Consider the following 72,089-nt stretch of genomic DNA (forward strand, 5'->3'; position numbering starts at 1 on the left):
TCGAGTGCTAAGCTAACGGAATGGGTAAAGTCAATCACATCATTCTCCTAATGATGTGATCCCGTTAATCAAATGAAAACTCATGTCTATGGCTAGGAAACATAACCATCTTTGATCAACGAGCTAGTCAAGTAGAGGCATACTAGTGACACTCTGTTTGTCTATGTATTCACACATGTATTATGTTTCCGGTTAATACAATTCTAGCATGAATAATAAACATTTATCATGATATAAGGAAATAAATAATAACTTTATTATTGCCTCTAGGGCATATTTCCTTCACCAACAACGTCTACAAGAAGAAGGTTGCGTAGTAGACATCAAAGACCCATCCGTTAGCTTAGCATGTTGATCATTCAGTTTTATTGCTATAGCTTTCTTCATGTCATATACATGTTCCTTTGACTATGAGATTATGCAACTCCCGGATACCGGAGGAATACCTTGTGTGCTATCAAACGTCACAACATAACTGGGTGATTATAAAGATGCTCTACAGGTATCTCCTAAGGTGTTTGTTGGGTTGGCATAGATCGAGATTAAGATTTGTCACTCCGAGTATCGGAGAGGTATCTCTGGGCCCTCTCGGTAATGCACATCATAATAAGCCTTGCACGCAATGTGACCAATGAGTTAGTTGCGGGATGATGTATTATAGAATGAGTAATAAGACTTGCCGGTAATGAGATTGAGCTAGGTATGATGATACCGAAGATCGAATCTCGGGCACGTAACATACCGATGACAAAGGGAATAACGTATGTTGTCATTATGGTACGACTGATAAAGATCTTCGTAGAATATGTAGGAACCAATATGAGCATCCAGGTTCTATTATTGGTTATTGATCGGAGAGGTGTCTCGGTCATGTCTACATAGTTCTCGAACCCGTAGGGTCCACACGCTTAACGTTCGATGACGATTTTATATGATATGAGTTATGTGATTTGGTGACCGAATGTTGTTCGGAGTCTAGGATGAGATAACGGACATGACGAGGAGTCTCGAAATAGTCGAGAGGTAAAGATTCATATATAGGACGATGATATTCGGACACCGGAAGTGTTCCGCGGGTACCGGGTACATATCGGGTCACCATAAGGGGTTTTGGGCAACCCCCCGGCAACTATATGGGCCTAATGGGCCAAGAGGGGAAACACAACACCTAGCATGGGCTTCTGCGCCCCCCATATAGGCCGCACCTGGAGGGGAAGGAAAGAGGGGAAGAGAGAAAGGAAGGGGAGGGATTCGGCCTCCCCCTTCCTTCCCTCCTCCTTCCCCCTCCGGAAGTTATGGTAAGGGGGGGATAGGACTAGGGCCCCAAGTAGGATTCCTCCTACTTGGGTACCCCCTTGGCTGCTCCCTCTCCCTCCCACCTATATATATATATGAGGGCATGGCACCGCTAGAACATATACCAAAAATTGTTAGCCGTGTGCGGCGCCCCCTTCCACAGTTTACGCCTCCGGTCATATCTTCATAGTGCTTAGGCGAAGCCCTGCGCGGATCACTTCACCATCACCATCACCATGCCATCATGCTGACGGAACTCTCCCTTGATACTTTGCTGGATCAAGAGTTCGAGGGATGTCATCGAGCTGAATGTGTGCAGAACTCGGAGGTGCCGTACGTTCGCTGCTTGATCGGACGGAACGAGAAGATGTTCGACTACATCAACCATGTTGTCAAACACTTCCACTTTCAGTCTACGAAGGTACGTGGACACACTCTCCCCCTCTCATTGCTATGCATCTCCTAGATAGATATTGCGTGAGCGTAGGAAATTTTTGAAATTGCATGCTACGTTTCCTAACAGTGGCATTTGAGCCAGGTCTATGCGTAGATGATATGCACGAGTAGAACACAAAGAGTTGTGGGCGGTGATCGTCATACTGCTTACCACCAATGTCTTATTTTGATTCGGCGGTATTGTTGGATGAAGCGGCCCGAACCAACCTTACATGACCATGTTCAAGAGACCGGTTCCACCGACAGACATGCAACTAGTTTTGCATAAAGGTGGCTGGTGGATGTCTGTTTCTCCAACTTTAGTTGAATCAAATTTGACTGCGGCCAGTCCTTGTTGAAGGTCAAAACAGCAAACTTGAGAATAAGCTTGTGGTTTTGATGCATAGGTAAGAACGGTTCTTGCTAGAAGCCCGTAGCAGCCATGTAAAACATGCAACAACAAAGTAGAGGACGTCTAACTTGTTTTTGCAGGGCATGTTTGAAGGAAATATTCCCTAGAGGCAATAATAAAGTTGTTACTTATATTTCCTTATATCATGATAAATGTTTATTATTCATGCTAGAATTGTATTAACCGGAAACTTGATACATGTATGGATACATAGACAAAACTCAGTGTCCCTAGTATGCCTCTACTAGACTAGCTCGTTAATCAAAGATGGTTAAGTTTCCTAACCATAGACATGTGTTGTCATTTGATGAATGGGATCACATCATTAGGAGAATGATGTTGTCGGCGTTCTGGGAATGGGGGTCCCCAGACTTGCCTGCCTGCGGCCCACGGCGTGGCTCCATAAGCGGGCCCGTACGGCCCATCTTCACCAGCAAGCACTCAAGACCCTCGCGAGGGGCCAAGCCTCGCGAGGCGGACGACGCAAGACCTCCTTAGGGTCGGCCTCACTAGGCTGGCTCGCGAGGGGTGGAGAGATCAAGGCAAGGGGTACCTCGCGAGGTTTCCCTTGACGTAAGCCATGACGATCAAGGCCAGGCGGGCGCCAGCGCGCATAGTGTCCTCGCTTCCTCTTTGGTGCTAAGGAGGCAAGCGCAGGCGATGAGTACCGAGGCATCAGGCAAAGGTTTCCATATCGGTGCAACGAGACCAAGACCAGCAGGATGGAGGTCACCGTGTAGCCCAAGATGGCGTCACCACCAGAGCCTTTGGCAGGTGAAGACTACTTTTATCAGGATAGCTTGTACTAGTTGTCTCCCTTCAAACTGGCCGTTGTGGAATACCTTCCTGCTCAATATTTGGGAAGAGGGCCAGGGCCTCTATAAATAGGACTAGCCACCACAGTAGGAGGGAACGGAGCCAAAACAGATCGAGACCTTCACCAGCTCACAAACCACAAGAACACCTCTCCTCAGGGGGTTGTTCTTCCCTTGTACTGTTCATCACTAGCCCAAGAGGCAATCCACCACCACCACACTAGAGTAGGGTATTACACCACATCGGTGGCCCGAACCAGTATAAATCTTGTGCCCTTGTGTTGTGAGTTCGTCGAGTTCAGCCCTAGAGATCGCGATGAGGGTGAGGGCGTGGTTCGGTAGGAGGAAATCTTCGTGCGCACCCCAGTGTTCGAATCTCAAGGGTTTTGCCAGAACCCAAAATCTGACATTTGGCGCGCGAGGTAGGGGTGTGCCGGAACTTCCTTCCGCCGATCCGCGTCCATCACTTCATCGCCTCCATGTCGGACGCGCGTCGAGCCCACGCTGAGTGCCGGGCCGCCCTCGCCACCCACGTTGTTCAGACGGCTCCCGTCGGTGGGCCTCTGATACGTCTCCAACGTATCTATAATTTTTGATTGCTCCATGCTATATTATCTTCTGTTTTGGACATTATTGGGCTTTATTATTCACTTTTATATTATTTTTGGGACTAACCTATTAACTGGAGGCCCAGCCCAGAATTGCTGTTTTTTTGCCTATTTCAGAGTTTCGCAGAAAAAGAATATCAAACGGAGTCCAAACGGAATGAAACCTTCGGGAACGTGATTTTCGGAACGAACATGATCCAGAGGACTTGGATCCTACGTCAAGAAACAAAGCAGGAAGCCACGAGGTAGGGGGGCGCGCATACCCCCCTGGGCGTGCCCTCCACCCTCGTGGGCCCCATGTTGCTCCACCGACGTACTTCTTCCTCCTATATATACCTACGTACCCCCAAACTACCAGATACGGAGCCAAAAACCTAATTCCACCACCGCAACCTTCTGTACCCGTGAGATCCTATCTTGGGGCCTTTTCCGGAGCTCCGCCGGAGGGGGCATCGATCACGAAGGGCTTCTACATCAACACCATAGCCTCTCTGATGATGTGTGAGTAGTTTACCTCAGACCTTCGGCTCCATAGTTATTAGCTAGATGGCTTCTTCTCTCTTTTTGGATCTCAATACAATGTTCTCCCCCTCTCTTGTGGAGATCTATTCGATGTAATCTTCTTTTGCGGTGTGTTTGTTGAGACCGATGAATTGTGGGTTTATGATCAAGTTTATCTATGAACAATATTTGAATCTTCTGAATTCTTTTATGTATGATTGGTTATCTTTGCAAGTCTCTTCGAATTATCAGTTTGGTTTGGCCTACTAGATCGATCTTTCTTGCAATGGGAGAAGTGCTTAGCTTTGGGTTCAATTTTGCGGTGTCCTTTCCCAGTGATAGTAGGGGCAGCAAGGCACGTATTGTATTGTTGCCATCGAGGATAACAATATGGGGTTTTTATCACATTGCATGAATTTATCCCTCTACATCATGTCATCTTGCTTAAGGCGTTACTCTGTTCTTATGAACTTAATACTCTAGATGCATGCTGGATAGCGGTCGATGTGTGGAGTAATAGTAGTAGATGCAGGCAGGAGTCAGTCTACTTGTCTCGGACGTGATGCCTATATACACGATCATACCTAGATATTCTCATAACTATGCTCAGTTCTGTCAATTGCTCAACAGTAATTTGTTCACCCACCGTAAAATACTTATGCTCTTGAGAGAAGCCACTAGTGAAACCTATGGCCCCCGGGTCTATTTTCCATCATATTAATCTTTCAACACTTAGTTATTTCTGTTGCTTTTATTTTACTTTGCATCTTTATCATAAAAATACCAAAAATATTATCTTATCATATCTATCAGATCTCACTCTCGTAAATGATTGTGTAGGGATTGACAACCCCTTATCGCGTTGGTTGCGAGGATTTATTTGTTTTGTGTAGGTGCGAGGGACTCGCGCGTAGCATCCTACTGGATTGATACCTTGGTTTTCAAAAACTGAGGGAAATACTTACGCTACTTTGCTGCATCACCCTTTCCTCTTCAAGGGAAACCAACGCAGTGCTCAAGAGGTAGCAAGAAGGCTTTCTGGCACCGTTGTCGGGGAGGTCAATGCAAAAGTCAACATACCAAGTACCCATCACAAACCCTTATCTCCCGCATTACATTATTTGCCATTTCCCTCTCGTTTTCCTCTCCCCCACTTCACCCTTGCTGTTTTATTCGCCCTCTCTTTTTCGTTCGCCTCTTTTTCGCTTGCTTTTTGTTTGCTTGTGTGTTGGATTGCTTGTTTTGTCACGATGGCTCAAGATAATACCAAATTATGTGACTTTACCAATACCAACAATAATGATTTCCTTAGCACTCCAATTGCTCCTCTTACCGATACTGAATCTTGTGAAATCAATGCTGCTTTGTTGAATCTTGTTATGAAAGATCAATTCGCCGGCCTTCCTAGTGAAGATGCCGCTACTCATCTAAATAGCTTCGTTGATTTGTGCGATATGCAAAAGAAGAAAGATGTTGACAATGATATTGTTAAATTGAAGCTATTTCCTTTTCGCTTAGAGATCGTGCTAAAGCTTGGTTTTCGTCTTTGCCTAAAAATAGTATTGATTCTTGGAATAAGTGGAAAGATGCTTTTATCTCTAAATATTTTCCTCCCGCTAAGATTATCTCTCTTAGAAACGATATTATGAATTTTAAGCAACTTGATCATGAACATGTTGCACAAGCTTGGGAGAGGATGAAATTAATGATACGTAATTGCCCCACTCATGGTTTGAATTTGTGGATGATTATACAAATTTTTTATGCCGGATTGAATTTTGCTTCTAGAAATCTTTTAGATTCGGCCGCGGGAGGCACTTTTATGGAAATCACTTTAGGAGAAGCTACTAAACTCCTAGATAATATTATGGTTAATTATTCTCAATGGCACACTGAAAGATCTACTAATAAAAAAGTGCATGCGATAGAAGAAATTAATGTTTTGAGTGGAAAGATGGATGAACTTATGAAATTATTTGCTACTAAGAGTGTTTCTTCTGATCCTAATGATATGCCTTTGTGTACTTTGATTGAGAATAATAATGAATCTATGGATGTGAATTTTGTTGGTAGGAATAATTTTGGTAACAACGCGTATAGAGGGAACTCTTTAATCCTAGGCCTTATCCTAGTAATTCCTCTAATAATTATGGTAATTGCTACAACAATTCTTATGGAAACTTTAATGAGATGCCCTCTGAATTTGAGACAAGTGTTAAGGAATTTATGAATTCACAAAAGAATTTCAATGCATTGTTTGAAGAAAAATTGCTTAAAGTTGATGAATTGGCTAGGAACGTTGATAGAATTTCTCTTGATGTTGATTCTTTGAAACTTAGATCTATTCCTCCTAATCATGATATCAATGAGTCTCTCAAATCCATGAGAATTTCCATTGATGAGTGCAAATAAAGAACCGCTAGGATTCGTGCTAAGAAAGATTGCTTTATGAAAGCGTGTTCTTCAAATTTCTATGAAAACAAAGATGAAGATCTAAAAGTTATTGATGTGTCCCCTATTAAATCTTTGTTTTTCAATATGAATCTTGATAATGATGGGACTGAATATGATCCACCTTTACCTAGAAGGCGTTCCAAAAATTCGGAGTTTTTAGATCTTGATGCTAAAATTGATAAAAGTGGGATTGAAGAGATCAAACCCTAGATATTAATAAACCCACTATTTTGGATTTCAAGGAATTTATTTATGATAATTGCTCTTTTATAGATTGTATTTCCTTGTTGCAATCCGTGCTAAATTCTCCTCATGCTTATAGTCAAAATAAAGCTTTTACCAAACATATCATTGATGCTTTGATGCAATCTTATGAAGAAAAACTTGAGTTGGAAGTTTCTATTCCTAGAAAATTTTATGATGAGTGGGAACCTACTATTAAAATTAAGATTAAAGATCATGAATGCTATGCTTTGTGTGATTTGGGTGCTAGTGTTTCCACGATCCCAAAAACTTTGTGTGATTTGCTAGGTTTCCGTGATTTTGATGATTGCTCTTTAAACTTGCACCTTGCGGATTCCACCATTAAGAAGCCTATGGGAAGAATTAATGATGTTCTTATTGTTGCAAATAGGAACTATGCGCCCGTAGATTTTATCGTTCTTGACATTGATTGCAATCCTTCATGTCCTATTATTCTTGGTAGACCTTTCCTTAGAACGATTGGTGCAATCATTGATATGAAGGAAGGGAATATTAGATTCCAATTTCCATTAAAGAAAGGCATGGAAAACTTCCCTACGAAGAAAATAAAATTACCATATGAATCTATTATGAGAGCCACTTATGGATTGCCTACTAAAGATGGCAATACCTAGATCTATCCTTGCTTTTATGCCTAGCTAGGGGCGTTAAACGATAGCGCTTGTTGGGAGGCAACCCAATTTTATTTTTAGTTTTTTGCTTTTTGCTTCTGTTTAGGAATAAATATTTGTTCTAGCCTCTGGTTAGATGTGTTTTTATGTTTTAATTAGTGTTTGTGCCAAGTTAAACCTATAGGATCTTCTTGGATGATAGTTATTTGATCTTGCAGAAAATTCCAGAAACTTTCTGTTCATGAAAATAATTGTTAAAAATCATCAGAACGTGATAAAATATTGATTCCAATTGCTGCTGGTCAATAAACAAATTGTCTAGGTCTTCCTAGTTTGGTTGATTTTTTGGAGTTCCAGAAGTTTGCGTTAGTTACATATTACTACAGACTGTTCTGTTTTTGACAGATTCTGTTTTTCAAGTGTTGTTTGCTTATTTTAATGAATCTATGGCTAGTAAAATAGTTTATAAACCATAGAGAAGTTGGAATACAGTAGGTTTAACACCAATATAAATAAAGAATGAGTTCATTACAGTACCTTGAAGTGGTCTTTTGTTTTCTTTCGCTAACGGAGCTCACGAGATTTTCTGCTGAGTTTTGTGTTGTGAAGTTTTCAAGTTTTGGGTGAAAGATTTGATGGATTATGGAACAAGGAGTGGAAATAGCCTAAGCTTGGGGATGCCCATGGCACACCCAAGATAATATAAGGACACCAAAAATCCAAAGCTTGGGGATGCCCCGGAAGGCATCCCCTCTTTCGTCTACTTCCATCGGTAACTTTACTTGGAGCTATATTTTTATTCACCACATGATATGTGTTTTGCTTGGAGTGTCTTGTATTATTTGAGTCTTTGCTTTTTAGTTTACCACAATCATCCTTGCTGTAAATACCTTTTGAGAGAGACACACATGATTAAGGAATTATTAGAATACTCTATGTGCTTCACTTATATCTTTTGAGTTATATAGTTTTTGCTCTAGTACTTCCCTTATATCTTTTAGAGCACGGTGGTGGATTTGTTTTATAGAAACTATTGATCTCTCATGCTTCACTTAGATTATTTTGAGAGTCTTAAATAGCATGGTAATTTGCTTAAAAATCCTAATATGCTAGGTATTCAAGATTAGTAAAAACTTTCTTATGAGTGTGTTGAATACTAAGAGAAGTTTGATGCTTGATGATTGTTTTGAGATATGGAGGTAGTGGTATCAAAGTTGTGCTAGTTGAGTAGTTGTGAATTGGAGAAATACTTGTGTTGAAGTTTGCAAGTCCCGTGGCATGCACGTATGGTAAACGTTATGTAACAAATTTGAAACATGAGGTGTTCTTTGATTGTCCTCCTTATGAGTGGCGGTCGGGAACGAGCGCGATGGTCTTTTCCTACCAATCTACCCCCCTAGGAGCATGCACGTAGTGCTTGGTTTTTGATGACTTGTAGATTTTTGCAATAAGTATGTGAGTTCTTTATGACTAATGTTGAGTCCATGGATTATACGCACTCTCACCTTTCCAACATTGCTAGCCTCTTCGGTACCGTGCATTGCCCTTTCTCACATTGAGAGTTGGTGCAAACTTCGCCGGTGCATCCAAACCTCGTGATATGATACGCTCTTTCACACATAAACCTCCTTATATCTTCCTCAAAACAGCCACCATACCTACCTATTATGGCATTTCCATAGCCATTCTGAGATATATTTCCATGCAACTTTCCACCATTCCGTTTATCATGACACATTCATCATTGTCATATTGCCTTGCATGATCATGTAGTTGACATAGTATTTGTGGCAAAGCCACCGTTCATAATTCTTTCATACATGTCACTCTTGGTTCATTGCATATCCCGGTACACCGCCAGAGGCATTCATGTAGAGTCATACTTTGTTCTAGTATCGAGTTGTAATCATTGAGTTGTAAATAAATAGAAGTGTGATGATCATCATTTTCTAGAGCATTGTCCCAAGTGAGGAATAAAAAAGAGAGAGAGAAAGGCCATAAAAAAAGAGAAGGCCTAATGATACTATCCTTTTACCACACTTGTGCTTCAAAGTAGCACCATAATCTTCATGATAGAGAGTCTCTTGTTTTGTCACTTTCATATACTAGTGGGAATTTTTCATTATAGAACTTGGCTTGTATATTCCAACAATGGGCCTCCTCAAGTGCCCTAGGTCTTCGTGAGTAAGCAAGTTGGATGCACACCCACTTAGTTTCTTTTGTTGAGCTTTCATATATTTATAGCTCCAGTGCATCCGTTGCATGGCAATCCCTACTCCTTGCATTAACATCAATCGATGGACATCTCCATAGCTCATTGATTAGCCTCGTTGATGTGAGACTTTCTCCTTTTTTGTCTTCTCCACATAACCCCCATCATCATATTCTATTCCACCCGTAGTGCTATGTCCATGGCACACGCTCATGTATTGCGTGAAAGTTGAAAAAGTTTGAGATTACTAAAGTATGAAACAATTGCTTGGCTTGTCATCGGGGTTGTGCATGATGAGAGCATTTTTGTGTGACGAAAATGGAGCATGAATAAACTATATGATTTTGTAGGGATGAACTTTCTTTGGCCATGTTATTTTGAGAGGACATAATTGCTTAGTTAGTATGCTTGAAGTATTATTATTTTTATGTCAATATGAAATTTTATCTTGAATCTTTCGGATCTGAATATTCATACCACAATTAAGAAGAATTACATTTAAATAATGCCAAGTAGCACTCCGCATCAAAAATTCTGTTTTTATCATTTACCTACTCGAGGACGAGCAGGAATTAAGCTTGGGGATGCTTGATACGTCTCCAACGTATCTATAATTTTTGATTGCTCCAACCAACGTAGCCTCCTGGAGAGCGCCGGGATGATGAAGATGGCTACCGGTGAGGGATCCCCCCCTCCGGCAGGGTGCCGGAACAGGGTCCCGATTGGTTTTTGGTGGCTACAGAGGCTTGCGGCGGCGGAACTACAGATCTATTCTGTTTTCCGATCGTTTTAGGGTATATGGATATATATAGGCGGAAGAAATACGTCAGGGGAGCCACGAGGGGCCCACGCGGGTGGAGGGCGCGCCCCCCTGCCTCGTGCCTTCCTCGTTGCTTTCTTGACATGGACTCCAAGTCTCTCGGGTTGCTTTCTTTCCAAAAATAACTTCTCCAGAAGGTTTCATTCCGTTTCGACTCCGTTTGATATTCCTTTTCTTCGAAACACTGAAACAAGGGGAAAAACAGGAACTGGCACTAGGCTCTGGGTCAATAGGTTAGTCCCAAAAGTAATATAAAAGTGTATAATAAAGCCCATAAACATCCAAGATGGATAATATAATAGCATGAATACTTCATAAATTATAGATACGTTGGAGACGTATCTTCATCCCCAAGCTTAATTCCTGCTCGTCCTCGAGTAGGTAAATGATAAAAGAAATAATTTATGAAGTGTGAATGCTAGCAGGTGCATAAGTTTGATCAATGATAATTGCAATCACCTTTTCTAGCATCATTATATGTCATAACAGTAGCTCATACCATAAAACTTTGCATGATCAAGTAACAAACTATTCACATGTTAAAGTATATATCATAAACTTTCTTGAAAACTAACAAACCGTGTTATTAGTCATCAAACAATTACAATTCATCTTATTTTCAGGAAGAGTCTATGTCAGAGCTTTGATTCAGCAAACTTCACATACTCAACTATCATTTAGTCTTCCATGATTGCTACCACTCAAAGCATATTTTTAGAACAAATAGTATTCATCGAACACAGAGAAAGATAGGGGCTTAATGTTTCGCCTCCCAACCTTTTACCTCAAGGGTAATGTCAACAATAATAATTCATGCTCAAATATATTTGAATGGCCATATATGCTTAGATCTTTCCATCACATGATGCTTGCCAACTAAAGAGTAGGTTAGAATGAGAAGGAATACTACTGACTCTTGCATAAAAGTAAAAAGAAAGGCCCTTCGCAGAGGGAAGCAGGGATTTGCAGAGGTGCCAGAGCTCGAAGCAAAAACAGAGATGAAAATAATTTTGAGAGGTATGCTTTCATTGTCAACATAACGACCAAGAGTTCCCAATATCTTCCATACTACATACATTATAGGCGGTTCACAAACAGAAAGGTAAAGATTTTTACTCCCCCTCCACCAACAATCATCAATCCATGGCTTGCCCGAAACAACGGGTGCCTCCAACTAACATCAAACCTGGGGGAGTTTTGTTTGCAATTATTTTTGATTTGATTTTGATCTTTTGATCATGGGACTGGGCATCCCAGTTACCAGCCATTTTCTCGTGAATGATGAGCGGAGTCCACTCATCGTGAGAATAACCCACCTAGCATGGAAGATACTGCTAGCCCCTAGTCACTACATGAGCGATTCGGGCATACAAAACAGATTATTATTTGAAGGTTTAGAGTTTGGCACATGCAAATTTACTTGGAACGGCAGGTAAATACCGCATATAGGTAGATATGGTGGACACTCATGGAAGAAACTTGGTTCAAGGAATTTGGATGCACAAGCAGTATTCCCGCTTAGTACAGATATTTTGGCTAGCAAAGGATTCTAAAAAGCAAGCACCACATGTTAGAGGATCCATAACAATATAACTTCTATACAAATATACCCAAGCATAACTCATTATGTTGTCTTCCTTGTCCAACTTCAACTAATTTGCTCAGGTTTGAAAATAATTAATGGGGATCACAATCATAGAAGATGTCCAAGATAGTATATTTATATGTGAAATCTCTCTTCCCTCAATATTCTTTCATGAATTGTTCAAGTGACCAATACAATGTTTGCTAACCTTCAAAAAATTTACCACCTCTACTTCTTATATGTGAAGGCATTACTCCCCATGGGAAAGGCATATGAAACATATATAGTTTCAGATTTATGACATTCAAATCATTCAACCATTTACTCATAGGATATAAGTGAAGCACTCGAGTAAATGACAAACTACTCCAAAAAGATATAAGTGAAGATCAATGAGTAGTTAAATAATTATTTAGCTATGTGAAGACTCTCTCTCATTTAAGAATTTCAGATCTTGGTAATTTATTCAAACAGCAAGCAAAGCTAAAGAAAATAAAATGACGCTCCAAGCAAAACACATATCATGTGGTGAATAAAAATATAGCTCCAAGTAAAGTTACCGATGAACGAAGACGAAAGAGGGGATGCCTTCCGGGGCATCCCCAAGCTTAGGCTCTTGGTTATCCTTGAATATTACCTTGGGGTGCCTTGGGCATCCCCAAGCTTAGGCTCTTGCCACTCCTTATTCCGTAGTCCATTGAATCTTTACCCAAAACTTGAAAACTTCACAACACAAAACTCAACAGAAAACTCATAAGCTCCGTTAGCGAAAGAAAACAAAACACCACTTCAAGGTACTGTAATGAACTCATTCTTTAGTTATATTGGTGTTAAACCTACTGTATTCCAACTTCTCTATGGTTTATAAACTATTTTACTAGCCATAGATTCATCAAAATAAGCAAGCAACACAATGAAAACAGAATCTGTCAAAAACAGAACAGTCTGTAGTAATATGTATCAAACGTATACTTGTGGAAATCCAAAAATTCTAAAATAAATTGGTGGACCTGAGGAATTTGTCTAGTAATCATCTGCAAAAAGAATCAACTAAATAGAACTCTCCAGTAAAAAGTTGAAGCTAATCTCGTGAGCGCTAAAGTTTCTGTTTTTTACAGCATGATCATAAAGACTTCACCCGAGTCTTCCCAAAGGTTCTACTTGGCACAAACACTAATTAAAACATGAAAACACATCTAACCATAAGCTATATGGATTATTTATTACTAAACAGAACCGAAAAGCAAGAAACTAAAATAAGTTTTGGTTGCCTCCCAACAAGCGCTAACGTTTAACGCCCCTAGCTAGGCATGATGATTTCAATGATGCTCGCATAAAAGATAAGAATTGAAACATAAAGAGAGCATCATGAAGAATAAGACTAGCACATTTAAGTCTTACCCACTTCCTATGCATAGGAATTTTGTGAGCAAACAACTTATGGGAACAATAATCAACTAGCATAGGAAGGCAAAACAAGCATAACTTCAAAACTTTAAGCACATAGAGAGGAAACTTGGTATTATTGCAATTCCTACAAGCATATGTTCCTCCCTCATAATAGTTTTCAGTAGCATCATGAATGAATTCAACAATATAACCAGCACCTAAAGCATTCTTTTCATGATCTACAAGCATAGAAAATTTACTACTCTTCATATAAGCAAAATTCTTCTCATTCGGGATAATGGGAGTATCATAAGAGACTTGAATACTATAAATTGTTTCCACATTAAAAGAGTAATGTTCATAAAAAGGGTAATCATAATCATGACAAGTTTTATAAATATAATCATCACTACTTTTTATAGCATAAGTTTCATCACAATAATCATCATAAGTAGCAACTTTGTTCTCATCATAATCGATTGAAACCTCTTCCAAGATAGTGGACTCATCACTAAATAAAGTCATGACCTCTCCAAATCCACTTTCATAAATATTATAAGATTCAACATCCTCCAAAATAGTGGGATCATTACTTCCTAAAGTTGACACTCTTCCAAACCCACTTTCATCACTATAATCATCATAGGTAGAAGGCATGCTATCATCATAACAACTTTGCATATCAAAACTTGGGAGGCTAAAAATATCATCTTCATTAAACGTAGCATCCCCAAGCTTGGGACAAACATTAATTTCAGCAAATATATTCTCAAATATGTCATTCTCATCAAACATAGCTTCCCCAAGCTTGGGCCTTTTCATATCATAAGCATAATCACTCTCATCATTAATAGTATGGATAGCACCAATAGTATAGCAATTATCATTTTCTTCCAAGCAAGTGCCAAAAAGATTTTCAAGATCATAAGAAGTATCATTATCTTCCCAATCATAATCATCACAACAAGCAATAGGCATAACGAGATCATCATCAATTGCATCATCTTCCACAATTATTTTTGATTCATTTTCATGGGGCACAACAATAATAGGAGCAACATTATTTGGGAGAGATATCTTTTTACCTCTCTTCCTTTTTCTTTTCTTCTTCCTCACCACATCATGTGTGGGTTCAATCCTCTTTTTGGAGCTCCTTATTAATGATATGGTTGAATAGAAGGCTCCTCCTCGTTACCTGATTCATCATAAGAAATAATAGGAGGATATTGGGAAGTCTCTTCCCTTTCATTAGTATTCTCTTCATCCTCTATTTGTTTTCTTTTCTTTATGTAATTGGCAATATAAGGATTTTCAATGCAATTCACCGCACAATACATATAAATTTCTTCTAGATCAATATCGAGGAATTTCTCAAGGTTATATTCTGGAATAAACTTAGTTTGACGTTTCAATTCTTCATAACCCAAAAGCAGACTAAGTTCATTATGATGTGCAAGGGAAATCAAGTCATCACAATTTTTGGACACGATTCGATCATGAAACAATTTGCATTTGATATTTAAATGACCATGTTCATTGCAAAGTTCACAAGTACGGCTAAGATATTTTAAATTTTCAGCACTAACATTTAGCCTTTCTTGCAACCATTTAGTTTCCAAGTACTTATGCCTCTTGCAATATCTATCTGCCCTATTTGATGTGTACTTGCAAACCCATTATACTCCACAAAAATCGACATGCTTATAAGAGATATTTTCATCATGACTAGTGCAATCATCATTAGTACTATGGATATTCAAGGAGTTCATACTAACAACCTTGCAATCATGCTCATCATTCAAAGATTCAGTGCCAAACATTTTAATGCATTCTTCTTCTAACACTTTGGCACAATTTTCCTTTCCATCATACTCACGAAAGATATTAAAAAGATGAAGCGTATGAGAAAAACTCAATTCCATTTTTTAGTTTTCTTTTATAAAATAAATTAGTGCTAAAACAAGAAACAAAAAGATTCGATTGCAAGATCTAAAGATATACCTTCAAGCACTCACCTCCCCGGCAACGGCGCCAGAAAAGAGCTTAGTTGACGGGGTGTGAGTGCCGCTTACCTAGCCTCCCCGGAAACGGCGCTAGAAAAGAGCTTGATGTCTACTACGCAACCTTCTCCTTGTAGACGTTGTTGGGCCTCCAAGTGCAGAGGTGTAGGACAGTAGAAAATTTCCCTCAAGTGGATGACCTAAGGTTTATCAATCCGTGGGAGGCGTAGGATGAAGATGGTCTCTCTCAAGCAACCCTGCAACCAAATAACAAAGAGTCTCTTGTGTCCCCAAGACACCCAATACAATGGTAAATTGTATAGGTGCACTAGTTCGGCGAAGAGATGGTGATACAAGTGCAATATGGATGGTAGATATAGTTTTTGTAATCTGAAAATATAAAAACAGCAAGGTAACAAGTAATAAAAGTGAGCGTAAACAGTATTGCAATGCTAGGAAACAAGGCCTAGGGTTCATACTTTCACTAGCGCAAGTTCTCTCAACAATAATAACATAGTTGGATCATATAACTATCCCTCAAAATGCAACAAAGAGTCACTCCAAAGTCACTAATAGCGGAGACCAAATGAAGAGATTATGGTAGGGTAAGAAACCACCTCAAAGTTATTCTTTCCAATCAATCCATTGGGCTATTCCTATAAGTGTCACAAACAGCCCTAGAGTTCGTACTAGAATAAAACCTTAAGATACAAGTCAGCCAAAACCCTAATGTCACCTAGATACTCCAATGTCACCTCAAGTATCCGTGGGTATGATTATACGATATGCATCACACAATCTCAAATTCATCTATTCAACCAACACATAGAACCTCAAAGAGTGCCCCAAAGTTTCTACCGGAGAATCAAGACGAAAATGTGTGCCAACCCCTATGCATAGGTTCATGGGCGGAACCCGCAAGTTGATCACCAAAACATACATCAAGTGAATCACGTGATATCCCATTGTCACCACAGATACGCACAGCAAGACATACATCAAGTGTTCTCAAATCATTAAAGACTCAATCCGATAAGATGACTTCAAAGGGAAAACTCAATCCATTACAAGAGAGTAGAGAGGGAGAAGAAACATAAGATCCAACTATAATAGCAAAGCTCGCGATACATCAAGATCGTGCCAAATCAAGAACACGAGAGAGAGAGAGAGAGAGAGATCAAACACATAGCTACTGGTACATACCCTCAGCCCCGAGGGTGAACTACTCCCTCCTCGTCATGGAGAGCGCCGGGATGATGAAGATGGCCACCAGTGAGGGATCCCCCCTCCGGCAGGGTGCCGGAACAGGGTCCCGATTGGTTTTTGGTGGCTACAGAGGCTTGCGTCGGCGAAACTCCAGATCTATTCTGTTTTTCGATCGTTTTAGGGTATATGGATATATATAGGCGGAAGAAATACGTCAGGGGAGCCACGAGGGGCCCACGAGGGTGGAGGGCGCGCCCAGGGGGTGGGCGCGCCCCCCTGCCTTGTGCCTTCCTCGTTGCTTTCTTGACGTGGACTCCAAGTCTCCCGGGTTGCTTTCTTTCCAAAAATAACTTCTCCAGAAGGTTTCATTCTGTTTCGACTCCGTTTGATATTCCTTTTCTTCGAAACATTGAAACAAGGGAAAAAACAGGAACTGGCACTGGGCTCTGGGTCAATAGGTTAGTCCCAAAAGTAATATAAAAGTGTATAATAAAGCCCATAAACATCCAAGATGGATAATATAATAGCATGAATACTTCATAAATTATAGATACGTTGGAGACGTATCACGTACCAGGTACTTATTGGGTCATCGGAAAGGAGTTTCGGGCACCCCCGTCAAAGATATGGGCCTTATGGCCCAAGTGAGGGAACACACCAGCCCTAGTGCGCCCCTATATAGGCCATCCCTATGAGGAGGAGAAGAAAGAGGGGAGGGCAAGGAAAGTGTGGATTAGGATTCCTACTTCCTTCCCTCCCCCCCTCTTTCCTTCACCCTCGGTTATATATGGCAGGGGGGCGCGCGGCTTGGGAGGGACTCCAAGTAGGATTCCTCCTACTTGTGCGCCTCCTATGGCTGATCCTCCCTCCCTCCCACCTATATATATGAGGAGGGGGGCACCTAGCACACACCAGACAATGTCGTAGCTGTGTGCGGCGCCCCCCTCAACAGTTTACACCCTCGGTCATATCTTCATGGTGCTTAGGCGAAGCCCTGCGAGGATCACTTCACCATCACCGTCACCACACCGTCATGCTGATGGAACTCATCTACTACCTCGACATCTTGCTGGATCAAGAAGGCGAGGGACGTCACCGAGCTGAACGTGTGACGAACTCGGAGGCGCCGTGCGTTCGGTACGTGATCGGTCGGAGCTATAAGAAGTTCGACAACATCAACCACGTTGTCAAACGCTTCCACTTACGGTCTATGAGGGTATGTAGACACACTCTCCTTCTCGGTGCTATGCATTTCCTAGATAGATCTTGCGTGAGCATAGGATTTTTTTTGAAATTGCATGCTACGTTTCCCAATAACTAGCCCACAAGGGGCTGGCGCGCCCCCCACTTGGAAGGGGTCCGAATTGGAGTGGGGAAGGGGGCGGCACCCCCCTTTCCTTCTCCTTCTCCCTCTTCTTCCCCCTTTCCCTCTCCGGTAAAAGGAAAGGGGGGTCCGAATTGGACTTGGAGTCCTAGTAGGACTCCTCCCCACTTGGGGGGCGCTCCTTGGCCGGCCTCCTCCCCTCTCCCTCCTTTATATACGTGGGAAGGGGGCGCCTCTAGACACACAATTATTCCAAGCCGTGTGCAGCGCCCCCCTCCATAGTTTACACCTTCGGTGATATTTTCGTAGTGCTTAGGCGAAGCCCTGCGCGGATCACTTCATCATCACCGTCGCGCTCACGTAACTCTCCCTTGACACTTTGCTAGATCAAGAGTTCGAGGGACGTCATCGAGTTGAACGTGTGCTGAACTCGGAGGTGCCGTACGTTCAATACTTGATCGGTTGAATCGAGAAGATGTTCGACTACATCAATTGCGTTAAACTAATGCTTCCGCTTTCGGTCTACGAGGGTACGTAGACACACTCCCCCTCTCGTTGCTATGCATCTCCTAGATAGATCTTGCGTGTCGTAGGAAAATTTTGAAATTGCAAGCTACGTTCCCAACAGTGGCATCCGAACCAGGTCTATGCGTAGATGATATGCACGAGTAGAACACAAAGAGTTGTGGGCGATGATAGTCATACTCCTTACCACCAACGTCTTATTTTGATTCGGCGGTATTGTTGGATGAAGAGGCCTAGACCAACCTTACATGACCACGTTCATGAGACCGGTTCCACCGACAAACATGCAACTTGTTTTGCATAAAGGTGGCTCGCAGGTGTCTGTTTCTCCAACTTTAGTTGAATCGAATTTGACTGCGGCCAGTCCTTGATGCGTAGGTAAGAACGGTTCCTACTAGAAGCCCGTAGCAGCCATGTAAAACTTGCAACAACAAAGTAGAGGACATCTAACTTGTTTTTGCAGGGCATGTTGTGATGTGATATGGTCAAGACATCATGTGATATACGTTGTTGTATGAGATGATCATGTTTTGTAAAAGTTATCGGCAACTGGCAGGAGCCATATGGTTGTCGCTTTATTGTATGAGATGCACACGCCATGTAATTGCTTTACTTTATCACTATGCGTTAGCGATAGTTGTAGAAGCAATAGTTGGCGAGACAACCACGACACTACGATGGAGATCAAGGTGTCAAGCCGGTGACGATGGAGATCATGACGGTGCCTTGGAGATGGAGATCAAAGGCACAAGATGATGATGGCCATATCATGTCACATATTTTGATTGCATGTGATGTTTATCTTTGATGCATCTTATTTTTCTTAGTACGACGATAGCATTATAAGATGATCCCTCACTAAAATTTCAAGGTATAAGTGTTCTCCCTGAGTATGCACCGTTGCGACAGTTCGTCGTGCCGAGACACCACATGATGATCGGGTGTGATAAGCTCTACGTGCACATACAATGGGTGCAAGAAAGTTTTGCACGTGCGGAATACTCGGGTTAAACTTGACGAGCCTAGCATGTACAGATATGGCCTCGGAACAATGAGACTGAAAGTTCGAACGTGAATCATATAGTAGATATGATAAATATAGAGATGTTCACCATTGAAAACTACTCCATCTCACGTGATGATCGAATATGGTTTAGTTGATATGGATCACGTGATCATTTAGATGACTTGAGGGATGTCTATCTAAGTGGAAGTTCTTAAAGTAATATGATTAATTGAACTTAATTTATCATGAACTTAGTCCTGATAATTTTTGCATATCTATGTTGTAGATCAATTGTCCGTGCTACCGTTCCCTTGAATTTTAATGTGTTCCTAGAGAAAGCTAAGTTGAAAGATGATGGCAGCAACTACACGGACTGGGTCCGTAACTTGAGGATTATCCTCATTGCTGCACAGAAGAATTATGTCCTTGATGCACCGCTAGGTGACAGACCTATTGCAGGAGCAGATGCAGACGTTATGAACGTTTGACAAGCTCGGTATGATGACTACTTGATAGTTTAGTGCACCATGCTTTACGGCTTAGATCCGGGACTTCAAAAACGTTTTGAACGTCACGGAGCACATGAGATCTTCCAACAGTTGAAATTGGTATTTCAGACTCATGCCCATGTCAAGAGGTATGAGACCTCTGACAAGTACTTTGCCTACAAGATGGAGGAGAATAGCTCAGCTAGTGAGCATGTGCTCAGAATGTCTGGGTACTACAATTGCTTGAATCAAGTGGGAGTTAACCTTCCAGATAAGATAGTGATTGACAGAGTTCTCTAGTCACTATCACCAAGTTACTAGAACTTCGTGATGAACTATAATATGCACGGGATGACGAAAATGATTCCCAAGCTCTTTGCGATGCTGAAATTGGTGAAGGTAGAAATCAAGAAATAGCATCAAATGTTGATGGTTAACAAGACCACTAGTTTCAAGAAAAAGGGCAAGGGAAAGAAAGGGAACTTCAAGAAGAATGGCAAGCAAGTTGCCACTCCTATGAAGAAGCTCAAAGCTAGACCCAAACTTGAAACTGAGTGCTACTACTGCAAAGGAAATGGTCACTGGAAGCATAACTGCCCCAAAAACTTGGCGGATAAGAAGGATGGCAAAGTGAACAAGGTATATTTGATATACATGTTATTGATGTGTACTTTACTAGTGTTCGTAGCAACCACTGGGTATTTGATACCGGTTCAGTTGCTAAGATTAGTAACTCGAAACAGGAGTTGTAGAATGAACAGAGACTAGTTAAGGACGAGGTGACGATGTGTTGTGGAAGTGATTCCAAGGTTGATACGATCACCATCGCACACTCCCTCTACATTCAGGATTAGTGTTGAACCTAAAGAAATGTTATTTGGCGTTTGCGTTGAGCATGAATATGATTGGATCATGTTTATTTCAATGGTTATTCATTTAAGTCAGAGAATAATTGTTGTTTTGTTTAAATAAATAAAACCATGTATGGTCATGCACTCAATGTGAATGGTTTGTTGAATCTCGATCGTAGTGATACACATATTCATAATATTGATGCCAAGAGATGCAAAGCTGATAATGAAAGCGCATGAAGAAACTCCATACGGATGGATTTTTGGAATCACTTGATTATGAATCATTTGATACTTGCGAGCCATGCCTCATGGGCAAGATGACTACAACTCCGTTCTCCGGGACAATGGAGTGAGCCACTTACTTATTGGAAATAATACATACTGATGTATGCGGTCTGATGAGTGTTGAGGCTCACGGCGGGTATCTTTTTTTCTGACCTTCACAGATGATTTGAGCAGATATGGGTATATCTACTTGATGAAACACAAGTCTAAAAAGTTCAAAGAATTTCAGAGTGAAGTGGAGAATCATCGTAACAAGAAAATAAAGTTTCTACGATCTGATCGCGGAGGCGAATATTTGAGTTACGAGTTTGGGCTTCATTTAAAACAATGTGGAATAGTTTCACAACTCACGCCACCTGGAACACCATAGCATAACCGTACTTTATTAATATGGTGCGATCTATGATGTCTCTTACCGATTTACCACTATCGTTTTGGGGTTATGCATTAGAGACAGCTGCATTCAGGTTAAATAGGGCACCATCTAAATCCGTTGAGACTACACCGCATGAACTATGGTTTGGCAAGAAACCTAAGCTGTCGTTTCTTAAAGTTTGGAGTCGTGACACTTATGTCAAAAGGCTTAAGCCTGATAAGCTCGAAACCCAAATCGGAGAAGTGCGTCTTCCTAGGATACCCAAAAGAAATTGTTGGATACACCTTCTATCACAGATCCGAAGGCAAGATCTTTGTTGCTAAGAATGGATCCTTTCTCGAGAAGGAGTTTCTCTCGAAAGAAGCGAGTGGGAGGAAAGTAAAACTTGATGAGGTAATTGTACCTTCTCTTGAATTGGAAAGTAGCTCATCACAAAAAACCGTTCCCGTGATGCCTACACCAACTAGAGAGGAAGCTCATGATAATGATCATGAAACTTCAGATCAAGTTACTACCGAACATTGTAGGTTAACCAGAGCACGTTCCGCACCAGAGTGGTACGGTAATCCTGTTCTGGAAGTCATGTTACTAGACCATGATGAACCTACAAACTATGAGGAAGCAATGATGTGCCCAGATTCCGCGAAATGGCTTGAGGCCATGAAATCTGAGATGGGATCCATGTATGAGAACAAAGTATGGACTTTGGTTGACTTGCCCGATTATCGGCAAGCCATAGAGAATAAATGGATCTTCAAGAAGAAGATTGACGCTGATGGTAATGTTACTGTCTACAAAGCTCGACTTGTCACGAAAGGTTTTCGACAAGTTTAAGGAGTTCACTACGATGAGACCTTCTCACCCGTAGCGATGCTTAAGTCTGTCCGAATCATGTTAGCTATTGCCGCATTTTATGATTATGAAATCTGGCAAATGGACGTCAAAACTGCATTCCTTAATGGATTTCTAAAAGAAGAGTTGTATATGATGCAACCAGTAGGTTTTGTCGATCCTAATGGTGCTAACAAAGTGTGCAAGCTCCAGCGATCCATTTATGGACTGGTGCAAGCATCTCGGAGTTGGAATATACGCTTTGATAGTGTGATCAAAGCATATGGTTTTATACAGACTTTTGGAGAAGCCAGTATTTACAAGAAAGTGAGTGGGAGCTCTGTAGCATTTCTAATATTATATGTGGATGACATATTGTTGATTGGAAATGATATAGAATTTCTGGATAGCATAAAAGGATACTTGAATACAAATTTTTCAATGAAAGACCTCGGTGAAGCTGCTTATATATTGGGCATCAAGATCTATAGAGATAGATCAAGACGCTTAATTGGACTTTCACAAAGCACATACCTTGATAAAGTTTTGAAGAAGTTCAAAATGGATCAGTCAAACAAAGGGTTCTTGCCTGTGTTACCAGGTGTGAAGTTGAGTCAGACTCAATGCCTGACCACTGCATAAGATAGAGAGAAAATGAAGGTCATTCCCTATACCTCATCCATAGGTTCTATCATGTATGCAATGTTGTGTACCAGACGTGATGTGTGCCTTACTATAAGTTTAGCAGGGAGGTACCAAAGTAATCCAGGAGTGGATCACTCGACATCGGTCAAGAACATCCTGAAGTACCTAAAAAGGACTAAGGATATGTTTCTCGTTTATGGGGGTGACAAAGAGCTCGTCGTAAATAGTTACGTCGATGCTAGCTTTGACACTGATCCGGATGACTCTAAGTCACAAACCAGATACGTATTTATATTGAATGGTGGAGTTGTCAGTTGGTGCAGTTCCAAGCAAAGCGTCGTGGCGGGATCTACGTGTGAAGCGGAGTACATAGCTGCTTCGGAAGCAGCAAATGAAGGAGTCTGGATGAAGGAGTTCATATCCGATCTAGGTGTAATACCTAGTGCATCGGGTCCAATGAAAATCTTTTGTGACAATACTGGAGCAATTGCCTTAGCGAAGGAATCCAGATTTCACAAGAGAACCAAACACATCAAGAGACGCTTCAAATCCATTCGTGATCAAGTCAAGGAGGGAGACATAGATATTTGCAAAATACGTACGGATCTGAATGTTGCAGACCCCTTGACTAAGCCTCTTCCACGAGCAAAACATGATCAACACCAAGACTCCATGGGTGTTAGAATCATTATAATGTAATCTAGATTATTGACTCCAGTACAAGTGGGAGACTGAAGGAAATATGCCCTAGAGGCAATAATAAAATTGTTATTTATATTTCCTTATATCATGATAAATGTTTATTATTCATGCTAGAATTGTATTAACCGGAAACTTGATAGATGTGTGGATACATAGACAAAACTCAGTGTCCCTAGTATGCCTCTACTAGACTAGATCATTAATCTAATATGGTTAAGTTTCCTAACCATAGACATGTGTTGTCATTTGATGAACATGATCACATCATTAGGAGAATGATGGGATGGACAAGACCCATCCGTTAGCTTAGCATAATGATCGATAAGTTTTATTGCTATTGCTTTGTTCTTGACTTATACATATTCCTTTGACTATGAGATTATGCAACTCCCGAATACCGAAGGAATACCTTGTGTGCTATCAAACATCACAACGTAACTGGGTGATCACAAAGATGCTCTACAGGTGTCTCCGAAGGTGTTTGTTAGGTTGGCATAGATCGAGATTAGGATTTGTCACTCCGAGTATCAGAGAGGTATCTCCGAGCCCTCTCGGTAATACACATCATGATAAGCCTTGCAAGCAATGTGACTAATGAGTTAGTTGTGGGATGATGTATTACAGAACGAGTAAAGAGACTTGCCGGTAATGAGATTGAACTAGGTATGAAGATACCGACGATCGAATCTCGGGCAAGTAACATACCGATGACAAAGGGAATGACGTATGTTGTCATTGCGGTTTGACCGATAAAGATCTCTGTAGAATATGTAGGAACCAATATGGGCATCTAGGTTCTGCTATTGGTTATTGACCGGAGATGTGTCTCGGTCATGTCTACATAGTTCTCGAACCCATAGGGTCTGCACGCTTAACGTTCGATGACGATTTGTATTATGAGTTATGTGTTTTGGTAACCGAAGATTGTTCGGAGTCTCGGATGAGATCACAAACATGACGAGGAGTCTCAAAATGGTCGAGAGGTAAATTTTGATATATTGGACGATAGTATTCAGACACCAGAATGGTTTCGGAGTGTTCCGGGTATTTATCGGAGTACCGGGGGGTTACCAGAACCCCCCGGGGAAAGTTATGGGCCACATGGGCCTTCAGAGGGAGGCACACCGGCCCACAAGGGGCTGTCACGCCCCCCACTTGGAAGGGGTCCGAATTGGAGTGGGGAAGGGGGCAGCGCCCCCCTTTCCTTCTCCTTCTCCCTGTCCTTCCCCCTTTCCCTCTCCGGTAAAAGGAAAGGGGGGGTCCGAATTGGACTTGGAGTCCTAGTAGGACTCCTCCCACTTGGGGGCGCGCCTTGGCCGGCCTCATCCCCTCTCCCTCCTTTATATATGTGGGAAGGGGGCGTCTCTAGACAAACAATTATTCCAAGCCGTGTGCGGCGCCCCCCTCCACAGTTTACACCTCCGGTGATATTTTCGTAGTGCTTAGGCGAAGCCCTGCGCGGATCACTTCATCATCACCGTCACCATGCTGTCATGCTGACGTAACTCTCCCTCGATACTTTGCTGGATCAAGAATTCGAAGGACGTCACCGAGCGGAACGTGTGCTGAACTTGGAGGTGTTGTACATTCGGTACTTGATCGGTTGAATCGAGAAGACGTTCGACTACATCAACCGCGTTAAACTAACGCTTCTGCTTTCAGTCTATGAGGGTATGTAGACACACTCTCCCCCCCTCATTGCTATGCATCTCCTAGGTAGATCTTGCGTGATCGTAGGAATTTTTTTGAAATTGCATGCTACGTTCCCAACAATGTTGTGATGTGATATGGTCAAGACAGGATGTGATATACGTTGTTGTATGAGATGATCATGTTCTATAAAAGTGATCGGCAACTGGCAGGAGCCTTATGGTTGTTGTTTTATTGTGTGAAATGCAAATGCCATGTAATTTCTTTACTTTATCACTATGCGTTAGCGATAGTTGTAGAAGCAATAGCTGGCGAGACGACCATGACGCTACGATGGAGATCAAGGTGTCAAGCCGGTGACGATGGAGATCATGACGGTGCTTTGGAGATGGAGATCAAAGGCACAAGATGATGATGGCCATATCATGTCACATATTTTGATTGCATGTGATGTTTATCTTTTATGCATCTTATTTTGCTTAGTACGGCGGTAGTATTATAAGATGTTCCCTTACTAAAATTTCAAGTTATAAGTGTTCTCCCTGAGTATGCACCATTGTGATAGTTCGTCGTGCTGAGACACCACGTGATGATCGGGTGTGATAGGCTCTACGTTCACATACAACGGGTGCAAGACAGTTTTGCACATGCGGAATACTCGGGTTAAACTTGACGAGCCTGGCATGTATAGACATGCCCTCGGAACACTTGAGACCGAAAGGTCGAACGTGAATCATATAGTAGATATGATCAACATAGAGATGTTCACCATTGAAGACTACTCCATCTCATGTGATGACCGGACATGGTTTAGTTGATTTGGATCACGTGATCATTTAGATGACTCGAGGGATGTCAATCTAAGTGGGAGTTCTTAAGTAATATGATTAATTGAACTTAATTTATCATGAACTTAGTCCTGATAGTTTTTGCATATCTTTGTTGTAGATCAATGGCCTGTGCTACCATTCCCTTGAATTTTAATGCGTTCCTAGAGAAAGCTAAGTTGAAAGATGATGGTAGGAACTACACGGACTGGGTCCATAACTTGAGGATTATCCTAATTTCTGCACAGAAGAATTATGTCCTTGATGCACCGCTAGGTGAAAGGCCTGCTGCAGGAGCAGATGCTGATGTTATGAACGTCTGGCAAGCTCGATCTGATGACTACTCGATAGTTCAGTGTGCCATGCTTTACGGCTTAGAATCGGGACTTCAAAGACGTTTTGAATGTCATGGACCATATGAGATTTTCCAGGAGTTGAAGTTAATATTTCAAGCAAATGCACGAGTTGAGAGATATGAATTCTCCAACAAGTTCTATAGCTGCAAGATGGAGACGAACAGTTCTGTCAGTGAACACATACTCAAAATGTCTAGGTATCATAACCACTTGACTCAGCTGGGAGTTAATCTTCTAGATGAAAGTGTTATTGACAGAGTTCTCCAATCACTGTGACCAAGCTACAAAGGCTTCGTGATGAACTATAATATGCAAGGGATGGATAAGACAATTCCCAAGTTCTTCGCAATGCTCAAAGCTGTTGAGGTAGAAATCAAGAAGGAGCATCAAGTGTTGATGGTTAACAAGACCACTTGTTTCAAGAAAAAGGCAAAGGAAAGAAGGGGAGCTTCAAGAAGAATGGCAAGCAAGTTGCCACTTCCGGGAAGAAGCCCAAGTCTGGACCTAAGCCTGAAACTGAGTGCTTCTACTGCAAAGGGATTGGTCAATAGAAGCGGAGCTGCCCCAAGTATTTGGCGGATAAGAAGGATGGCAAAGTGAGCAAAGGTATATTTGATATACATGTTATTGATGTGTACCTTACTCATGCTCGTAGTAGTTCCTGGGTATTTGATACCAGTTCGGTTGCTCATATTTGTAACTCGAAACAGGGGCTACAGATTAAACGAAGATTGGCTAAGGACGAGGTGACAATGCGCGTCGGGAATGGTTCCAAGGTCGATGTGATCGCCGTCGGCATGCTACCTCTACATCTACCTTCGGGATTAGTTTTAGACCTGAATAATTGTTATTTGGTGCCAGCGTTGAGCATGAACATTATATCTGGATCTTGTTTAATGCAAGACGGTTATTCATTTAAATCAGAGAATAATGGTTGTCCTATTTATATGAGTAATATCTTTTATGGTCATGCACCCTTGAACAGTGGTCTATTTTTGTTGAATCTCGATCGTGGTGATACACATATTCATAATATTGATGCCAACAGATGCAAAGTTGATAATGATAGTGCAACATATTTGTGGCACTGCCGTTTAGGTCATATTGGTATAAAGCGCATGAAGAAACTCCTTGTGGATGGACTTTTGGAATCACTTGATTATGAATCATTTGATGCTTGCGAACCATGCCTCATGGGCAAGATGACTAAAACTCCATTCTCCGGGACAATGGAGCGAGCCACTGACTTATTGGAAATAATACATACCGATGTATGTGGTCCGGTGAGTGTTGAGGCTCGCGGCGAGTATCGTTATTTTCTGACCTTCACAGATGATTTGAGCAGATACGGGTATATCTACTTGATGAAACACAAGTCTGAAACATTTGAAAAGTTCAAAGAATTTCAGAGTGCAGTGGAGAATCATTGTAACAAGAAAATAAAGTTTCTACAATATGATTGCAGAGGCGAATATTTGAGTTACGAGTTTGGCCTTCATTTAAAACAATGTGGAATAGTTTCACAACTCACGCCACCTGGAACACCACAACGTAATGGTGTGTCCGAACGTCGTAACCATACTTTATTAGATATGGTGCGATCTATGATGTCTCTTACCGATTTACCACTATCATTTTGGGGTTATGCATTAGAGACAACTGCATTCATTTTAAATAGGGCACCGTCTAAATCCATTGAGACGACACCGTATGAACTATGGTTTGGCAAGAAACCTAAGCTGTCGTTTCTTATAGTTTGGGGTTGCGATGCTTATGTGAAAAAGCTTCAGCCTGATAAGCTCGAACCCAAATCGGAGAAGTGCGTCTTCATAGGATACCCAAAACAAACTGTTGGGTACACCTTCTATCACAGATCCGAAGGCAAGATCTTTGTTGCTAAGAACGGATCCTTTCTAGAGAAGGAGTTTCTCTCAAAAGAAGTGAGTGGGAGGAAAGTAGAACTTGATGAGGTAATTGTACCTTCTCTCGAATTGGAAAGTAGCTCATCACATAAAACCGTTCCCATGAGGCCTACACCAACTAGAGAGGAAGCTGATGATAACGATCATAAAACTTCAGATCAAGTTACTACCGAACATCGTAGGTCAACTAGAGCACTTTCCGCACCAGAGTGGTACGGTAATCCTGTTCTGGAAGTCATGTTACTAGACCATGATGAACCTACGAACTATGAAGAAGCAATGATGAGCCTAGATTCCAATAAATGGCTTGAGGCCATGAAATCTGAGATAGGATCCATGTATGAGAACAAAGTATGGATCTTGGTTAACTTGCCGGATGATCGGCGAGCCATAGAGAATAAGTGGATCTTCAAGAAGAAGACTGACGCTGATGGTAATGTTATTGTCTACAAAGCTCGACTTATCGTGAAAGGTTTTCGACAAGTTCAAGGAGTTGACTACGATGACACTTTCTCACCCATACCGATGCCTAAGTCTGTCTTAATCATGTTAGCAATTTCTGCATTTTATGATTATAAATCTAGAAAATGGACGTCAAAACTGCATTCCTTAATGGATTTCTTAAAGAAGAGTTGTATAAGATGCAACCAGAAGGTTTTATAGACCCTGAAGATGCTAACAAAGTGTGCAAGCTCAAGCGATCCACTTATGGACTGGTGCAAGCATCTCGGAGTTGGAATATACGCTTTGATGAGGTGATCAAAACATATGGTTTTATACAGAATTTTGGAGAAGCCTGTATTTACAAGAAAGTGAGTGGGAGCTCTATAACATTTCTAATATTATGTGTGGATGACATATTGTTGATTGGAAATGATATAGAATTTCTCGATAGCATAAAAGGATACTTGAATAAGAGTTTTTCAATGAAAGACCTCGGTGAAGCTGCTCATATATTGGGCATCAAGATCTATAGAGATAGATCAAGAAGCTTAATTGGACTTTCACAAAGCACATACCTTGATAAAGTTTTGAAGAAGTTCAAAATGGATCAGTCAAAGAAAGGGTTCTTGCCTGTGTTACAAGGTGTGAAGTTGAGTCACTCAATGCCCGACCACTGCAGAAGATAGAGAGAAAATGAAAGTCATATCCTACGCCTCAGCCATAGGTTCTATCATGTATGTTATGTTGTGTACCAGACCTGATGTGTGCCTTGCTATAAGTCTGGCAGGAAGGTACCAAAGTAATCCAGGAGTGGATCACTGGACAGCGGTCAAGAACATCCGGAAGTACCTGAAAAGGACTAAGGATATGTTTCTCGTTTATGGAGGTGACAAAGAGCTCATCGTAAATGGTTACGTCGATGCTAGCTTTGACACTGGTCCGGATGACTCTAAGTCACAAACCGGATACGTATTTATATTGAATGGTGGAGTTGTCAGTTGGTGCAGTTCCAAGCAGAGCGTCGTGGCGGGATCTACGTGTGAAGCGGAGTACGTAGCTGCTTCGGAAGCAGCGAATGAAGGAGTCTGGATGAAGGAGTTCATATCCAATCTAGGTGTAATACCTAGTGCATCGGGTCCAACGAAAATCTTTTGTGACAATACTGGAGCAATTGCCTTGGCGAAGGAATCCAGATTTCACAAAAGAACCAAACACATCAAGAGATGCTTCAACTCCATCCGTGATCAAGTCAAGGAGGGAGACATAGAGATTTGCAAAATACATACGGATCTGAATGTGGAAAACCCGTTGACTAAGCCTCTTCCGCGAGGAAAACATGATCAGCACCAAGACTCGATGAGTGTTAGAATCATTACAATGTAATATAGATTATTGACTCTAGTGCAAGTGGGAGACTGAAGGAAATATGCCCTAGAGGCAATAATAAAGTTGTTACTTAATATTTCCTTATATCATGATAAATGTTTACTATTCATGCTATAATTGTATTAACCGGAAACTTGATACATGTGTGGACACATAGACAAAACACAGTGTCCCTAGTAAGCCTCTACTAGACTAGCTCGTTAATCAAAGATGGTTAAAGATTCCTAACCATAGACATGAGTTGTCATTTGATGAAGGGGATCACATCATTAGGAGAATCATGTGATGGACAAAACACATCCGTTAGCTTAGCATGTTGATCGTTCAGTTTTATTGCTATAGCTTTCTTCATGTCATATACATATTCCTTTGACCATGAAATTATGCAACTCCCGGATACCGGAGGAATACCTTGTGTGCTATCAAATGTCACAACGTAACTCGGTGATTATAAAGATGCTCTACAGGTATCTCTGAAGGTGTTTGTTGGGTTGGCATAGATCGAGATTAGGATTTGTCACTCCGAGTATCGGAGAGGTATCTCTGGGCCCTCTCGGTAATACACATCATAATAAGCCTTGCAAGCAATGTGAATAATGAGTTAGTTGAGGGATGATGTATTACAGAACGAGTAAAGAGACTTGCCGGTAAAGAGATTGAACTAGGTATGATGATACCGACGATCGAATCTCGGGCAAGTAACATACCGATGACAAAGGGAACAACGTATGTTGTCATTACGGTACGACCGATAAAGATCTTCATAGAATATGTAGGAACCAATATGAGCATCCAGGTTCCGCTATTGGTTATTGACCGGAGAGGTGTCTCGGTCATGTCTACATAGTTCTCGAACCCGTAGGGTCCGCACGCTTAATGTTCGATGACGATTTTATATGATATGAGTTATGTGATTTGGTGATCGAATGTTGTTCGGAGTCTCGGATGAGATCACGGACATGACGAGGAGTCTCAAAATGGTCGGGAGGTAAATATTCATCTATAGGACGAGGATATTCGGACACCGGAAGTGTTCCGGGGGTACCGGGTACATATCGGGTCACCGGAAGGGGTTCCGGGCAACCCCCCGGCAACTATATGGGCCTAATGGGCCAAGAGGGGAAACGCAGCAGCCAGCATGGGTTGCTGCGCCCCCCATATAGGCCGCACCTAGAGGGGAAGGAAAGAGGGGAAGAGAGAAAGGAAGGGAAGGGATTCGGCCTCCTCCTTCCTTCCCTCCTCCCTCCTCCTTCCTTCCCCCTCCGGAAGTTATGGTAAGGGGGGCGAATAGGACTAGGTTCCCAAGTAGGATTCCTCCTACTTGGGCGCCGCCTTGGCTGCTCCCTCTCCCTCCCACCTATATATATGAGAGCAGGGCACCACTAGAACACACACCAACAATTGTTAGCCGTGTGCGGCACCCCCTTCCACAGTTTACGCCTTCGGTCATATCTTCGTAGTGCTTAGGCGAAGCCCTGCACGGATCACTTCACCATCACCGTCACCACGCCGTCGTGCTGATGGAACTCTCCCTTGATACTTTATTGGATAAATAGTTCGAGGGACGTCATCGAGCTAAACGTGTGCAGAACTCGGAGGTGTCGTATGTTCGGTGCTTGATCGGTCGGAACGAGAAGAAGTTCGACTACATTAACCGCGTTGTCAAACGCTTCCGCTTTCGGTCTACAAGGGTACGTGGACACACTCTCCCCCTCTCGTTGCTATGCATCTCCTAGATAGATCTTGCGTGAGCATAGGAACTTTTTTGAAATTGCATGTTATGTTTCCTAACAGTGAAGGCTGCACGCTTGCAACAAAGTAGAGAGGTTGTACTTTCGTTCTTCGGTTCGAGGGACTGTTCAGGGGCGGTTTGCGGGATCAGTCATCGATGGTTCGATGGACTCCAAGTATGATCTACACCGACATGTTCTTCTTCCGCTGCAACTCGGCGACGGTAACGATCGTGATCACAACCTGTTATGCATCTTTATATTGATCTTGGGTGTGCGTAGGCGCAAATTTTTTTGTTTCTACTACATTTCTCAACAAGTTCGGCATCCTTTAGATGTGGTTATATGTCTAGGTTGTAGGTTGTTGATGTGTGGGTGCGGTGATGTTATACGTCTCCGTCGTATCTATAATTTTTTATTGTTTCATGCCAATATTTTACAACTTTCACATACTTTTAGCAACATTTTATATTATTTTTGGGACTAACATATTGATCCAGTGCCCAGTGTCAATTCCTTTTTGTTGCATGTTTTTTGTTTCGTAGAATATCCATATTAAACAAAGTCCAAACGCGATAAAAATTTACAGAGGTTTATTTTGGAATATATCCTGACGTATGCTTTTATAATCCAAGGGTAAAATACGAACCATTCGATGAAAGGGTGCTTTATTGATCTACACAACTTTACAACGTGATGTATAAGGGTCCAAGTCTCCACATTGTGTCAAGGTCGGAGTGGTACTAGGTAGCTGTGGTGACTACCTCAGAGATGATTGCGGTGGAAACTCTATCTATGGTAGCATGGTCCTAGCGCGACTCCACTTCACAAGTATCTGACTGGGTTACTCTCCTAGTGACACGTCAACTATGTCTCCTTACTTGTAGAAAAAAGCTTCAAAGCTAGCCATGTTAAAAGCCATGAGTATACTGAATGTACTCGTAAGCCAAATCCTCATAAAACCACCCAAGCAACACTTCAAGTTACTCAAGCATGAAATTGCTCCAATACCAACCACCATCAACAACAACTTGACACGAACTTCTACCAAGTTTAACTACTGAAGTAAAACATCACTACAACTATAAAGTTTAACTAGTGAATGACTATCGCAACTACGATAAGCTAAAGTTTGTCCCCAATCTTGATCACTTGCTAAATTAAAGTTTGTCCACTAGTGTGATCTTTCTCCGCTCCTATTACCAACTTTAAGGTAATCACTGCTAGACTAAAGACTTTCCCATAAAGGGGGTCACTTGGTCTAAAGCTATTCCTCTAATACTTCTAGTTTTATCAATAATATGCTTAACTTTGTTATCTTACCGAAGCATCTTTAACACTCCACTCACTAGCTTAAGTTCATACTCCCAAAATATGATCACTACTAAGTTAAAGTCTTTCCACCAAGTGTGATCCATACTGCTCCTAAGTTAACACTTGAAACAATAACAATGCAAAAACAACAAGAAGAACAACATAAACAACAATCGTTACAAGTCACTTCCCCGCGGTCTTCCGATCGTCTTTCACAAAGCCTTGCCATTGGCTTGACCACAAGTCCTAGCATCCACGAATGCACGGGCTGCTTGTACCAGTACCTCAACTTTCCAACTTTCACTCTTGATGATTTTACGTGTTTTGTGTTTGTACCTCCGTGCTTGAGAAAATTGTGGTGTGACTTACCAAGAATTGTGTCCACTCTGAGGAAGCGGCTAGTCGAATAGATTTTTGAACACTCTGCAGAGGTCGTACACTTTACCCACACCATGGACAATCACGTCCAAAAAATCTGGTTCACAACATGGTTCTCCTACCATGTCTCTTATCTCCCCGTAAGAAATTCTAGGAGAGGGGATCTAGGTCCCTGCCACCCCATGGAACAACTCTTCCCCCAAGGGATCTAACAACTCTTCAGTACACCTAACAACCAAAGCGCTCGAGGCTTGGACTTGCAACTCCTTATCAGTGATGTACTACAATATAACCTCCCATGGGTGTCGACACATGTAAGAGGCATAATTGCAAACCTGGATAGGGCTTTTGCCATACACGGAAGATGTGGTAGCACGGTGAGTTTGGTTCGGTGGCACTTTCTGACTTGCCTAGCCTGAAGGAGGTTGTTAATTACAATCCAACCTCCCACGAGTGGCATCTTTCTTTGGATTATGTGCCGTGCTACTTCTTGAGCTTGTGTTGATTTTTCCCTTGAAGAGGAAAGGGTGATGCAGCAAAGTAGAGTAAGTATTTCCCTCAGCTTTTGAGAACCAAGGTATCAATCCAGTAGGAGACAACGCTTAAGTCACCGAAAACCTGCACAAACAAACACCAACTTGTACCCAACGCGAAAAAGGGGTTGTCAATACCTTCACGGTTATTTGCAAAGTGAGATCTGATAGAGATGGATAAACGATAAAGTAATATTTTTGGTTTATGCAACGGAAAGTAAAAGATTGCAAAGGAAGTAAATAGAAAACTGAAACTGTAGATCGGAAACTTATATGATGGAAAATAGACCCGGGGGCCATAGGTTTCACTAGAGGCTTCTCTCAAGATAGAAAAATATTACGGTGGGTGAACAAATTACTGCCGAGCAATTGATAGAAAAGCGCAAAGTTATGACGATATCTAAGGCAATGATCATGAATATAGGCATCACGTCCGTATCAAGTAGACCGACTCCTGCCTGCATCTACTACTATTACTCCACACATCGACCGACTCTTGCCTGCATCTAGAGTATTAAGTTCACATAATAGAGTAACGCATTAAGCGAGATGACATGATGTAGCGGGATAAACTCAAGCAATATGATAAAACCCCATCTTGTTATCCTCGATGGCAACAATAAAATATGTGTCGGTTCCCCTTCTGTCACTAGGATCGAGCACCGCAAGATTGAACCCAAAGCTAAGCACTTCTCCCATTGCAAGAAAAACCAATCTAGTTGGCCAAACTAAATCGATAGTTCAAAGAGACTTGCAAAGATATCAAATCATGCATATAAGAATTCAGAGAAGATTCAAATAATATTCATACATAAGCTGATTATAAATCCACAATTCATCGGGTCTCGGCAAGCACACCACAAAAAAGTATTACATCGAATAGATCTCCAAGAACATCGAGGAGAACATGGTATTGAGAATCAAAGAGAGAGAATAAGCCATCTAGCTACTAGCTATGGACCCGTAGGTCTGTGGTAAACTACTCACGCTTCATCGGAGAGGCAATGATGTTGATGTAGAAGCCCTCCGTGATCGAATCCCCCTCCGGCAGGACGCCGAAAAAGGCCCCTAGATGGGACCTCACGGGTACAGAAGGTTGCGGCGGTAGAAAAGTGTTTTCATGGCTCTCCTGGAAGGTTTTGGGATATTTGAGAATATATAGGCGGAAGAAATAGGTCGGTGGAGACACGAGGGGCTCACAGGGGTGGGGGCGTGCCCTACCCCCCTGGGCACGCCTCCCGACCTTGTGGCCACCTCGTGGCTTCCCTGACATGTACTCCAAGTCCTCTGGATGTCTTCTGGTCCAAGAAAAATCATCGCGAAAGTTTCATTCAGTTTGGACTCTGTTTGATATTCCTTTTCTGTGAAAGTCAAAAACAAGGAAAAACAGGAACTGGCACTGGGCTCTAGGTTAATAGGTTAGTCCCAAAAATAATATAAAATAGCATATTAATGCATATAAAACATCCAAAACAGATAATATAATAGCATGGAACAATAAAAAATTATAGATACGTTGGAGACGTATCAAGCATCCCCAAGCTTAATTCCTGCTCGTCCTCGAGTAGGTAAATGATAAAAACAGAATTTTTGATGTGGAATGCTACCTAACATATTTATCCATGTAATTTTCTTTATTGTGGCATGAATGTTCAGATCCGTATGATTCAAAACAAAAGTTTAATATTGACATAAAAACAATAATACTTCAAGCATACTAACAAGATAATTATCTCTTCTCAAAATAACATGGCCAAAGAAAGCTTATCCCTACAAAATCATATAGTCTGGCTATGCTCCATCTTCATCACACAAAATACACAAATCATGCACAACCCGATGAAAAGCCAAGGAATTGTTTCATACTTTTGACATTCTCAAACCTTTTCAACTTTCACGCAATACATGAGCGTGAGCCATGGACATAGCACTATAGGTGGAATAGACGATGGTTGTGGAGAAGACAAAAAGAGGGAGATAGTCTCACTTCAACTAGGCGTATAAATGGGCTATGGAGATGCCCATCAATAGATATCAATGTGAGTGAGTGATACGTCTCCAACGTATCTATAATTTATGAAGTATTCATGCTATTATATTATCCTTCTAGGATGTTTTATATGCATTTATATGCTATTTTATATGATTTTTGGGACTAACCTATTAACCAAGAGCCCAGTGCCAGTTTCTGTTTTTTTCCTTGTTTTTGAGTATCGCAGAAAAGGAAAACCAAATGGAGTCCAATTGACCTGAAACTTGACGGAGCTTATTTTTGGACCAGGAGAAGGCCATGGAGTAAAAGAGTTGGGCGAGAAGAGTCCCGGGCTGCCCACGAGGGTGGGAGGCGCGCCCACCCCCTGGGCACGCCCCCTACCTCGTGGACAGCCCGGAGACCCCCCTGACTTGTTCTCAACGCCAAAACCTCTTATATATACCCAAACTTCCAGAAAGAAACCTAGATCGGGAGTTCCGCCGCCGCAAGCCTCTGTAGCCACCAAAAACCAATCGGGACCTTGTTCCAGCACCCTGCCGGAGGGGGAATCCCTCACCGATGGCCATCTTCATCACCCCTGCGCTCTCCATGATGAGGAGGGAGTAGTTCACCCTCGGGGCTAAGGGTATGTACCAGTAGCTATGTGTTTGATCTCTCTCTCTCTCTCGTGTTCTTGAGGTGGAACGATCTTGATGTATCGCGAGCTTTGCTATTATAGTTGGATCTTATGATGTTTCTCCCCCTCTACTCACTTGTAATGGATTGAGTTTTGCCTTTGAAGTTATCTTATCGGATTGAGTCTTTAAGGATTTGAGAACACTTGATGTATGTCTTGCATGTTCTTATCTGTGGTGACAATGGGATATTCACATGATCTACTTGATGTATGTTTTGGTGATCAACTTCCGGGTTCTGTAACATTGTGAACTTATGCATAGGGGTTGGCACACGTTTTCGTCTTGAATCTCCGGTAGAAACTTTGCGGCACTCTTTGAAGTTCTTTGTGTTGGTTGAATAGATGAATATGAGATTGTGTGATGCATATCGTATAATCATACCCACAGATACTTGAGGTGACATTGGAGTATCTAGGTGACATTAGGGTTTTGGTTGATTTGTGTCTTACGGTGTTATTCTAGTATGAACTCCACGATAGATCGAACGGAAATAATAGCTTTGTGTTATTTTATTACGGACTCTTGAATAGATCGATCAGAAAGGATAACTTTGAGGTGGTTTCATACCCTACAATAATCTCTTCGTTTGTTCTCTGCTATTAGTGAGTTTGGAGTGACTCTTTGTTGCATGTTGAGGGATAGTTATATGATCCAATTATGTTATTATTGTTGAGAGAACTTGCACTAGTGAAAGTATGAACCCTAGGCCTTGTTTCCTAGCATTGCAATACCGTTTGTGCTCACTTTTATCATTAGTTACCTTGCTGTTTTTATATTTTCAGATTACAAATACTCATATCTATCATCCATATTGCACTTGTATCACCATCTCTTCGCCGAACTAGTGCACCTATACAATTTACCATTGTATTGGGTGTGTTGGGGACACAAGAGACTCTTTGTTATTTGGTTGCAGGGTTGTTTGAGAGAGACCATCTTCATCCTACGCCTCCCACAGATTGATAAACCTTAGGTCAGCCACTTGAGGGAAATTTTCTACTGTCCTACAAACCTCTGCACTTGGAGGCCCAACAACATCTACAAGAAGAAGGTTGTGTAGTAGACATCAAGCTCTTTTCTGGCGCCGTTGCCGGGGAGGTGAGTGCTTGAAGGTATATCTTTAGATCTTGCAATCGAATCTTTTTGTTTCTTTTTTTATCACTAGTTTATTTTATAAAAGAAAACTACAAAAAATGGAATTAAGGGTGCCTCATATGCTTCATCTTTTTAATATCTTTCGTGAAAATGATGGGAAGGAAAATTGTGCTCAACTTCTAGAAGAAGCATTACATAGAATGCTTGGCATAAAATATGTGAATGATGAGCATGATTGCAATGTTGTTAGTATGAATTCTTTGAATACCCATGATGCTAATGATATGCAAAGCCACAAGCTTGGGGATGCTATGTTTGATGAAGATGATATTTTTAGCCCCCCAAGTTTTGATGTGCAAATTTATTATGATGAAAGCATGCCTCCTATCTATGATGATTATTGTGATGACATGTATGCTATAAAGAATAAAGATAACCATGAAACTTGTCATCATGATTTTAATTTTCAATTGGATTATGCCTCACATGATAGTTATTTTGTTGAGTTTGCTCCCACTACTATTCATGAGAAGAAATTTGCTTATGTGGAGAGTAATAAAAATTATATGCTTATGCATCATGAAAAGAGTGCCTTATGTGATAGTTATATTGTTGAATTCATTCATGATGCTACTGAAAATTATTATGAGGGAGGAATATATGCTTGTAGGAATTGCAATAATATCAAGTTTCCTCTCTATGTGTTGAAAATCTTGAAGCTATGCTTGTTTTGTTTTCCTATGCTAGTTGATTATTGTTCCCATAAGTTGTTTGCTCACAAAATCCCTATGCATAGGAAGTGTGTTAGACTTAAATTTGCTAGTCATATTCTTCATGATGCTCCCGCTATGTTTCAACTCTTATCTTTTATGTGAGCATCATTGAAATCATCATGCCTAGCTAAAAAGGCATTAAACCAAAGCGCTTGTTGGGAGACAACCCAATATTTACCCCTACTTTTTTTGTGTGTTCACATGATTAAGCTACTAATCATGTTTTATAGCGTTTGTTTCAATAAAGTGCCAAGTAGAACCTTTGGGAAGACTTGGGTGGAAGTTAATGTGATCTTGCTGTAAAAAATAGAAACTTTTGCGCTCACGAGATTAGCTTCCATATTTTACTGGAGAGTGATTTTAGGTTGATTCTTTTTGAAGATGATTAATAGACAAATTCCTCAGGTCCACCAATTTATTTCAGAATTTTTGGAGTTCCAGAAGTATATGTTTGATACAGATTACTACAGACTGTTCTGTTATTGACAGATTCTGTTTTCTATGTGTTGTTTGCTTATTTTGATGAATCTATGAGCAGTATCGGAGGGTGAACCATAGAGAAGTTGGAATATAGTAGATATTACACCAATATGAATTTATAATGAGTTCACAACAGTACCTAAGTGGTGATTTATTTTCTTATACTAACGGAGCTTACGAGTTTTCTGTTAAGTTTTGTGTTGTGAAGTTTTCAAGTTTTGGGTAAAGACTCGATGGACTATGGAATAAGGATTGGCAAGATCCTAAGCTTGGGGATTCACAAGGCACCCCAAGGTAATATTCAAGGACAACCAAGAGCCTAAGCTTGGGGATGCCCCGGATGGCATCCCCTCTTTCGTCTTCGTTCATCGGTAACTTTACTTGGGGCTATATTTTTATTCACCACATGATACGTGTTTTGCTTGGAGCGTCATTTTATTTTGTTAGTATTTGCTTGCTGTTATTTAGAATAATGTTTTGCATCTCTATTTTCAATAAAAATGTCAAGGATAGCCTTTACCATGCTTATTTTGCAAGTATACATGTTGCTGTTTCAAAACAGAAAGTTTACCGCTGTTGCAAAAATTCCCTAGAAAAGTCAGAATATGATAAAATTTTGGAACTTTTTGCATATTGAGATCTGATAATTTTTCTATATTTTGGTAGAATTTCATAATGTTTGGCTTTACAGACTGTACTGGTTTGGCAGATTGCTGTTACGTTTGCATTGTTTGCATATGTTTGCTTGTTTAATGATTCTATTTGAGGATAGGAGTATTAAATATGCAGAGGCATTTAGTATGCAATGTTGAATAATAATTTTAGTGATTTGTTACAGTACAAAATGATAAGGTTTTTGCATTGGTTTATACTAACTTATCTCACGAGTTCTTGTTGAGTTTGGTGTGGATGAAGCTTTAGCGATTTAGGAAACCGTGATATGAGAGGAATTAAGGAGACACAAAAGCTCAAGCTTGGGGATGCCCAAGGCACCCCAAGATAATATTTCAAGAAGTCTCAAACATCTAAGCTTGGGGGGTCCTCGGTAGGCATCCCACCTTTCTTCTTCAACAATTATCGGTTAGTATCGGTTGAGCCTAAGTTTTTGCTTCTTCACATGATGAGTGCTATCCTTGAAATGTCATTTTATTTTGTTTGCTTGCTGTTTGAATAATATCCCAAGATCTGAAATTCTTAAATGAGAGAGAGTCTTCACATAGCTACATAATTATTTAACTACTCATTGATCTTCACTTATATCTTTTTGGAGTAGTTTGTCATTTACTCGTGTGCTTCACTTATATCCTATGAGTAAATGGTTGAATGATTTGAATATCATAAATCTGAAATTATATATGTTTCATATGCTTATCCCATGGGGAGTAATGACTTCACATATAAGAAGTAGAGGTGGTAAATTTATTGAAGGTTAGCAAACATTGTATTGGTCGCTTGAACAATTCATGAAAGAATATTGAAGGAAGAGAGATTTCACATATAAATATACTATCTTGGACATCTTCTCTGATTGTGAGCCCCATTAATTATTTTCAAACCTAAGAAAATTAGTTGAAGTTGGACAAGGAAGACAACATAATGAGTTATGCTTGGGTATATTTGTATAGAAGTTATATTGTTATGGATCCTCTAACATGTGGTGCTTGCTATTTAGAATCCTTTGCTAGCAAAAATATCTGTACTAAGCGGGAATACTGCTTGTGCATCCAAATTCCTTGAACCAAGTTTCTTCCATGAGTGTCCACCATATCTACCTATATGTGGTATTTACCTGCCGTTCCAAGTAAATTTGCATGTGCCAAACTATAAACCTTCAAATAATAATCTGTTTTGTATGCCCGAATCGCTCATGTAGCGACTAGGGGCTGACAGTATCTTCCATGCTAGGTGGGTTATTCTCACGATGAGTGGACTCCGCTCATCATTCATGAGAAAATGGCTGGTAACTGGGATGCCCAGTCCTATGATCAAAAGATCAAAAACAAATTCGCAAATAATTTAAACAAACTCCCCCAGGATTGTTGAAAGTTGGATGGAACCCGTTGTTTCGCACAAGCCGTGGAGTGTGATTGTTGGTGGAGGGGGAGTAAAATCTTTACCTTCCTGTTTGGGAACCACCTATAATGTATCTAGTATGGAAGATATTGGGAACTCTTGGTTGTTATGTTGACAATGAAAGCATACCTCTCAAAATTATTTTCATCTCTGTTTAGCTTCGAGCTCTGGCACCTCTGCAAATCCCTGCTTCCCTCTGCGAAGCGCCTATCTTTTACTTTTATGCAAGAGTCAGTAGTATTCCTTCTCATTCCAACCTACTCTTCAGTTGGCAAGCATCATGTGGGGGAGAAAGATCTAAGCATATATGGCCACACAAATATATTTAATCATGAATTATTATTGTTGACAATTATCTATATGATAAATAAGTTGGGAGGCGAAACATTAAGCCCCTATCTTTCTCTGTGTTCGATGGATGCTATTTGTTCTAAAAATATGCTTTGAGTGGTAGCAATCATGGAAGGCTATATGATAGTTGAGTATGTGGGATTTGCTAAATCAAAGCTCTTACATAGACCCTTCCTGAAAATAAGATGAATTGCAATTGTTTGATGACTGAGAACTGTTTGTTAGTTTTCAAGAAAGTTTATGATCTATACTTTAACATGTGAATAGCTTGTTACTTGATCATGAGAAGCTTTATGATATGAGCTACTGTTATGACATATAATGATGCTAGAAAAGGTGATTGAAATTATCATTGATCCAACTTGTGCACCTCCTAGCATTCACACTTCATAAATTATTTCTTTATCATTTACCTACTCGAGGATGAGCAGGAATTAAGCTTGGGGATGCTGATACGTCTCCATGTATCTATTATTTATGAAGTATTCATGCTATTATATTGTCCTTCTAGGATGTTTTATATGCATTTATATGCTATTTTATATGATTTTTGGGACTAACCTATTAACCTAAAGCCCAGTGCCAGTTTCTGTTTTTTCCTTGTTTTTGAGTATCGCAGAAAAGGAAAACCAAACGGAGACCAATTGACCTGAAACTTGACGGAGCTTATTTTAGGACCAGAAGAAGGCCATGGAGTAAAAGAGTTGGGCCAGAAGAGTCCCGGGCTGCCCATGAGGGTGGGAGGCGCCCCCACCCCCCTGGGCGCGCCCCCTACCTCGTGGACAGCCCGGAGACCCCCCTGACTTGTTCTCGACGCCAAAACCTCTTATATATACCCAAACTTCTAGAAAGAAACCTAGATCGGGAGTTCCGCCGCCGCAAGCCTCTGTAGCCACCAAAAACCAATCGGGACCCTGTTTCGGCACCCTGCCGGAGGGGGAATCCCTCACCGGTGGCCATCTTCAACCCGGCGTTCTCCATGACGAGGAGGGAGTAGTTCACCCTCGGGGCTGAGGGTATGTACCAGTAGCTATGTGTTTGATCTCTCTCTCTCTCTCTCTCTCTCTCGTGTTCTTGAGGTGGTACGATCTTGATGTATCGCGAGCTTTGCTATTATAGTTGGATCTTATGTTGTTTCTCCCCCTCTACTCTCTTGTAATGGGTTGAGTTTTGCCTTTGAAGTTATCTTATCAGATTGAGTCTTTAAGGATTTGAGAACACTTGATGTATGTCTTGCATGTGCTTATCTGTGGTGACAATGGGATATTCACGTGATCTACTTGATGTATGTTTTGGTGATCAACTTGCGGGTTCCGTAACATTGTGATCTTATGCATAGGGGTTGGCACACGTTTTCGTCTTGACTCTCCGGTAGAAACTTTGGGGCACTCTTTGAAGTTCTTTGTGTTGGTTGAATATATGAATCTGAGATTGTGTGATGCATATCGTATAATCATACCCACGGATACTTGAGGTGACATTGGAGTATCTAGGTGACATTAGGGTTTTGGTTGATGTGTGTCTTAAGGTGTTATTCTAGTATGAACTCTATGATAGATCGAACGGAAAGAATAGCTTCATGTTATTTTACTAGGGACTCTTGAATAGATCGATCAAAAAGGATAACTTTGAGGTGGTTTCGTACCCTACAATAATCTCTTCGTTTGTTCTCCGCTATTAGTGACTTTGGAGTGACTCTTTGTTGCATGTTGAGGGATAGTTATATGATCCAATTACGTTATTATTGTTGAGAGAACTTGCACTAGTGAAAGTATGAACCCTAGGCCTTGTTTCCTAGCATTGCAATACCGTTTGTGCTCACCTTTATCATTAGTTACCTTGCTGTTTTTATATTTTCAGATTACAAATACTCATATCTATCATCCATATTGCACTTGTATCACCATCTCTTCGCCGAACTAGTGCACCTATACAATTTACCATTGTATTGAGTGTGTTGGGGACACAAGGGACTATTTGTTATTTGGTGCAGGGTTGTTTGAGAGAGACCATCTTCATCCTACGCCTCCCACGGATTGATAAACCTTAGGTCATCCACTTGAGGGAAATTTGCTACTGTCCTACAAACCTCTGCACTTGGAGGCCCAACAACGTCTACAAGAAGAAGGTTGTGTAGTAGACATCAGTGAGTAGGGATTGCCATGCAACGGATGCACTAGAGCTATAAGTTTATGAAAGCTCAGAAATAAAAATAAGTGGGTGGGCATCCAACTTGCATGCTCATGAAGACCTAGGGCAATTTGAGGAAGCCCATCGTTGGAATATACAAGCCGAGTTCTATCATGAAGATCATGGTGCTACTTTGAAGCACAAGTATGGAAAAAGGATAGTAACATTGCCCCTTCTCTCTTTTTCTCTCTTTTTTCTTCTTCTTTTTTTTCCTTCTCCTTTTTTTCTTTCTTCTCCTCTTTTTTTTTATTTCCTCACACGGGACAATGCTCTAATAATGAAGATCATCATACCTCTATTTACTTACAACTCAAAAAATTACAACTTGATACTAGAACAAGATATGACTCTATATGAATCGCTCCGGTGGTGTACCGGGATGTGCAATGAATCAAGAGCGACATGTATAAAAAATGATGAACGGTGGCTTTGCCACAAATACGATGTCAACTACATGATCATGCAAAGCAATATGACAATGATGGTGCGTGTCATAATAAACAGAACGGTGGAAAGTTGCATGGCAATATATCTCGGAATGGCTATGGAAATGCCATAATAGGTAGGTATGGTGGTTGTTTTGAGGAAGGTATGTGGTGGGTTTATGGCACCGACGAAAGTTGCGCGGCACAAGAGAGGCTAGCAATTGTGGAAGGGTGAGAGTGCGTATAATCCATGGACTCAACATTAGTCATAAAGAACTCACATACTTATTGCAAAAATCTATTAGTCATCGAAATAAAGTACTAAGTGCATGCTCCTAGGGGGATAGATTGGTAGGAAAAGACAATCGCTCATCCCCGACCGCCACTCATAAGGAAGACAATAAAAAAATATCTCATGCTCCAACTTCGTTACATAACGGTTCACCATACGTGCATGCTATGGGACTCACAAACCTTAACACAAGTATTTCTCAAATTCACAATTACTCACTAGCATGACTCTAATATCACCATCTTCACATATCAAAACAATCATAAGGAATCAAACTTCTCATAGTATTCAATGCACTTTATATGAATTTTTTATTATATCCCTCTTGGATGCCTATCATATTAGGACTAAATTTATAACCAAAGAAAAGTACCATGCTGTTTAGAGACTCTCAAAATAATATAAGTGAAGCACGAGAGTTCATAAATTTCTATAAAATAGAGCCACCGCCGTGCTCTAAAAAGGTATAAGTGAAGCACTAGAGCAAAATTATCTAGCTCAAAAGATATAAGTGAAGCACATAGAGTATTCTAATAAATCACGATTCATGCGTGTCTCTCTCAAAAGGTGTGTACAGCAAGGATGATTGTGGCAAACTAAAAAGCAAAGACTCAAATTATACAAGACGCTTCAAGCAAAACACATATCATGTGATGAATAAAAGTATAGCCTCAAGTAAAGTTACCGATAGACGAAGACGAAAGAGGGGATGCCTTCCCGGGGCATCCCCGAGCTTAGGCTCTTGGTATCCTTGGATATTACCTTGGTGTGCCTTGGGAATCCCCAAGCTTAGGCTCTTGCCACTCCTTATTCTATAGTCCATCAAATCCTTACCCAAAACTTGAAAAGTTCACAACACATAACTCAACAGAAATTCTCATAAGCTCCGTTAGTATAAGAAAATAAATCACCACTTTTGGTACTGTTGTGAACTTATTATTTATTTATATTGGTGTAATATCTATTGTATTCCAGCTTTTCCATGGTTTATACCCCCCGATACGAGCCATAGGTTCATCAAAATAAGCAAACAACACATAGAAAACAGAATCTGTCAAAAACAGAACAGTCTGTAGCAATCTGGATATTTCGAATACTTCTGTAACTCCAAAAATTCTGAAGAAATAGGACGACCTAAGCAATTTGTTTATTAATCTTCTGCAAAAAGAATCAATATTTTATCACGCTTCTGTGATTTCTAACAATTCTGTGACTGAGCACAAAAGTTTCTGTTTTTCAGCAAGATCAAACAAACTATCACCGTAAGCTATCCCAAAGGTCTTACTTGGCACAAACACTAATTAAAACACAAAACCACATCTAACCAGAGGCTAGATGAAATATTTATTGCAAAACAGAACCTAAAAAGCAAAATTAACAAATAAAATTGGGTTGCCTCCCAACAAGCGCTATTGTTTAACGCCCTTAGCTAGGCATAAAACACGAATAGATCTAGATATTGTCATCTTTGGTATGCAATCCATAAGTGACTCTCATAATAGATTTATAAGGCAATTTAATTTTATTTCTTGGAAAGTGTTCCATGCCTTTCCTTAACGGAAATTGAAATCTAATGTTTCCTTCTTTCATATCAATAATTGCACCAATCGTTCTAAGGAAAGGTCTACCAAGAATAATAGGACAAATAGGATTGCAATCTATATCAAGAACAATGAAATCTACGGACACATAATTCCTATTTGCAACAATAAGAACATCATTAATCTTTCCCATATGTTTCTTAATAGTGGAATCCACAAGATGCAAATTTAAAGAACAATCATCAAATTCACGGAAAGCTAACACATCACATAGAGTTTTTGGAATCGTGGAAACACTAGCACCCAAATCTCACAAAGCATGGCATTCATAATCTTTAATCTTAATCTTAATAGTAGGTTCCCACTCATCATAAAGATTTCTAGGAATAGAAACTTCCAATTCAAGCTTTTCTTCAAAAGATTGCATCATAGCATCAATGATATGTTTAGTAAAAGCTTTGTTTTGATTATAAGTATGAGGAGAATTCAACATGGATTGCAACAAGGAAATACAATCTATTAAAGAGCAATTATCATAATTAAAGTCCTTGAAATCCAAAATAGTGGGTTCATTGCTATCTAAAGTTTTGACCTCTCCAATCCCATTTTTATCAATTTTTGCATCAAGATCTAAAAACTCCGAATCATTGGGACGCCTTCTAACTAAAGTTGACTCATCTCCAGTCCCATCTTTATCAAGATTTATATTAGAAAACAAAGATTCAATAGGAGTCTCATCAATCATTTAAGATCTTCATCATTATTTAAAGATTCTGGTTTAGCAGCCATCTTATTTACCAAGGTAGCTTGCTTATCAGAAATTTGGCCTACTGAATTTTCAAGATGAGCAATATGCAGAAAGAAGGAAATAAATAAAAAACGTTAAAAATCGGACCAGTCCAATATACAGAAAGAAGGAAAAACCAGCTGAACTCTACAGCGAGCGAGCTAACCAGAAATGAAAAAAAAAACGACAACGAAGCAGCTGGCCCAGAAACCGCAGCTACACAGAAACCTTGCGGCCAGACATAATACAAATCCTTATGGGTGACACGAGCTTTGCAATATCTGCGTAAAATCTGTTACGAAACTTACATGCAAGCTCACGTGGCTAGATCTGGTTGGAAGGAAATAAGGCCCAGACCCACCCCATTAAAATCAGGGGGTGATTATTAGTTTAGAAAAGAAGAAAACGTAGCTTTACGTAACCTGGTATGTAGGTGTAGCATTTTTGCGGGCGAAAAATACTTGGTGCTCTGAAACACCGCTCTCATCCAAGGGGGATCCTATGCGGCACAAAGGTCGCCCGCGAGCGGCATGGCAGGCAGCCCCCTCATATGGGCCACCCATTTTCCGGGTTTTTTCCTTTCGTTTTTCTTTCCTTTTATATATATTTTTTCGTTTTCGTTTTTTGCTTTTTCTCTTCTATTTTCCTTTTCCTTGTCTCTTATTTCTTCTTTACATTTTCAACTTTCTTTTGAATTTTCTTTTCAAGTACACGAACATTTTTTTGATCATCTAATTTAAAAAATGTTCAACAATTCAAACAATGTTCATTGAATTCAATTTTTTGTTTATGGATAAAAATTCAAAATTTATTCTTTAAATTAAAAAAAGTTCAGAAACTTTAAAATGTGCTGATTGATTTTTAAAAATGTCTGTTGAATTCAAAATTTATTTATCCATTTTTCCAAAAAAAATGTTCTTGAATACATATTTTGTTCATCAAGTTAAAAACATGTTCATCAAATTCGAAATTTGTTATTCAAATACAAAAAATACTAATCATTATTAAAAAATGCTCATATTTTTTTATCAAAATAAACATTGTTCATTGAATTAAAAATGTTCATTCTTTTGAAATCACGAACATTTTAGAATTCAAGAGCTTTTTTTTGACAATTCAAGTTTTTTTAAAACTTTCAAACCCTTTTGTAATCCCAAATTATTTTAACATAGAATAAAACAAAAATAAAAAATAAAAAGGAAAAGTAAAAAACATTGGGCGACCAGCCCCGCAAATGGGCTGGCCCAGACTGGCGTGACAGGGAAGGGAGGGTGCGTGTTCACACGCCCCCTGGCGCGCACCGTGCCCATATAGTAGGTCCCCTGATCCAAATCTCGGCGAAATCATTAATTAAGGAGTACTCGTTGCAAAGAATACTCCACTTTCCCAGGTCGCGACAAGTGGCGCACATGCAGCGCGCCACTTGTCGCAACCTGGGAATTTTCCCTTTTTTCTAAGATTCGTTGATTCAAAACATTTTATCTCTTAAACCGTGCGTCCAAATCTCGAACCATTTTCATCATTGGATTCCTCGCGTCGAGATCTTCAAAACTAGATCCCATGTTGATAGGTTTTGACGAACTTTTTTTTTACGAAAAAAACGAACGAAAAAACCGAACCGGGAGCATGGTTTTTTCTCTTTCCGAAAAAGGCACGCCCGTGCCTCTCGCGAAATCACAATCGTGCCTCTCGTGGAAGCAAAACCGTGACTCTCGTGGAAGAAAAAAAATAGAAAACACGTTTTTTTTCGTTTCCGAGAGGCACGGCCGTGACTCTCGCGAAAGCACAACCGTGCCTCTCGCAAAAGCAAAACCGTGACTCTCGCGAAAGAAAAAAACAGAAAACACGTATTTTTTCCCTTTCCGAGAGGCACGGCCGTGACTCTTGCGAAAACACAACCGTGCCTCTCGCGGAAGCAAAGCCGTGACTCTCGCGAAAGAAAAAAAAACAGAAAACGCGTTTTGTTTTTCCCTTTCCGAGAGGCACGGCCGTGAGTCTCACGAAAGCACAACCGTGCCTCTCGCGGAAGCAAAATCGTGACTCTCGTGAAAGAAAAAAAAATAAAAAACACTTTTTTTTCGTTTTCAAAAGGCACGGCCGTGACTCTCGCTAAAGCACAACCGTGACTCTCGCGGAAGAAAAACCGTGACTTTCGCGAAAGAAAAAAAAAAAGAAAACGCGTTATTTTCGCGCAATTTTTTTTTTAATCGAAAAGCTAAGAAAGACCGGGGGAAACCAAAACGTCGAAAAAACCCAGGAAAAAAGCGTTTAAAAAGCCGAAAACGTGTGCGAAAAAAAAACAAAATCCGAAGGGAGCGTCCAGAGCGCGACACGTGACGAATGGCTGAGAGCGCCAAGTGGCGCTGATCGTTGCGAGGCTCCCGAAGGAGGGATCGTTAACTAGTTGCTCTCAAATCTCGGTTCGGTTCTTCTATATCTATACTACTATTAAAAGACCAAACGTGACTTCCCCTACGTGCACCCAAGAAAGTGCACACAGGATAACCCACAACGTCCGATCAAACCCACATGGTTGCATCCAACGGTCCATGTTACATCCACCGTACTACAAACAGATCTACGGTTCAAAACAAATGTTCTGCCGGCAGACTCCTCCCTTCAGGATTTGACAGCCCAGCGATGACACCCCCGGGGAATTAAACAGAACCTCCATGATCAAAGCCGCCACCACGCCACGACCTCCACCATCAACGCTGCCATCACGCCACGAACCTTGCCTCGGCCAGCCGCCCTCGCCCCTGGTGTCCGCGACATCCTCGACCCGCCTTGCTTCCCTACCTCTCCTCGCCACGCCGCCCTCGCCCTGTCCGCGACGTCCTCGACCCGGCGCGCTGCCCTACCTCTGGTGTCATCACCCCGTGTGGGCAGCAGCATCTCGACCTGCCAGTGCCACAGGTTAGATCCATTTATACTGCACGTCTTATGATCTGACAAAAGACAAAGGAAATTGCTCTTTGAATCTGACAGTCTGTAATTTGCACTGTGAAATTTGATACTTACAGTACATCATGAACAAACTGAGTTGACGAAGGGTTGAATAAGTGTTTCACAAAAAGAACCATTGAGAAGACAATATGGCATCCTCTCAACGTAGTGGGGTACGTACTCCCTTTCAGGACTTGACGAACAAGAACAACAGTTCAGGTAAATACATATATCACCTACTCTTACCTACTTAGATCTTGTAAATCCAGAATATGTCATTGTCTCACATGTCAAAAAACAAATCCAAAAGAGCTGAAGAGACAGAGGGAAAGGGAGAGGTATGCACTAAACAGGGATACAATATTAAAGAAAAGACAGGAGGCAAGGGATCGTAAGAAAGCTACGGCTGCTATTCTAAATGGAATCAACACTCCATCTAAGCCACACAGGCCATGTCGCCTGGTTACTCCATTTTCTCTGTTTTTTATCACAAATTCATCAATCACATGTAAAATCATGTTAATTAAGTGTTCTTTTGGACATGTTTTGACACTGCGGAGAGGCCCAGTGCACAGTCTGCTATCACCCAGCAACGACACACACCAGCTGCCAAAGGTCATGTGTTCTCCTACATCCAACCATAATACCGGCGTTTGTGTGTCAACAGCTGATATTGTACATACAATTATGATGCAGGCATACCTGTTGATGTGATAATGAGTGATCAGACTCCACTTCATGGTCCAAATTCATTAAGAACACCAGATACTACCGTTTCTAACAAGGAAAATGTCAATAATATCGACTCTGCCATTGGGTCCTCCCAACTGACTGTGTTACCACCGCCACTTCAATCCTACAGAGGCAGCAATTCATATGGTAATCAATTCTGGCTCATATTAACTACCATACAGAGTAAAGACATATTATATCTCTCTTCTTCCTATGCAAGGTTTCCTATCTAAAAGTGTCATGCTTGGGTTTTCAGGATGACATCAACAAGGTAGCAAAGGATGAGGATATACATAATATGCAGGTTGAAGACGTGATAAAGAAAGTCGACAAGGATACAAACACTGAGTCGGCAGAGGTGATACAAGAAGAATCTACTATGGAAGATACAGAGAATATGCAGATTGATGAGGTGATAACCGTACAGGAGGATACATATCCCGAGTCCACAAAGGCTACACAAGAGTCCATTACGGAGGGTCCACTAAACATGCTTTTTGATGCTGTGATAACCAAGGACGGAGATACAATCCCCGAATCGACGGAGGCAAGTTTTATTTCCACATGTCATTACTATTCTAATTCTAACGCCACAAATCAGTTTGTAATTTTTTTAGTACAATATCATATCAAACAGATATTCTCTCTGTTATAATATTATAATACCATGTGTTTCAGCTACCGAGCAATGACGAATCAAGTGAAATACTCAACAATAATGAAGTGGAGGAAAATAATTGCACGGAGAGCCCAGAGAATACACCTATTCTTGAAGAAAACATAGCAAACAGAGAGACCAAAGATTCTGAACATACACAGGTGACTTTCCTTTTCCAATTATTTCTTCCAAAATCATTCTAATTATATTATATCCTAAATACGGGTAATTCTTTTAATATTGTTCCCAGAAATTAACCCACAATGAAACAAGTCAATAAATGGTGGCAACTGAGGACAAGAATTGGCACAAACACCCCTCATGGGATCTGGCCAAAATAATGGAGCTCAAGGCGATACATTTCATTGGGCTGCATATAAAAAATGTGTTACAATTTTCAATCTTTTTTATGCACTCATATGCCTACTTAGAGTAAGCAGTCATGCATTAACTTGTAGTATCAGCTATGCTAGCAATATTACAGGAGAAGCAGAGCGTGTTCTGTTATACCACTAGGCAATGAGCATAGAGCAAGTGTTTCTTTCCACACCTGCACAAATGTTATTTGGGTATAACTCCAGGCCTTATTTTTTTACTTCTCCATTTGTACCATCCTGCAATTGGAAGAAGCAATGTAAAAATATCATTCTACACACTTAAAGACATCAAGAACAAGAACTGAAATTGCTATTAGCATTACCTGTGATATAAATAGTGGGAACTATGAAGCAACCGCTTTGTGATACCTGGAAGAGTTATTGTCCATCATTTGGTCAGGAAGTGTGTTCTACTAAGTGTACAAACTGAAGCTACATAAAAAACAGAGGAATGGAGACAAAGCCTACTTGAGGATAGATTGAAGTGTCCTCTGCAAATAGTCTGGTCGATTGCGAGCCTTTGTGACAACAGCGGCGACAGAGAGATCAGGATGATCCTGTAGAGCACGTACGCGAGCTGCGAACTCCTTCCCAGAGCGACTGTTTGAGCCAAGCACGGGAGGCGATGACTACGGCAGGCACGTCGACGCACTAGATCTCGATCCAATTCGATATGCCCGCTCCCGCATCTCGATCTCCTCTGGGGCAGTAGGATGAAGGCAGCAGAGTCGATCTAGGGAAGATCCCCGGGGTTGGCGGCGAGGCAAGGCCGCGGTGGTGAGAGGAGGGGGCGGGGCGAGGCCGTGCTGGGGATAAGGGCCGGCGGGGCGAGGCCCTGCTGGGGATAGGAGGAGACGGGGCGAGGCCGTGGTGGTGGTGGTGGTGGTGGCGTGGGTGGGGGCGCCGGGCGACGTCGTGGCGGCAGAGGATGCGGCGTGCTGTAGAGGAGGCGCCGTGCTACAGAGGAGGCGGCTGGCGGAGGAAGAAAGTGAGGAGTGGAGAGAGTCAGCCGCCTCTACTTTCACTGGAGAGACCGAGAAAGTGGTGATCTGTGTGTGAGACACTATCACTGGAGAGACCGAGAAAACCAAGTGCGACGGGTTACATCCTGTTGCTCTTTCTCTCTTTTTTTTTAACTTTTCACCAGCTGCTCCTTATTAGTGTTCCTTTGGTTGCTTTTTTTCTTTTGCACTCTGGTTGCTTTTCTATGGCCTAATTACGCCACCCAGATTAAACGGATCATCGACCAAATGGAACATCGGGCGTGCCTCTTTTGTTTTGTTTTTTATATCTATGATCGACAACCCATTCGGTGAAGTAATAATTATATAAAAATATGCATTGACAAAATTCATTTTTTAATTGATAACCCTTTTGTTCATTTGATTTATATAAAAATATGTGTTCAGAAATTCAAATCATTTGATTTATATTAGCGGCAAACGTTGTTCAATTCTTTTTTTATCGACCGTGTCCAGTATGACAGTGTGGTTCAGTCATCATCATTTTATGATACTAATTTTTTTATTAATATTTTTGTTATTAAGCATAACAAAATTTCTTTATCATCAAGGTCATCTTGTGGTCTCTAGATGTTAAATTACATGGAGTACTTCACGGGAGATGGTTTGTCCGGCACTCCCGAACAGGTATATTTTGCATCGTATCATGATACTAATTATTTCGTGTTATATCATTATTTAAAAACTAAGTCTTATTACTACTTCACTTTAGGTTCACATGACAGATTTTAGAACAAAATTAGCTGTCATTTTAGTCGACTCGGAATTCAATGATGACGATATAAGAAACCGAGACTTGGATGATGATGAAACCAACACGGATCCTACTGATTGTATGATTGTCGAAAGACCTCCTAACAAGCCTAATGCATCCAACTCATCGTCACAAGTTGAGCTCATCTCGCAATCATTTATCCTTTCGCCGTCTGTCACTCCAACAAACGACGACTTAATAGATGAACTTTGCTTGTTCATCAGCATGGTTCATGATGTACCGATGCTAGAGTAAGACACATTTTTGCAGTTCATTTTTGTTTCTAATAAACTATTACTCTTGTATAATGGCATAATTCCTATTTCACAGGAGCGAATGGGTGAAAAGCTCTCAGCCTTACCCTATTAGTTTAAACTTGAGACAATTAAAGAACATATTAAAAAATGATGAGTACATGGATGCTGATTGTTTTAACATGGTTGTGAGGATACTAGGGTGCCACGACGTCCAGCTTGCTAGAGACGTCCCGGTACACTACATGGATCTACGATTCTGTGTAAGTTATTTTAATCACGTTTTACATTTTGCCTCATTCTACTAATATTTTCTTACGATATTGTAGTCCATGTCCCACTATGCACAAGTCCCAAGTCATCGTGACGGTATGGACATTGCTATGCTGGCACAACTGTTTGATAGCAAGCCTGACAGCAATGAGTATCATATACCAGAATGTGATACGGTAAGATTTAAATTTAAATTCATTGGTTATTTGGTCTTAATGAATGATAATGATTGATATATTTCTAAATGCATGTATCATTGTAGATTGTATTGCCTTGTGATATTCTTGGGTTATTTTTATTGTTTGCCTTCGGCCAACATAAAAAAGTTGTTTCTATTTTGGACCCGTTTTCAATACCCACTTTCGGAAAGCATATACTTGAAACTATGGCCAACGATCTAAACCTTGCACTCCAAGCTGCAAACCCTCCCTTCAAGGACGACATTTTGATATGGGGATGCAAAGTTCCTATTATTCCCACAAACTCATACGGGTATGAATCTTGTCAATACATCACAATGTTAATTGATTCATTCAACTCGCATGTAACATTTCATACATACAGCCCCCTGTTTGGTTATTTGGTTTTCAATTTAATGCACTCATGGCACGATGGGACGCTACATTTTCCAGTACCCAAGGTAAGTATTGACACCATGCTCATTTCTACACACGTTACGCATGTTTTTTAAATAACAATGTTATATAATACATATGTAGGATGATTTTGAACTGAGGAAGCGATTTTTGGTTCATATTTTGAAGTATGAAGAGAATGAAGTTCTAAACAATATCCCAGTCTTAGAACGAAGCATCATAGATCGGATCGAAAGATGGACCTTCCAGAGAGGAGCATCATCAAATAATGATTAGCAGATAATGTCCCTTAGTTGTTATTTTTAAGTATTTTTTGTAATAAGTAACAATTACAATACATTTATGTGATCGTTAATTTTATGTGAAGACATGTGTATTGGTCGTGTGTTACATGCACGAGTTTTTTCATTTTGTTTTTGGAATCTTGGGATCACAACATTTAACAATGGAAGTCTTTCACCAGTCAAAGAAGACCTATGGCTTAATCTAAAATAAATTATTGCATTCAAATTATTGGGCGTGACACGCATTTAAATGTTCTGGTAAAAACACAAGACAAAGTTCATGTTTTTATTGTGGTTTATTAGGATACGTGCGTTGCACGTGCACGCTTACTAGTTTTAGATAAAAAGGCCATGTATATTTTGACCCCAAATAGAAGCCCATGTCAGTATTTTCTTTAGCAAAGAAGCCAAACCACTATATGATTATCCAAAAGCCTACAAGAATATTGCATGACTTCTTGCACATGAGAAAAAAATAATGTAACGATACTATTTCTTTAATGAACGCGCAAGCTGCCATGATTTTATAACATAAAGCCTCAAAAGCATCGGTTCAAAATCTTGTAAATCCAAATAAAGGCAAAGGAAAATTGAGGACACTAAGTTTCCATATACTACAAGCAAAACAAAAAGGAAGATTAGTTTGTTGAAGTCGAAAGTCTATTAGCCAAGCAAAAAACTCACGAACGAACTTATAATTTTCTGCAGCTCTGAGCCGCAAAACCCAGTACTATCTTCTCCACACTTGTTGTAATTTTTATCACCTCTAGTACTGCATTCATTGATATACTCCATCCGTTCCTAAATATAAGTCTTTTTTAGAGGTTTCAAATGGACTACAACATACGGATGTATATAGACATGTTTTAGAGTGTAGATTCACTTATTTTATTTCGTATGTAGTCCCTTGATAAAATTTCTAAAAAACATATATTTTCTAGAAAGACATATATTTGGGAACGGAGGGAGTAGATTGTAAATTTCTCGCCAAAAACACACACACCATGTTTCTAACAACAATTCACACGTAAAACGCAACAATATATCCACCGCCAAAATAAACACGCAACAATATACGCTATATATCTTCACAAAATGCAACAATATGTACTGGGCGGAAATCTTTAATATCAAGGCATAATGCCCAGCAATAAACCAATACACAAGTGCCCATAAGTAAACAAACTTGACAACATCCAGGACCTGACTCTGAACCAAACTGAAACAGAAGCACCCGTCACTGAACGGGCTTCACGGACCGGACCTTCAAAGACGATCAACCCCTCCCACCTTGACACCAACTTAGACGTAAAGCAAACACAACACACGCCAACAATTCAATCGAGGTCCGGTCACGGGTCTCGGGCACGGCGGCGATCAAGCGCTGGGCTTGTGCTCGCCTGTAGCGGCGGCGGCCTTGTCCTCCTCCCCTGTCTTGTGGTAACCAGGCAGCTTGTCCATGATCTTGCCCAGCAGGCCCTTCTTCTCCTTCGCGTCAGGGCTGCTCACCTCCTCGGGGGCCGGCGCCGGCGCGTGCACTGGTGCTGGAGCAGCGTGCGTGACGGGCACCGCAGCAGCGTCCTCCGGCTTCTTGTGGCCGCCGGGCAGCTTCTCCTTGATCTTTTCCAAGAAGCCTTTCTTCTCCTCCTCGGGCACTGCCGGTGCCGCCTCTGTCTTCACGTCGCCGTCGATCTTCTCGACGACGACGTCGGTGTCATGGTGGCCGCCGTGGGTCTGCACAGACGCGGGGGCCGCCGGTGCCGGTAGCCCCGTCACGTGCTCACCCTCGGTGTCCTTGTGGCCGGGCAGCTTCCCCTGGAGCTTTTCCTTGAGCCCCTTCTTCTTCTTCCTCTTGATCACCTCGCCGTTGTCATCGATCACCTCCTCTTCTTCCTCGTCACTAGACTGTACAGACGATCACCCACGAGGTCAGTAATCGCAACAACCATGACATATCCTAATTCCCTAGTAATACAGCAAAGCGCTACTGAATCATGTAAACACTTACCGAGCTGGAGCTGGAGCTGGATCGGTGCAGCTTGGAGAAGAGGGTCTCCTTCTTCTCGCCATCCTCGTGCTCCTCCTTCTTGACCTCGGGCTCTTCCACGGAGACCTTCTCCATGCCGGTGACCAGCTCCTCCTCCTTCTCCTTGTCCTCCTCAGCCTTCTTCTTGCCGAGGAGGTTGCCGAGGAGGCCCCTGTCCGTCACCTCCACCTGCTCGGCGGCCTCACCTCCCTGGTACGACTGGGTGCTCCTCTCATCCTCCATGATCGAGATCGATCGGTGCAGCTAAAAGTCTTCCGGGAGCTAAAGGAAACAACAGATCAAGTATTGGTTCTTGGCTTGTGGCTTTTGCTTTGGCTTTGTGACTGATGAAGGTGTCTGGGCCAAGAGGCTTCCTTATATAGCCGCTGTCAAGGAGTTCGATCGGGAGCCGCTGCCGAAAGGTGTACATCTGTGCTCTGTAGCGCTGTACGTGAGGACACAAGCAGGAAAGAAGGACGGTTCAACGTCGCGAGTGACAGCGTGTCGGCCGGAAATAATGGCGTGACGGGGCAGCGCGTGAGCCAGTGGAGCCCCGACGCATGTCGTGGGGCGGTCAGTCCGACGTGGAGGACGCGCCATCGACGGCATCGGGAGAGGTCGGCGGGCGCCATGTGGAGTGGTGGGCAGTTACGCTCACCGAGGCGTGGCCCGGTGCGAATGGTCGGTGCGGTGCTCCCTCCCCCCTCTCTCCGTGGCGTTTCCTCCCATCCGGTGCCGACGGGACGCTTGTCCACGCCCGTCACTCTCCGGCAATACTTTAGGAGATAATTCAACCAATTGATTAAGTGATTGATCGATTTTGGAACAGTGGCGTGAGCCATTTTGTCCACACACGATTGGCCGGGGTTTATTTAAGTGGTTGTGTGGCATTAACATTGATTCTTCCGGATGCTCAATCACCGGTAGCGGACGAAGATAAGAGTTCGTGGTGGATTTCGTTACTAAATCAAGGGTTGCAAGTTGGCAATGGATGCACGTCGGGAGAGTGATAGCACATGACTCGGACGACGAGAGGTGTCTAGAAAGAGAGCCCGACGTTGACATGTGGGGTCGAAACGACTGTCCGCTCACCGGCCCGTCGTGCCGAACCTAGCAAAGCGGGTGGGGTTTCCTTGCTTGAGTGGATTTGGTCCGCCGGGGTGAGCAGACAGATTAAACTGCCACCCCGATGTCCAGGGCTTCTAATCAGATCGATCGGGCTGGCCGTTCTTTTCCTCCTGCTTTTCTCGCTTTGATGAACGCTTTCGTGGGCAAATGCCGGTGGCGTGTCGGCCTTTTGATTTCTTTTTCACCGTCCATTCCTGGGAAAAAAACTTACCGGCCAAGCTCGGGCACCGACCGTACGAGACTAGCTGGAGTCATTATTGGCCGGCTTTCGGTGCACGGGATGCCGTGAGAAACAGCGCTGGAAAGTTTGGCACGCGGGATCGCGACATGCAACGGCGATGATGGGTCGAAACGCCTCCCTCCTGAGTCCGTGTGTGACCAGCTCGCCGGATGTACTATCGGCCCTCGCGGTCGGGGCTCGAACGGTTCGGCGGATAAACTAGTCAGCAGCATCGGATCCTGCCTGGGCGGGCAGTGGCAACGGCTCCGGCTTGTGCACACCGGTCGTACGACGCGGCAGACATGACTCATGGATCGATTCAGTTCAGCGGCACGCGAGGCGATCGCTCGATAGCTGCTGCCCCCGCCACATGGCTGCACAGGGCGAGACTGTGCCTTCAACGCATCTGGCTCGCTCCCCGGCGCACCCACCCACCCACCCACACGTACGATTTGCCGACTACGTGGGCCACCCGGAATCGCTGCGTCGTTTTTTTTGACGTAACGGAATCGCTGCGTCGTTAACTGCGCGACCGCGCGCGCCCAGGGCTATGTCGACGGTGGACGTCACGATGTGCACCCAGATGTGCGAGATGTTTAGATTTCTCGTGGTGGATACCGGAGTTCATGTTACTTGACACAGGTGGTCGTGATTTTTTGAATTTATTTTAGCGACTTCGACTATGTGCATTCAGTGTGAGGAGACGTTTTCGTTGACTATAAAGGTGTTTATGACGATTTCGTCAATTTTAAGATTTTATGTCGGCTCACTGTCTTGAAGGCTCTCATAGGTGTTCGGAGTGCGTGCATGTGAGCATCTCCAATTGTACTTTGTTTAAAAAAGGTTTAGGTGTTTTTTAATACCCAGATATAGAATAAAAGTTCATTGGAATTACAAAGTACCCCGAACATAATAACAATTAGATCAAGGTCTTTGGACCACCGAACGACCACTATCGCCGCCAGAAGAGCCGATGAGGCATCGCTATCGCCGCCCTGATAATGGAGTCCGCCTAAACTTGTCGATGAGCCAGGAAGTCTTCATGCACGTGCCCCTAAGAACCAGCGGTTAGCGTCGTTGAACCCTTAAATTGATTTGAAGCACCTCACACCAGATCTCGCCATCACACACGCTTGGCGAGAAATTCTAACCTTGTCGCCCAAAGAGACTGCAGTAATCTATGCCGGAGCTCCGGCGACTTCGCCCTGACGAGCGAATTCGAGGAGGAACGAACAATGGAAGACCAACTTGAAGATGAAGCATCGTCATCCATCTGAGCGTTGCCCCTGCAAGGAATAAAAAAATGCTAACCTAGACTACTAGCCGGAGTCAAGGCACCGGGGTTCTCCTCCCCGTCACCAGCCGCTAGAGGGGCAGATGGAGAAGAGGAGAATCCACTGGTTGGCCGGTGGAGCTTCGAGGGAAGGAGTACTTTGCCGTAGCCACCTGAGCATGAGGGGAAGGAAGAGATTATGAGTCTTCGGTCCCGATCAGACCATCTGAACATTTTAACCATCCAATGTGGACTATCAAATTAAGCCGAACAAGTTCAGGCGTTCAAAAATCCACAAACCGACTCCAATTGGCCAAGCCCTAGGGAATCCGGCAGTTCGCACGACGGACTCCTAGACCCCTGACCCACCTAAAAAATCCTCCCCAGCCATTCGCCGCCTGAGAGACCTACTCCAGCTGCTCGCATCCAACCTTCGCCGCTTCACCTACCCGAATATTTAAAGCTGGATGCCACCTCCCCCTCCCAAAAAATCGCACCTCTGATCCCATCCTCCCACCGCCTAAGCCCCCTAGTCTGTCTACCTCCGCCCGGGCCCTCCTTCGCGTTCTGTCGTGCATCGTCATGGTGCACAAGTTGGGCATGTGGTACAAGCAGCTCATGACGAAATGTGTCGCAAAAATCACGACATAGGTCTGCGCCACAGACTCTCGACGAGGCGGGGCCAACCTCTGAGCTCTCCGGAACCGGGCTGGAAGGAGGAGATGGAACAGGAGGAGGGCAATCCTATAACATCCCAGAGTAATATCTTAAATATTTTCTTGCCTATTATATTTTTATGCATCATAAGCATTGCATATGTGTCATATTGCATTATTTAATAAATTAATTCCCATAGTTTATTAAACCCCCAATCCCTATTTTAATTTTTCATTTTATTAAATGGTGAATATCCAAAGCCTTCTCCCTTTTGATGTTCCACATCAAGGCTCACCTCCGCACTTTGCACATGGCCTTATTTAACTTCTAAATGGTGCACAAATTGTTTCACAATTTCAACCCGCTTCTTTCTCATGGCCCTAGTTCAAACCACCCATTTTCCCTTTTATCTCCTTTTCAAATTCTTCACAACCCTTGCTAATAGCCTTTTGAATAATTTAGCGGAGCTTTGGAATAACTCAGTGAGCCAACCAAAAAATTTATCCCTTTTAGAAATTATTTGGTCCTCCAAATAATTCTTTTCATACCTATTTTATTTTCTGTTTTCAGAAAATGGGAAATCCTCAACACCACACAACCCATGGATACCAGGCTACAACATTTCCTTTCCCCCTCCCTCTCTCCCTCTCTCTCTCTCTCAGTCTTTCCCACGAACATACGTGTTCTACCTAATCCCCATCGGGCCCAAGCCCACCCATGTACCCCTCTTTGTGGTCTTCACCGAAGGGGTCACGCAGGAGGCATGCTCTCCCTCTCCTCTGGGCAACGTCAGCCGGTGGGAGAGCCAACCACCATGCTCCACTCCCGCTGATAATCACCTTCCCCTACAAACCCTAACCCTACCTGCTTTCCTCCGCTCTCCGCCACCACACTCTCTCGCCCTCTCTTTCCTCCCTCGCGGGCCACATCCAAGCGTGCCCGCAGGCCCCCTCGTCCGCCTTTGTGGCCAAAAACCCCCAGCTTGTGCATTCCTTGTGTCCCTCGACTCCGCGTCACTCAGTGACCATCCTCGACCAATCAATTGAACCAAGGCGGCCCCAGGAAGAAGCTCGCTTCCTCCTTCTACACCTCCCATCGCTGGACTTATCGTAGTGATCAGTTCCTTTTGTGGATCAATTGAAATAACCAATTTTGGTGTATTAACTCAAGATAAGTAATTTTCGTCAAGGTCATAAACACCGTTCATCTAGCATGGACTTTTGACTCTAAGTGGAAAGTCTTTCTCATCTAGCTCTTCCATACAGACATTTTCCACAGGACCCGCTGCCCAAATTAGCCGCCACCCGATGAGATCCGCAATGAAGCTCCAAACCTGTAGGACAATGCCGTTGGCGGAGCAAAATACCATCACATCCCTTGGTAGGGTACATGACGAGATCGGAAGTAACGGGACGGAGTCTGCACACACAATTTACCCAAGTTCAGGCCTCCGAAGACTAATACCCTACATCTTGCTTCTTCTTGTTATTCATGGTGAGGGGATACCTCGTGCAGAGGAATACAATGGTGTACGTGATGTCTACCGAGAGTTAGATCTGATATTGGATGGATGGATGAGATCCTAGACCTCCCTTTATATAGACAGGAGAGGTCTAGGGTTTACATGGGGTATATTGGGGATATTCCCAAGAGATGAGACCCGGCGTGGTGTAACTCGGTTTTAAACCTGGTCTCCCTGGCCCGGTTTGGGGCGTCACCCACTCTCGAGTCTCAAAGGAGTTTTACCAGAGGGAGAAAGGCCAGGGGCCTGGAGAGAAGACCCGGCCTATGGTTGCCGGCTTACAAACAAGCCTTGCAGGGCCGGCTTACAGGAAGGCCCAAAACTGAAACTCTATTAACTTAGAAAGCACAGAAAGTCAAATAAGACTTAGAGTAGGATACGGGTTATGAGTACGACCCGGAATCTTCTGTAAATTAGGAGCCCAACCTATTATATAAAGGGGGTTCCTGGGACGTCAAATGACAAGTTAGAAACTCTAGAAAGCTTGGTAGCGAAAGCAGATCCTTGTAATTGAGATCGTCATCAATATCAATCAAGCAGGATTAGGTATTTACCTCCACCGTGAGGGGCCGAACCTGGGTAAACTTGCGTCCCTTGATTCCGATCAACCCCGTTCAAGTCATCACCTACTAGCGATGGCCTTGCAACTTAGTTATCTCACGAGGACATCTGTCATGACAAAACCACGACAGTTGGTGTCCACTGTGGGGCTAGCGCACAGTGGTGTTGAGTTCTTGAAGGGAGCCCTTCGAAGGATTGAGGGTTACGCGATCGGTCGGATGACAAAGAGCCGGCACGGCCAGCTCTACATCGATGATGCCGGCTAGGGTCCCAAGGCCGATTCTACCGAGTCAGGATACCGGGCCCCCTTTGGCAAGATCCATGTGTTCATCGGCATCATCGACGGGTCTGGCCTAGAGCCAGATAACATTGCTGACTTCGTCGAGTCCGCTCGCAGGACCAAACCCAACAAGACCAGTGCATTCGTCGGCTTCATCAGCGGAGTCACGCAGGAGCTTGACCCGGCCACTAATTCGGTGTCCAGAGGCGACACACTTGCCTATTCAGATGACGAGTCATCACTTGGGGAGACCGAGTCTATACTTCCGCTTTTTGATGAAGTGCTAGGAGGGTACTCAGATGATGAGTTCTGTCCAGAATCCTACGAGCCGCCACGTCACGCGACAATCTTCATGGCAGGAAACCAGAATCAGCCCCGCTACGATGCGCTGGGGAACTTGGTCATAGACACATCTACTAGCCAGAACCCGGCCGAGGTCACGCTCGGTCAACTGTCCAATGATGCGGGAGCTGCAACGACTGCGCTGGTGGCAGCCAGCTCTGGAAGAACAGGGGCTCAGGCCCTGACTGAGATGATGACCACTCTCGGCACACTCCTTGCAGATCCAGTAACTCTGGAGAACGCAAACACGCACAATGCAGAGATCATGAAGTGTCGTGAGTAGCTGGCCAAGATTTAGGAGGATATCAACGCAGAGAATGCACGTCTAGCTGAGGCCCGGACTGAGGCCCTTCAGGAGGCTGAGAGTCTAGAGATAGAGTCAATCCATCTTAGTTTCCGTCAGAACGAGATGCCCGCGGTGCATCAAAGAAGATTTCTAAGTCAGCTTCCAATAACCATGGAGACAACACGGTTGTTTGATGACCCACACGTATATGGGGTCAATTGTAGCTCTTTTCGATAAGTAAGAGTGTCGAACCCAACGAGGAGCAGAAGGAAATGACAAGTGGTTTTCAGCAAGGTAATGTCTGCAAGCGCTGAAATTGTAAGTAATAGAGTAGTTTGATAGTAAGATAATTTGTAACGAGCAAGCAATGATAGTAGTAACAAAAGTGTAGCAAGGTAGCCCAATCCTTTTGAGGCAAAGGACAGGCCAAAACAGTCTCTTATAATAGGCAAAGCGTTCTTGAGGGTACACGGGAATTTCATCTAGTCACTTTCATCATGTTGGTTCAATTCGTGTTTTCTACTTTGATAATTTGATATGTGGGTGGATCGGTGCTTAGGTGCTGTTCTTACTTGAACAAACCTCCTACTTATGATTAACCCCCTCGCAAGCATCCACAACTACGAGAAAAGTATTAAGAATAAATTCTAACCATAGCATTAAACTTTTGGATCCAATCGGTCCCTTACGGAATAGCGCATAAACTAGGGTTTAAGCTTCTATCACTCTCGCAACCCATCATCTAATAAATACTCCACAATGCATTCCCTTATGCCCAAATATGGTGAAGTGTCATGTAGTCGACATTCACATGACACCACTAAGGGAATCACAACATACATACTATAAAAATATCAAACACATATCAAGTTCACATGATTACTTGCAACATGATTTCTCCCGTGACCTCAAGAACAAAAGTAACTACTCACAAATGATAATCATGCTCAGGTACACAACGTCTAATAATACCATCTACTCCTTCTTTATAAAGATGCGGGTCATCCCAAAAGTAATGTCTTAAATCATAGAAGATTTTTTTCTTTTATTGGTATGTAAAGCTAGGTGGTAAATATTTAGCAACAATGTAATTAGCATAGTCAGCAAACCAAGGAGTGTTATTAGAAACATTTATTGCTGCTAACTGCTCATTAGGAAAACTATCATCAATAGGTAGTGGGTCATCAAGGACATTCTCAAGCCTAGACAAGTTATCAGCTACGGGGTTCTCTGCCCCTTTTCTATCAGTAATATGTAAATCAAATTCTTGTAGTAAGAGAACCCATCGAATAAGTCTAGGTTTAGCATCTTTCTTTTCCATAAGATATTTAATAGCAGCATGGTGGTGTGAACGATAACTTTAGAGTCAACAATGTAACAGCTAAATTTATCACAAGCAAACACCACTGGTAGAAATTCCTTTTCAGTAGTTGCATAATTTCTTTGAGCACTATCCAGAGTTTTACTAGCGTAATGAATAACATTTAGTTTCTTATCAACTCTTTTTCCTAAAGCAACACCAACAACATAATCACTAGCAAGTTTCAAAAGGCAAGTTCCAATCAGGTGGTTGAACAATGGGTAAAGAAATTAAGGCTTTCTTGAGTGTTTCAAAGGCTTCTAAACAATCATCATCAAAAACAAAAGGAACATCCTTTTGTAAAAGATTTGTAAGGGGCCTAGAAATTTTAGAAAAGTCTTTGATAAATCTCCTATAGAAACCAGCATGACCTAAGAAACTATGAATACCTTTGATATCTTTAGGACATGGAATTTTCTCAATTGCATCAACCTTAGCTTTGTCCACCTCAATACATCTTTCAGAAATTTTATGGCCCAAGACAATACCTTCATTAACCATAAAGTAGCACTTCTCCCAATTCAAGACAAGATTTGTTTGCTCACATCTCTGCAAAACTCGATCAAGATTGCTTAAACAATCATTAAAAGACTTCCCATAAACAGAAAAGTCATCCATGAAAAACTCAACAATCTTTTCACAAAAATCAGAGAATATAGCAGTCATACATCTTTGAAAGGTAGCAGGTGCATTGCATAGACCAAAAGGCATACGTCTATAAGCAGAAGTTCCAAAGGGACAAGTGAAAGTGGTCTTTTCTTGATCTGGTTGAGAAACCGGTATTTGTGAAAAACCTGAATATCCATCAAGGAAGCAAAAATGTGTGTGCTTAAACAATCTTTCTAGCATTTGATCAATAAAAGGCAGAGGGTAATGATCTTTTCTAGTTGCTTTGTTTAATTTTCTAAAATCAATTACCATTCTATAGCCTGTAACAATTCTTTGCGGAATAAGTTCATTCTTATCATTAGGAACAACAGTGATACCTCCTTTCTTAGGGACACAATGAACAGGACTTACCCATCTACTATCAGCTATAGGATAGATTATACCTGCTTCGAGAAGTTTTAATATTTCTGTTCTTACCACTTCTTTGATCTTTGGATTTAACCGACATTGGTGATCAACAACGGGTTTAGCATCAGGTTCCATATTAATTTTATGCTGACATAGAGTGGGGCTAATGCCCTTTAAATCATCAAGAGTATATCCAATAACAGCTCGGTGCTTCCTTAGAACTTTCAATAATCTTTCTTCTTCATGTTCTGAAAGGTTAGCACTAATAACAGGATATATCTTCTTCTCATCAAGATAAGCATATTTCAAAGTGTCTGGAAATTGTTTTAATTCAAACACAGGATCACCTTTAGGTGGAGGAGGACCTCCTGGAGTTTCAATAGGCAAATTGTGTTTAAGCAGAGGACGTTGTTCAAAGAAGATCTTATCTATTTCATTTCTTTCATGCATATGTAAATCATTTTCATGGTCTAGCAGATATTGTTCTAAAGGATAAGTAGGAGGCACAGCAATAGAAGCAAGACCAAATTATTTCATCCTTACAAGGCAATTCTTTTTTATGAGGTTTTCTACTAAACTTGGAAAAATTAAACTCATGAGACTCATCACCAAAGCTAACTCCGACAGTTTGTTTCTCACAATCTATTTTAGCATTGACGGTGTTCAAGAAAGGTCTACCAAAGATAGCGGGACAAAAATCATCTTGTCGAGAACCAAGAACAAGAAAATCAGTAGGATATTTTATTTTCCCACACGAGACTTCAACATCTCTAACAATCCCAAGTGGTGTGATGGTGTCTCTAGTAGCAAGTTTAATAGTAGCGTCTATTTCTTCTATTTTAGCGGGTGCTATGTCATTCATAATTTCTTGATATAAGGTAAAGGGAATAGCACTCACGCTAGCACCTATGTCACATAAACCATGATAACAGGGGTCTCCTATTTTAACTGAGACAACAGGCATGCCAACAACGGGTCTATGTTTATCCTCTTTAGCAGGTTTGGCAATTCTAGTAGCTTCATTACAAAAGTAAATAACATGCCCGTCTATATTTTCTTCCAGGAGATCTTTAACCATAGCAACACTAGGTTCTACTTTAATTTGCTCATCAGGTTTAGGTGTTCTAATATAGATTTTATTGAACACAGTTGAAACTTTAGCATTTCCTTTATCCTAACAGGGAAAGGTGGTTTCTCAATATAAGTAGTAGGAACAAGTGGATCAACATTATAAATAATAGTTTCTTCTTTAACTGGTACCGATTCTTTAATTTCTTCTTTAATAGGTTGGTGATATTTAAACCACTTCTCCTTAGGGATATCAACATCAGTGGCAAATTCACAAAAGGAGGCTACTATCTCAGAGTCAAGTCCATATTTAGTGCTAAACTTTTGAAAAGCATCGGTATTCATAAAAGATTTAACACAATCATATTTAAGCTTAATACCTGACTCTTTACCTTCGTTGAGTTCCCAATCTTCAGAGTTGTGTTTAATTCTTTCCAAAAGATCGCACCAGAATTCAATAGTCTTCTTCATAAAAGAACCAGCACAAGAAGTATCAAGCATGGATCGATCATTATGAGAAAGCTGAGCATAAAAATTTCTAGACCAGGTGGGTCCAGTGGGTCCCAGCAATCAGGGGGAAACGTTTTTTCCGCAAAATATAGTGGCCCGTCCGGTGGGTCCCAGCTGTCAGATGGAGGAATCATTATTTTCCGCGTAATAAGGAGGCACTTCCTTGCTGCGGCCGTGGACCCAGCTGTCAGCCTCCCACGTACAATCCATGTCCGATGGAAGTCGTTCCTTGACCATGTAGGGTGGGGCGGTGCGGCCTGTGCGGCAGCACAGCCGGCCACGGGAGGCGGGAGTAGGCAGTCCCACCGGAGCTGGTTTGGGCGGCTGGAGCAAGAAGATCAGATATTGAAGAAGCAGCACGGCCGTTGGATTAACATCCAACGGTCACCGCTGCTAGAATCGTTTGTGGACTAAGTTGACAAAGCCAAAGTACATGTCAACCTAGTAGACCCACAAGTCAGCCTCCAAATCTGTCCCAAACAGCATACAGCCCGAAATTTCTAGCCAGATTTAAATTAATTTTAAATCTAAATATACCTTAATTTAAATTCAATGAAATTTTACCCGCACAAAAAAAATGAAATTTAAAATATCAAAATCCGAAAGAAAACAGTATTTTGGAACTAATTGCCTGTTTGCTGCATTTTTTCATTTTACAGCCCATTTATTATTACTTATAGCCCATTTCTTATTACTTATAGCCCATTTTCTGGGCAAAATGCATCCCTCCTCGTCTTGAAAGATTTCCGGCCCAGCAGGGCGTAGAAAAGCAAGTAGGCCTACGTTGGTTATTCTGCAAAAAACAAAATAGCTGGCTAGCCATTTTCAGAAAGAAAAAAAAACAAACTGGGGTGGTCATGTGCTAAACATATGAAATAAAAGCCTGGGCTAGACGGGCCACGGGTCCCGCACAACTCAGTTGATACCCTTCTCCGTCCCGAAAAAACAAAATTACTGCGCGCGCTGCTGGGTCCCTACTGTCATCCTCACCATGTACAGTCATCTCCTTATTCCTCTCGGTTGTTGACCATGTTGACAACACCGGAGGGCGGCGCCGCGGCGAGCGAACCAAGGCGGAGGACGATGGTGAGGCCTCGGACGGGAACGAACAGGAGCCGGGAGAGATCACAGCCAGCCGTGGGAGGCGGGAGCAGGCGGTCCCGCCGGCGCTGGTTTGGCTTTGGCGGCTCGAGGAAGAAGAGACCGAAGAAATGCGACAGACGTTGAATGTCAATCCAATGGTCAAGGTTGGCACAATCGTTTGTTGACTAAGCGGACACCAAGTAACATACTTTTTTATATATAGGAAGAAAACTGCGAGGAAAATGCGTTCGTCTGCCGTCCTCCTCACAGGGAACGTTCGCCACATAAGTGACTAGAACCCTTGGTTTTCAACCGAGAGGTCTTGGGTTCGAGTCCCAGGAACTCTCAATTTTGTCCTCCTTCCTTCCTTGCAAAAAAAGGGAAAGAAAATCGAAGACTTGGGAAGGCATACAGAACAAGCTAGTGTACCAGTAAAGAGACGTTGCCGAGTTTTAGAAAAAAGAAAGACGTGCTCCTGTAGCTGGTTCGAATCCAAACCTAGACTATGACTATATATGGTGCTATGCTACTCTGCAAGTAATGAAACTGACATATCCAACGTTCGCTTCTCCTCTTCTCTACTTACTCTGCCTAGCATCAGAAGCTCTGGCCGCAGCAACCATGTCCGCTGGCTGCTCGTCCACCTGCTCTTCAGCAGGCAACAACCAGATATGCGCCAAGTCGCCACCCATACCATCGCCTGTGGGTCTCATCACACCCCCGCCGGCACGCGTACCACAGCCGATTGCTCATCGCAACCCGCTGCCGTTGGTGTGGTGCCACTGCTGCAAATCACGCAGAGTCATCCGTCGCGTCTCAACCACAATCCGCAACCCTGGTCGAGTCTTCTACAAATGCCCGAATCATGGGGTAATAATATGTTTAAGTGTTGTTCTGCTGCTTTCAGTTGCTGATTTTTTTAATAGTTTGGTTGATGATCTTCCAATTTGATTCATTCAGAAAAGGGAAGATTTGTGTGATTTGTATTTCTGGGAAGTTGCTAATGTGGGGGAATGCAACTACGCTGATTATTTGGTTAGCCGAGGAATCCCAATACCAGCAGGTTGGGGTGTTGGACAAGTAACTGAAGGAACGGCAGAAGAGGAAGATGCAGAGTAGTAGGTTAAAGATGCAGTTCCTCTGATCATGGCCAAGCAATAGCTGCTGAACGGCCTTGACAACAATGAGGAGATGAAAGAGCTTGTGAAGATAATGGGCAAAATCGATGTGCTCTGTAGGATGATTGTCTCTTTATTTCCAGTGTATGTAGCACTCGTGATGTATTCAGTGGCTACGACATGAGCACTTTGCTGAAACTAGTAATGAATGAAACCTGTGTAGCAGGCTGGGCATAGTGTTGTGAACATCTAATGATTTCTATTAACGGAAATCAGGGGGTATCCCCTTTTGCTCATATAAATAAATAAATAGCAGAGGCCCTGTCGGGTCAGCTTTGTTCTCATTCGAAGACGTCGAGCAAATTGCAGTCCAACAGCAAACTATGTCATCAAATTCAAGTTTCACAGCCAAATATGAGTACAACTAAACAACAATGTCATCATGTTTTAGTTGTCATACAATCACCAAACACAAATCAGCATACATAACAAGTGATGTTCTCACAGCAAAATACTAAACAACATGTTCATCAGGTTTCAGTTGTCATAGCAAACACAATTTCACATAGTAGATAAAAAACGTCTTCTGACAGGCAAATACGACAAAAGCAATGTAATCATCATCCGCAGCAGCAGCGTCAACATCTTCGCCATGTGTATCAGTCTGAATCATAATTCCCCACGGTGTCAGCTTCTTCTTCGTCCTCAACGTCCTCGAACGTTGGCTTCTTCTTGATCAACTCTTGTATGTCCACAACACAACAGGCAATCTTTTCGCCGGCATCATTGACGTGATGGTTCTCAAAGATATTAGGAACATCTGTGTTATCTTGTACATCAGGAGCAGTGTAAGCATCATCTTGTTGTGCAACTTCATTAAACGAATTCCTCTGCTCAAACCTTTGCAATACTCTCCAGTCATCGCTATGTGCAAATGTGTCTTCCAAGAAAAATATCTGTGTTGCCATAGTGCCCAAAGCCGGATAATCATGGATGCACCAAATTATAACAGCACGCAGAAAGAAATCAGCTGGTGGGCTGCTATATAGGTCTCGAGTGAGAACACCCTTCCATAGCTGTTGAAGTTCCTCCACAAGAGGCTCCATGAACAAATCAAAATCCTTTCCAGGACTTTTTGGACCTGGGATGAGCAAGGCCATCATGTAGTTTGATTCTTTGGTGCAGACATTTGGAGGCATGTTGTAAGGGATAACAAGCACTGGCCACATGCTATATGTGGCACTCTGGTGGCCAAATGGGTTAAATCCATCTGAAGCTAAGCCAAGTCTAATGTTTCTCGGGTCAGCAGCAAACTCTTTGTGTTTATCATTGAAGCTTTTCCAGTCACTACCATGAGATGGATGGCTCATTACATTCTGATCTCTGTACTCCTGGTTCCTAGAATGCCACAGTACATCCTCTCTTGTTCCAGCATGATGAAACAACCTCTGCAATCTTGGTGTAATTGGAAAATGTCTCAGAACATTATGAGGAATCCTCTTCACAGCATCACCATCTTTCCATCTTGATGATTTGCATTTCGGGCATTCACTTAAGTTGGCATAATCCTTCCGGAACAGAACACAATTATTCTTACAAACATGGATCATATCATATCCAATTCCAACTGCACGAAGGAAATTCTTCATTTTACTGTAGGTGTGTGGCAGCTCACACGCATCTGGGAAAGATTTGCGGAAAGCAGCCAACATCACATCGAATGATTTGTTGGTCATCCGCTCAGATGTCTTCACCTGAAGAAAGGTGACCATAGCTGAGAATACTGACAGCTTATTTCCTGGCGTGACAGCAACGTTGCATTGTTCCAACATGCGGGCCCACCGTTTTTCTTCTGCAGGTGAAAGTTCACGGAATGCACGAGCATTTCGTAGCATTGTTTCAATGTTGGTCAAACTCACTGGCTCCGCCACCACCACCTGCTCCTCCTCTTCCACCTGAGCATTAGGCAGATCAAGATGGTGATCTGCTACTTCCATGTAGTCAATAACATTGACGTTCACAGCTTCACCATGATGAACCCACCTAGTATATGTGACCGACATCCCATACAAGTGTAGATGATTTTGTACAGTTGACTGGGGTCTTGTAACTGAATTCATACAACTGCTACACGGGCAGAGCACATCTGATTTCGGACCACCGTACTCAGCTCTGATAAAGTTCATGAAGTTTTCAACCCCCTCGACATATGCAGCGGAGAATCTTCGAGTAGAAGTTATCCAAGTCCTGTCCATTTGTTAGACATACAAATTAGTTCTTCTACTAGATATTACAGGAAAAACATATATGCTTTTTTATGAAGTCCAGAAAAAAAAATACCTAGGTCGATGTCTAAAGCTATGGCAAGATATTTGGACGAGCAGATCTAAGTAACAAAATATATGTATAGCTAATTCAGCAAACAGATTTGAGTGCCAAATTATGGCAGGCTATTTCAGTAGTCAATGAGGCCGAGCACACAGCCATCGAACTATCGAAGGCCATCCCAGCAACAAAGATCGAGTATAAAACGGTGTAGAGCTATTTCACCTAACAGATTGGCTACTAGACCATGGCAATCTACGTCACAATAAATATATGGCAGGATATTTTAGCAACTAATCAGCCTTGGCATGCCATCTCAGCTAAGCAGATTGAGTGCAGAACAGGGCAAGGAAGCTTCTTAAGCAGAGCATATTGACAGTAAACTACTTCGGCAAACAGTGAGATTAACAGCGTCTATCAGCTAACATTCAACGCTACACCGACATGAACGGGGCCTCAGTCTAGAATGCGCGTACCGTGGGAGAAGCTGACCGCCGTGCGTCTCCACACGAACGTCGCCAGCGGTGGCGGCGCTGACCGCCGTGCGCCTCCACAA

General features: G+C 42.0%; 1 protein-coding gene and 2 long non-coding RNA genes across 5 annotated transcripts; 1 reads left to right on the top strand and 2 right to left on the bottom strand.

Annotated features, from left to right (window-relative positions):
* Positions 1-49,231: 49,231 nt before the first annotated feature.
* On the bottom strand, positions 49,232-52,648 carry LOC123145058 (uncharacterized). Of its 3 annotated transcripts, XR_006472075.1 has the most exons (5): positions 52,043-52,647; positions 51,898-51,943; positions 51,748-51,811; positions 49,883-50,663; positions 49,232-49,762 (listed from the first exon to the last, which is right to left on the bottom strand). It is a non-coding gene; the product is annotated as an uncharacterized lncRNA (long non-coding RNA). The 3 variants fall into 3 exon arrangements; XR_006472076.1 differs by having other exon boundaries at positions 49,232-50,663; positions 51,708-51,811; positions 52,043-52,648; XR_006472074.1 differs by having other exon boundaries at positions 49,232-50,663.
* LOC123145059 (uncharacterized) lies at positions 51,218-51,566 on the top strand. The gene is made up of 2 exons (XR_006472077.1): positions 51,218-51,358; positions 51,448-51,566. It is a non-coding gene; the product is annotated as an uncharacterized lncRNA (long non-coding RNA).
* Positions 52,649-55,724: 3,076 nt separating the features above from the next.
* On the bottom strand, positions 55,725-57,252 carry COR410 (dehydrin COR410-like). The gene is made up of 2 exons (NM_001405075.1): positions 56,766-57,252; positions 55,725-56,662 (listed from the first exon to the last, which is right to left on the bottom strand). Exons 1-2 carry the CDS (start codon positions 57,024-57,026, stop codon positions 56,135-56,137), a joined length of 789 nt encoding a protein of 262 aa, NP_001392004.1. The 5' UTR covers positions 57,027-57,252; the 3' UTR covers positions 55,725-56,134.
* Between the last annotated feature and the right edge of the window lie 14,837 nt (positions 57,253-72,089).

The sequence above is a fragment of the Triticum aestivum genome, chromosome 6D, assembly GCF_018294505.1.
Source record: "Triticum aestivum cultivar Chinese Spring chromosome 6D, IWGSC CS RefSeq v2.1, whole genome shotgun sequence".
NCBI classification, from domain to species: domain Eukaryota; kingdom Viridiplantae; phylum Streptophyta; class Magnoliopsida; order Poales; family Poaceae; genus Triticum; species Triticum aestivum.

What these genes read in the sequence shown, in the direction of transcription:
- COR410 (NM_001405075.1), bottom strand. Translation starts at nt 57,026, where the DNA reads ATGGAGGATGAGAGGAGCACCCAGTCGTACCAGGGAGGTGAGGCCGCC. An exon ending in CCAGCTCCAGCTCCAGCTCG is followed by an intron (nt 56,663 to 56,765) that starts GTAAGTGTTTAC and finishes TCGTCTGTACAG; the next exon opens with TCTAGTGACGAGGAAGAAGA.